A 72,089-nucleotide genomic window follows, 5' to 3' on the forward strand; every position below is an offset into this window, starting at 1 on the left:
TGTTTACTCGTGATCAGGGGTGTATTCATTTAACCAATTCTGTTGAAAGGGATTCTTAAACGGAAGTTTCTTAAACTGAAGCAAACGGAACAAAACAGAGATCAACATACCTGAATTTGTCCTATAGAAAGTCTTGTTTGCAACTGTTGGACTAATGATTACACCCTATATCAGCTAGATGCAAGCAAGAGTTTACAAGGTGGTACTGAATGTCACTGTCTGTCCATTTGTCATTGTCTGGAACCTAAAATGTATCTCTGTTACATTGAACAGGGTAAATGGAATATGAATGATAGTCAACCAATATGCTGTAATATAAATAAGGCCATGCTCATGAAAAAACAAATCGTCCTCCCTCATCTTCAACGCCACTGGCAAAGTGATATGCCCCAACGCAACTCTAAAGTCTAATACATCCACAGTCCGATGTCAACAAATGTGTAATATTTTGTTGACACTTTTCTCATTGTCTTTGTTGAATTTATATAACAACATTCTGACCATCTCAAAATTATTTAGTCCAAATGGCAGGATTACACTATTTGTACCCGTTTGATCACTTTCAAATCGGGGACTTTTATTTTGAAAGGGAATGGCAAACGCCACTGTTGTGGCTAGTTTCACACAGGAACGTGCGACGTCCCTATTGCTCCTGATATGTATGTAGTTCGCTAGCTAACCAACACATTTTCTCCGGTAGCTAGTTAAAATAAGAGATTAACTTCAAGCAAAACATTAGAAAATGTAGCTGGCTAAATGCTTTCTATGATAAACCTGTTGGCAAAAAAGACATTGCTCTTTCATTGTAATCTTCTTATGTTGTGTAGCTTAGTTGCTAGCCAAATAGCTTTACATTATTTTATTTTGTGTGAAAACTATAGTTGCACGCCCCCGAGTAGCACAGCGGTCTAAGGCACACTGCATTTCGGGTGCAAGAAGTCCCTGGTTCGAATCCAGGCTTAATCTCATCCGGCCGTGATTGGGAGTCCCATAGGGCCTCGTCCGGGTTTGGCCGTCATTGTAAATAAGAATGTGTTCTTAACTGACTTGCCTAGTTAAATAAATAAAAAAACACAAATCTCGGGTCAAGAGTCAATTTATGCTTGATCCGAAAACGCGGACGCCATATGGGTGGTATGGTGCAATTGCAAGCCAGATTGGAGGCACACAGAGGCCACATTTAACTCTACCGCATCGCCATACGCCTCTTACATTTTAGGGCTCCGCATTAACCGTCTGTATAAACACAAACTCACTTCACATCTCTGAGCTGCTCGGAAAAGCCCAAGTATGAATGCCGACTTCTGTAGAGGCCATATCACCGTAAATGTTGCAAGGCCTATGCAGCGCTTTTAAAAAATGTTTATGATGGTGTGCGTTTTTAAAATGGAGATTTCTAAAAGCTAAAGCGACCCCTGCCCTATTGGCCTGGTAACTGTTGCAATGTAACATTAGCTAGCTAGGAAACGTCTGAAATGTGCAAGGCAAACGTAAATGACACGAGTTTCACTCCGAACTGAAGCCTGGGCAGCTGCTAACTTAACCAACCTCTGGCTAAATCGTGGGCTTTATGGATCTCCATTAGTAACACTATAACTACATAGATACTGGAGATCCATAAAGCCCACTAGCAGCTGCCCAGGCTAACGCATAACTAACTATTTTACACTACTGTAAATAATACTGAAGCTAAGACACCTTGACCTGTTGATATTTAGCTAACGTTAGTAATTTTTTTTTTTAAGTCCCTGGCTTCGTTCGGCCTCGGACAAGTCGCGCCTTGACGGAGGCCAATCAAAAACGGTGGCGGTACATTTGAGTCCACAATTTTCCATCCGGTGCACCAGCAAAGGCATCAACACATAAACAACTTAAAGTCTGTTTACTGTCCAGCAAATGACAATGTAAGAGTGTATGCTTTGATTTTAATTGTAATTCATGAAGTGTATTGATGAATTGGCAAGTACTAGACAGGTAGCTAGATAGCTGTTTTTTAGAGCAAGGTCGCTCATGAGAGCCGTGACACATCTAGTAGCAGATAGCTAACGTTAGCTAGCTCAGGTGGTGACAACAATCTGTGACTACTGCCGCGTTCATAACATATCCGGCCTCAAATACAACTGGGAACTGAGAGGGAGGGAAACCGTGTTTTGAACGGTCATCCAACTTGTCAGTCCAAGTCTGCAACTCGGGCCTCTTTCGAGAGCTCTGAGTTTCCGACCTAAAGATCACCCACGTCATGATTTTACCTGTTTATTGTCTTTCAACTGCCCAGTTGTTTTGAAAGCACCATCCCACAGAGTTTCTAAACCTCTTGGATCGTACTTTCTTGCTAGCTAGCTAGTTACAGCAACAGCACAGATTCATACAGCCTGTATTTCTTTGGTTACAACATCTGTCCTACAGTCCTAGCTAGCATCCTTATTTCTTGAAACATATCCATGTCCCACCCTGGCAGCACAATCCATTGAATGATGGAAATGTATGTTTCCAGCATAAGCAAACGTAATGGTGAGTATTATTGCTGGACTTTTATATGTTACACATGACACTACTTTATTTTTTTGTTAATTTATTTGTTTGGTTTGTCTTTTTTAAATTTGTTTTTCTACTTTACAGCCACAAAGACAGATCTGAGTTTGTTGCTGGAGTGTCTGAAGTACCAGATGAAATGTCCTGCTTCACAGAAACAAGCTCTTTTCACCATCTACTCCATCTGTCAACAGAGAGGTCTCTCACACACGCCCACACAAACAGCAAATCTTCTGTATATCGATTTAATAGACAAATGAACCACTAATAGTGATGTAATGTCACTGATTCTCTCTGTTTCAGAAGAGAATGTGGACTTCTTCAGAGAGATGGGAGGAGTGGTGTTTGTGTATAACCTCTCTAAATCCAGTGCGCACTCAGAGGTCAGGGAGACTGCTCAGTTCACACTGGGAATGCTGGCAGAGGCCAATGGTGTGTGTGTATATGTTGGTAGTGTACTTTAAGCAGTTTCTCCCTGATGCTGACGTACGTGTATTGTAAACACACTGTGTGTATGTGCAGTGTACTGTAAGCAGGCCCTGTGTAGGAGGGAGACATTCAGTGATCTGGCCGAGTGTCTGATGCAGCAGGACAGTCCACTGACCCAGAGGAGAGTAGCTGTCTACCTGCTCTCTGTCCTTGTCGCCAACAACAGTAAGAGCAGACAGGAAAAACTGACTTTGGGTTTCTTTGGTCCTGCTGGGGTTGAGAGTTGATTTCGAACAGAGGGTGATTGTCATGACAGGCAGGTGTTTTACCTGGTACAGCCAGAGGAGGATGGGGCTCCCCTGTCTAGTGCCTCTCAAGGTTTCTACCTTCCAGGGAGTTTTTCCTTGCCACTGTACTAGTGCTTGATTTTTGAAGTCTAAGCTGGGTTACTGTGAAGCACCTAAGCCCTGTTCACACTGCAGGACGTAATGCTGAAATCTGTTTTGCAGGAAAAATAATAGATTTGGATATGCAAAAAAAAAAGGATTTGAGTCACTTCTAAACCTCCAGTGTGAACAGGGCTTTATTGATGTTAATGTGAAAAGCACTAGGCTATATATATATTGTACATACAGATGTGGGTAATTGTGTGTGTGCTGCTTCAGGGTCTGGCCAGAAGTTCGCTCAGACCTCAGGCTGTCTGGATATCCTGCTGGACTTGTTCAGGTAAACACTGAAATGCACTTCACTGGGTTTCTGGCAGACATGGGTTGAAATAGACAACTAATTATCTTTTACAATCAAGACCTGCATGGTCAAGAGGTGAGCAGATGATTACATTGTATTAAAGTAAAACTGTACAGGGCAACTCCAATTCAGGTTGATTGATGTTTGTTTATCTCCCCAGAACTAGTTTCCCTCTCTCTGGTGAGGCCACAGTGAGACCTGCTAACGTCACTCAGCTGTTCCAACTCTGGACCTCTGTGTCCAGTGCTCTCTGTGGCTGTGTCAACAACCCCCAGAATGGTAATGTGTGTGTATTTGTGTCATTGTACAGTGTTCTATGCAGCTGTACATTAAATTAACAAGGGTGGTTATGCATGTGTGTAACTTGGTGGACAAAGAAAAATGTTCTTTCCCTAGAGGAGAGCCAGCGTATGTGTGTGTCAGCCTTCCCCCTGGTCAAGGGCTGGCTGCAGCAGCTCTCTCACCCCTACGCAGAGATGGTTCAGCCCATCTGCTCCTTTATATCCATGACTGTTGCCAACAACAGTGAGTAAAACAGGGATGATACACTGACACTAATGTTTAGAGTCAGTTACTTACATACTGTTTGTATCAGTATCTTGTGATTGAAAAGGTATGTTAGCCTTTTTAACAGATTTTCTTGAGTTGTCTTGTCACACACAGAATACTTGGGTTGCTTTTGCAATGGACAGTTTGTAATTGTAATCCGAGTAGTTTTATAAGTGCAGTGTTGTTTCTATTTCTAGGACGGCCAGGCAAAGATCTTAAAGATAGATGCAGATCTTCAGTCTGTAGAGATTAGTGTCCTAGAGCGTTTTGGTAACTGTTCAAATTAAGGTTTATATCTCAGTTTCTCTCCCTGGTGTTAAGGAAGGATGGATGCAGGCCTTTAGTCTGTAGAGGCTACAGTGTAGATGGTTTTGGTTTGTCTGAACACTCATTATTCTGTATTCATCTCCTATCTCTGTGTCTCCCACTATCTATCTCTCTCGACCCCTCTCACAGATTGTGCTCAGGATAGTTTTTCCACAGTCGGCGGGCTCGGAAATCTGACACTCACTCTGATTCGCTTAGCCTCTGATGCCTCCCACAGCCCATTGGCCTGTCAGCTGTCTGTCATCATGACCAAGACCCTGTCAGCCTGCATCATTGACAACCGTGAGTGACTCACTCCCTGAATCCCAAATCAACCCCTCTCCCCTACTGCTAGGGTGAACTCACTCTCATACAGCCATGTAAAAACCAGCTCCCCTTGGTAACCTGTCTATTTGATCCTCTCTCCCCCTACTGTGCGTAGCTGTGTTGGCGTCAGGTCTGGCAGGTTATGGTTTGGTTCCTCAGCTCCACTCCCTGCTGTCCAGCCCCAGCCTGGAGCCCCAAGACAGGCTCATTGTCATACTCACCCTGGGACACTGCACTGAGGCCTCTGGTATGGCTGGGACGCACAGCTTTATTTGCTTCAAATAATGACGATAAAACATCTTACAATTCCAAAGAAAACATTAAGTTATTACAACAATGATAACTGCACAGTAATAACTGATAACTACAGTATTTATTCTCTTCTAGAGGAGCACCGGTCTCAGTTCTTACAGTGTGGAGGTCTGTCCCTCATCATCACTCTACTGACTGAGTCTACCAGTGAAGAGCTCAGGAAGGCTGCTGCCTTCATACTGCAGACCTGCAAACAGGCTAGTGAGTACACACACAGACCTGTATGCAAACATCTGATGTCAGTGTTGAAGTGAGTCTACCCATTTCATTATGTCCGTAGCATTGTCTTTCCTCTCATCCTGCTCCTCCTTGTCCTCCCAGCTGTGTTTCTGCGCGGTGCGGTTCATGGGGAGTCTCAGGGTCAGACTGTGGAGCTGGAGCCCCCTGTGGACATGGAGGGGTACTGGAGGTCAGCACGAGACATGCTGCACAGGATCAACCAGCTGGAGAGACAACAGGCTCAGGTATATTACACCACACACACATATACATGGCGGGAACCCGGTTACTGGGATTTATCGCCCAAGACCATTCTCTTTTCCCGGGATAAATAACTGTGAGAAACTGTTAAATTATAATAAATTATTTATATGAACAGCATGGCATGAAATGGAACTGTTATATTATATGCAATGTCCAAATCTGTCTTCTTTACGGCCTCTGCATGATGAATTATCAACACTCAGGGTGGCGACAGACAGCCCATCTCAGTATGGAGAAGAGTTCACTATGCATGTAGACCTATCATCTCATCATGGTAACTTTTTTTCTTGTGACAGGTGCTGTAGGCCTGCATTTGCTGCAGCATAGTCTACAGTAATATAAAGAACAAATGCACATATTTTGGGGGTCACCTTGTTTTTTAATTGTAAATATTTTTTACAATTTTGTTGCAGCTGCAGAGTCACTCCAATATCGTTGCTTTAAATCAGTGCACGACCAAGCACTCTCTTTCTCTCCATTAACTCCATTCAAATTGCATCCAAAATAGATAATCATGTTCTAGTTAAGCAATAAGTGTGGTATATGGCTAATTTACCACGGCTAAGGGCTGTTATGCACAACGCAACACAGAGTGCCTGGATACAGCCCTTAGCCATGGTATATTGGCATATATCACAAACACCCGAGGTGCCTTATTGCTATTATAAACTGGTTACCAACATAATTGGAGCATTAATGTTATACACGTGATATACGGTCTGATATACCACAGCTTTCAGCCAATCAGGGCTAGAACCACTCAGTTTGGTAGGTCGTCATTGTAAATAAGATTTTGTTCTTAACTGACTTGCCTAGTTAAATAAAATAAAAAAACCATACATTGATATATAGCCCTATATATAGATGTCCTAGCCTACCTCTTTCAGGTAATACTTTCAATGCAGTATTAGCCTTATATTTAGCTAATTAATGATGGGTTGTGCATAATAAGCTTCTAACTTATAGCCTCTGTCTCTTGTGCAAAACAAATGCACCTGTGCTCCACTGGCTTCTCCCATGCAGGATAATCTAGACTAGAATAGCGTTCTGGACATTTTTTTTGTTTGTATTTCTTATACCAATAAACTATTAGAAGAGGGATGCAAGCTCTTGTTTGCTTAATGTTAAATACAGCAGCCAATAGAAGGTAGTTAGAAAGAAGAGCGAACACGCGCTGGCGGTAGGCGGTTATTTATTCAGACCCATAACCATTCAATCAAGCAAATAAAAATAACTTACATTTTCGTGAAGCAGAAGGCTTTCACTTCTCATCTAATTCTAGTCCTATATTATTCAACAATGTCATTGTGTGTGTGTTGGGGTTGTTGAACAGGGAGCGGGGGAGGAGTGGGAGGGGGTTGAACCAAATTCCCCAGACCGACAGAACCCTGCAGAATGGGGGAGGAAGGAGCTACTCTTACCCCTACCTCTACCCCCCTCCTTATCCCTACCCCCTCACCACACCTCTTTACCATACCAGGAGTGGAATGGAGGCAGGAGGTATGAGGAAAGAGAGCGTTGGAGAGGAGTAGAGAGTTGGGGTCAAGAGAGAAGAGAGGAGGGAGGAGGAGAAGAGAGGGGGATGTCCTGTGAACACACCCCAGTCCGGCCGGTTCTAGTGGGGAGGGGTGGAGATGGAGAAAGAGAGGATCTACACCATAGAGTCCTAGAGGAGAATCAACCCACAAACACAGGGCAGGACCTAACGGTGTGGGTCTAACACAGCTCTGGTCTACTCCATACACAATGGTCCTGTCCAGAAACAACCCCTACCCTCTAGGGGACGTCATGTCAATCTGAAGGAATTGGATAGGTATAATAAGAAATATGGTAGCTCCACCTTGCCCTGTGACATGTTGTTTCTGGACAGGACCAATCTATTTTACAGACACTGTACTAGGCTCTCCAAGCGCACTGACTCTCTTGGGTATTTTATAGTAAGTTAAGTGTCAAGGTGTGTGTGTGTGTGTTTTGATCAGAAGCGTGTAAGGAGACAGACCAGTGAGGAGCCTCAGAAACCCAGCCGCAGCAGAGAGAGTGAGAGGGAGAAGAGAACACACACACAAAGGCACACCACTCTGCACATGTACACACTTGGAAACACACAACCAGAGAAGGACAGGGGCTTGGCAGCTAAGATAAATACTTATCCTCTCTACACAAACCCACTTACAGAGAAAGGCACAAACACAGCATCACACACACAGACCGAGAACCGCAGAGACAAGCACCTTGGCATGAGAGAGCAGGCTCACACACCGTCTGTGTCAGCCGTGGGCAATGCTGGACCTGGTAGAGCTAGTGTCCCTGGGCAGCCCTGTGATGGAGAGGATGAGAGGTGTTCTGTATATCTGGGGACAGGAACACTGGTCCCTTCCTCCTCCAGTCCACTAGAAGGACACTCCCAGACACACACACACAGGTCAGCACTCTGCACTATATGCAAATGCTGTATTTATTGAAACATGATTCTTGTGAAGTGTTTCGTGTCTATGTTATGTACGAAATGTAATTCTGTGTACCATTCTTCTCTCGCTCATGGTGTGTGTTTTAGCCAAGTGTTCAAGTGCCCAGCTCCGGACAAGCCAGGAATGAGCAGGCAGAAGAAACCGTTGGATGATGAAGGTACAAAAATGTCAATGGGATGAAGTGACAATGCAAAACTGTCTACACTATGTATACAAGAATATGTGGACACCCCTTGAAATTAGTGTATTTGGCTGTTTCAGCCACACCCGTTGCTGACAGGTATAAAATAGAGCACACAGCCATGCAATCTCCATAGACAAACATTGGCAGTAGAATGGTCTTACTGAAGAGCTCAGTGACTTTCAACGTGGCACCGTGATAGGATGCCACCTTTCTAACAAGTCAGTTTGTCAAATTTCTGCCCTGCTAGAGCTGCCTCGGTCAACTGTAAGTCCTGTTATTGTGAAGTGGAAATGTCTAGGAGCAACAACGGCTCAGCCGCGAAGTGGTAGGTGGTAGGACACGCAAGCTCACAGAACGGGACCGCGGATTGCTGAAGCGTGTAGCACGTAAAAATAATCTGTCGTCATTTGCAATACTACCTACTGAGTTCGACACTGCGTCTGGAATCAACGTCAGCACAAGAACTGTTCGAGAGCTTTATGAAATGGGTTACCATGGCCGACCAGCCGCACACAAACCTAAGATCAACATGCGCAATGCCAAGTGTCGGCTGGAGTGGTGTAAAGCTCGCCTCCATTGGACTCTGGAGCATTGATAATGCTTTCTCTGGAGTGATGACTCACACTTACCATCTGGAAGTCCAACAGATGAGTCAGGGTTTGGCGGATGCCAGTACAACACTACCTGCCCCAATAGTGCCAACTGTAAAGTTTGGCGGAGGAGGAATAATGGTCTGGGCCTGTTTTTCATGGTTCAGGCTAGGCCCCTTAGTTCCAGCGAAGGGAAATCTTAGCTCTACAGCATTCTAGACAATTCTGTGCTTACAACTTTGTGGCACCTTTTGCATGAATTGGAACGCCGACTGCGAGCCAGGCCTAATCAATCACCCAACATCGTTGCCTGACCTCACTAATGCTCTTGTGGCTGAATGGAAGCAAGTTCCCGCAGCAATGTTCCAACAACTAGTGGAAAGCCGTACCAGAAGGGTGGAGGCTGTTATAGAAGGGGGGGACCAACTCCATGTTAATGCCCATGATTTTGGAATGAGATGTTTGACAAGCAGCTGTCTACATACTTTTGTTCATGTAGTGTATCTATTTATCTATAGCTCTGAAAAAAGCTTAACTGTCTCTTAGCAAAACCGTGTTCACCCAGCTGTTTCCTTCTCCCCAGGCTGTGTGTTCGGTTTGGTGACCAGCCGGTCGTTCCCTGTCCTCCAAAGGAACTGTCCCCACAGCTGTGACCTGCACCTGGTATTGCAGCAGGCCACACACAGCTACACACAGCACCTCCGAGATATACGCAGGAGGAGAGAAATACACACAACGGGACAGAGAGAGACTCAGCGAGGGACACAGAGCGTCTGGGATCACTGCAGAGATAAGATTCCTGAAGTGCTGAACACACCCACACACCGATGTGATTTGAATTGGGATATGTGTCCTGTTGTAACAGAGGCCAGTCTGACTCCTGTCTGTAAAGGAACCCTCCTGAGAAGCTTCTCAACCAACAGCGGACAACACAACACTGATCACAACCGTAAGATTCACCATCTCAACAAAATATTTACATATCCCCTCTGTCTTTTCTGTGAAAAACAATAATATATTATATAGTTCTCTCGCCCCTCCCTGTTTTCTCTCTTAGATGTGAGTCTCACTCCCCTTGAGACCTGTGGTCCATGTGAAGGTATCGCTCGGAATCCTTTGCATAAAGGTCTGATGAAGAGCCTCTCTTCTGTGACCAGCAGGGGGCAGGAGAGAGGAGGTACTGTATGTTCAGACACCATGACAACACCTTAGCCTTTATTTTACCCAGCCAATAATGAGATAACCGTATCGTTTCTCTTGTATCATCGGCCCCTACTCCACCACTTCCACATAGTGCGTATGTTATCGTGTGTGTATGCATGTGTCTGTTCCAATGCTGTTCCATAAGGTTTTTTAAAATCTAATTTTACTGCTTGTGTCAGTTACTTGATGTGTAATAGAGTTCCATGTAGTCATGGCTCTATGTAATACTGTGCGTCTCCCATAATCTGTTCTGGACTTGGGGAATGTGAAGAGACCTCTTGTGGCATGTCTTGTGGGGTATGCATGGGTGTCCGAGCTGTGTACTAGTAGTGTCAATACTAGAGGTTGACCGATTAATCGGCATGGCCTGGCCGATTAATGGCAGGGCCGATTTCAAGCTTTCATAACAATCGGTAATCGGCATTTTTGGATGCCGATTACGTTGCAATCCACTGGGAGACTGGTGGCAGGCTTGACCACCTGTTACGTGAGTGCAGCAAGGAGCCAAGGTAAGTTGCTAGATAGCATTAAACTTATAAAAATCAATCTTAACATAATCACTAGTTAACTACACATGGTTGATGATAATACTAGTTTAACTAGCTTGTCCTGCGTTGCATATAATCAATGCGGTGCCTGTTAATTTATCATTGAATCACAGCCTACTTTGCCAAATGAGTGATTTAACAACAGCGCATTCGCGAAAAAAAAGCACTGTCGTTGCACCAATGTCCATAACCATAAACATCAATGCCTTTCTTAAAATCAATATACAAGTATATATTTTTTTAAACCTGCATATTTGGTTAAAATAAATGTTAGCAGGCAATATTAACTAGGGAAACTTCTTGCGTTCCAGTGCAAGCAGAGTCAGGGTATATGCAGCAGTTTGGGCCGCCTGGCTCATTGCGAACTGTGTGAAGACCATTTATTCCTAACAAAGACCGTAATTAATTTGCCAGAATTTTACATAATTATGACATAACATTGAAGGTTGTGCAATGTAACAGCAATATTTAGACTTAGGGTTGCCACCCGTTCGATAAAATCCGGAACGGTTCCGTATTTCACTGAAATAATAAACGTTTACTTTTCGAAATGGTAGTTTCTGGATTTGACCATATTAATGACCTAAGGCTGATATTTCTGTGTGTTTATTATATTATAATTAAGTCTATGCTTTGATATTTGATAGAGTGGTCTGACTGTGAGCGGTGGTAGGCAGCAGCAGGCTCGTAAGCATTCATTCAAACAGCACTTTCTGCATTTGCCAGCAGCTCTTTGCAATGCTTGAAGCACAGCGCTGTTTATGATTTATCAACTCTCAAGATTATGGCAATACTATAGTGCCTATAAGAACATCCAATAGTCAAAGTTATATGAAATACAAATGGTATAGAGAGAAGTAGTCCTATAATTCCTATAACTACAACCTAAAACTTCTTAACTGGGAATATTGAAGACTCATGTTGAAAGGAACCATCAGCTTTCTTCATATGTTCTCATGTTCTGAGCAAGTAACTTAAACGTTTGCTTTTTTACATGGCACATATTGCATTTTTATTTTCTTCTCCAACACTGTTTTTGCATTTATTTAAACCAAATGGAACATGTTTCATTTTTTATTTGAGAAAATGTATTTTATTGATGTATTATATTAAGTTAAAATAAGTGTTCATTCAGTATTGTTGTAATTGTCATTATTACAGATATAAATAAATAAATTGGCCGATTAATCGGTATCGGCTTTTTTTGGTCCTCCAGTAATCGGTACCGACGTTGAAAAATCATAATCGGTAGACCTCTCGTCAATACCTCTCATAAATAAAAGTAGTTGAAGTCATTCTCTCCATAACTTTCAGCCAGGAGAGATTGACATGCATATTATTAATATTAGCTCTCTGAGTACATCCAAGGGCCAGCCGTGCTGCCCTGTTCTGAGCCAATTGCAATTTTCCTAAGTCCTTTTTTGTGGCACCTGAACACATGACTGAACAGTAGTCAAGGTGCGAGGACCTGTAGGACCTGCATTGTTGATAGTGTTGTTAAGAAGGCAGAGCATTGCTTTATTAAAGACAGACTTCTCCCCATCTTACCTACTACTGCATCAATATGTTTTGACCATGACAGTTTACAATCTAGTGTTACTCCAAGCAGTTTAGTCAACTTGCTCAATTTCCATATTATTTATTACAAGATTTAGTTGAGGTTTAGGGTTTAGTGACTGTTTTGTTCCAAATACAAAGCTTTTAGTTTTAGAAATATTTAGGGCAAACTTATTCCTTTCCACCCACTCTGAAACTAACTGCAGCTCTTTGTTGAGTGTTGCAGTCATTTCAGTCGCTGTAATAGCTGACAAGTATAGTGTTGAGTCATCCGCATATATAGAAACTCTGGCTTTACTCAAAGTCAATGGCATGTCTTTAGTAAAAATTGAAAAAAAGCAAGGTGCCCAAACAGCTAACCTGGGGAATTCCTGGTTCTAACTGGATTATAGTTGATAGGCTTCCATTAAAGAACACCCTCTGTGTTCTGTTAGACAAGTAATTCTTTATCCACATTATAGCAGGGGGTGTAAAGCCATAACACACAGGTTTTTCCAGCAGTAGACTATGATCAATAATTTCAAAAGCTGCACTGAAGTCTAACAAGACAGCCCCCACAATAATTTGATCATCAATTCCTCTCAGCCAATCATCAGTAATTTGTGTAAGTGCTGTGCTTGTTGAGTGTCCTTCCCTATAAGCGTGCTGAATGTCTGTTGTCAATTTGTTTACTGTAAAATAGCATTGTATCTGGTCAAACTCAATTTTTTCCAGAAGTTTACTAAGGGTTGGTAACAGGCTGATTGGTCGGCTATTTGAGCCAGTAAAGGGGGCTTTACTATTATTGGGTAGCGGAATGACTTTAGCTTCCCTCCAGGCCTGAGGGCACATGCTCTCTAGTAGGCTTAAATTGAAGATGTGGCAATATCATCTGCTATTATCCTCAGTAATTTTCCATCTCGATTGTCAGACCCTGGTGGCTTGTCATTGTTGATAGACATCAATTTTTTCACTTCTTCCACACTGACTTTACAGAAATCAAAAGTACAATTCTCGTCTTTCATAATTTGGTCAGATATACTTGGATGTGTAGTATCAGCTTTGTTGCTGGCATGTCATCCCTAAGTTTGCTTATCGTGCCAATGAAAAAGTAATTAAAGTAGTTTGCAATATCAGTGGGCTTTATGATGAATGAGCCATCTGATTCAATAAATGAAGGAGCCGACTTGGCCTTTTTCCCAAAATGTCATTTAAGTTGCCCCGGAAGCCTTTTAAAATAATTCTTTATATAATTGATATTTGTTTCATAGTGTAGTTTCTTTTTATTTAGTTTAGTCACATGATTTCTTAATTTGCAGTACGTTTGCCAATTAGTTGGGCTGCCACACTTATTTGCCATACCTTTTGCCTCATCCCTCTCAACCATACAATTTTTAAATTCCTCATCATTCCACGGGGATTTAAGTTTTTACCATCATTTTCTTAATGGGTGTGATCTTATTAGTAACTGGGATAAGTAGTTTCATAAATGCGTCAAGTGCAGCGTCTGGTTGCTCCTCATTACACACCACAGAGCAGCAAATATTCTTTAAATCATCAACATATGAATCACTACAAAACTTATTGTATGACCTCTTATACACTATATTAGGCCCAGCCTGACCTCTTATACACTATATTAGGCCCAGCCTGACCTCTTATACACTATATTAGGCCCAACCTTTGGAACTGTGGTTTTCCTAGATAGGGCTATTATATTGTGATCACTACATCCTATGGATTTGGATACTGCTTCAAAGCAAATATCTGCAGCTTTAGTAAAAATGTGATCAATACATGTTGGTGATTTAATTCATGTGCTGTTTGTAACTACCCTGGTAGGTTGACTGACAACCTGATCCAGGTTGCAGGCACTGGTTACAGTTTTAACTTTTTTCCTGAGTGGGCAGCTTAATGATAGCCAGTCAATATTTAAATCACCCAGAAAATATACTTCTCTGTTGATATCATGTACATTATCAAGCATTTCACACGTTATCCAGATACTGATTGTTAGCACTTTGTGATCTGTAGCAGCTTCCCACCAGAATGGGCTTTAGGTGAGGCAGATGAACCTGTAGCCATATTACTTCAACAGTATTTAACATTAGATCGTCTCTAAGCTTTACAGGAATGTGGTTCTGAATATAGACAGCAACATAGCCTCCCTTGGCATTTCTGTCTTTTCTGTAGATGTTATAACCATGTATTGCTACCACTGTATTATCAAAGGTATTATCAACGTGAGTTTCAGAGATAGTCAGAATATAAGTGTAATCTGTTGCAAGCAAGTTATTGACTTCTTGGACCTTGTTTCTTAGGCTACATATGTTAATATGGGCTATATTTTTAGTACTTTTCTGGGTTTGTTTTTAATGCTTTACTGGGTAGCTTATCAGAGGTAGACTTACTCATGGTATTTACATTGGAGCTGATAGTGCAGGGTGAGCCTCAGTGCTAACAGTGTAACTCTGATTTATAGGCTCATGATTACTGCTTACAATAGCTGTAGGATTAAACGGATATATTCCTTGCAGTTAGGGGTACATAAATGAAATGACTTGTGTTTGCCAATGCCCCTAAGATCATGTACATTTGATGCAGCATTATGACGACTCATTGTCACAATGGTAGGGATTAACTGAGCTGGTCCTGGATCATTTACCAGTCATTGTTTCAAGGCATCCTTGAAATGCATGTACAGAGTCCAGGAGCCAAGATGATTTGGATGGACTCTGTCATTCCTGTAGAGTATCTTCTGTTTCCAGAAGGTGTCAAAGTTATCAGTACAAATGACTCCAGCAGAGCTACAGTAGTCTTTTAGCCAGATGTGTAATGCCAGCAGTCTGCTGAATCTTTCACAAGGATGGTACTGGACCTGAAATTATTGGGTGTTTTTGGAGTCTTTTAATACTAAAATCAGTTCTTGATTGGGAAGTCACCACGGACGAAGGCCCCGGAACCTCTGGATCCAGGGCGGCAAAGCTGTTTCTGGTCTTTATCAGTTCCGGGGTCAACATCTCCATGGGACGCCTTCATCGACATCCACAGCGAGTGACGTACCTCCATGGCTGGTTGGTTGATGTGGCCAGTGATACTTTGCTTCTTGAAAGTCCAATATTTAGAAAATTGTCTGCTTACATGCAAAACATTTTGGGACTGTATCAACAGTGGACTAATGAGTGGATTTACCCTTTAAGTTAGATGCTGGTAACAGGCTGCTATGAAGTTACAACTAATATGCTAATTGAATGTGTTTTTTCCCCCGTGGGATTCCTGGTCTCCAGTGTATTCCTTGTAGCACAGAGAAATGTTCTCACACTGGCTGATAGCTAGTCAACTCTGTTACTGACCTCTACAGCTGTATAGCACAACACTAGCTAGTTTACACTGTTCTATACCAGTACAGTTGTACAACTCCAGCTAGTTTACACTGTTCTATACCAGTACAGTTGTACAACTCCAGCTAGTTTACACTTTTCTATACCAGTACAGTTGTACAACTCCAGCTAGTTTACACTGTTCTATACCAGTACAGTTGTACAACTCCAGCTAGTTTACACTGTTCTATACCAGTACAGTTGTACAACTCCAGCTAGTTTACACTGTTCTATACCAGTACAGTTGTACAACTCCAGCTAGTTTACACTGTTCTATACCAGTACAGTTGTACAACTCCAGCTAGTTTACACTGTTCTATACCAGTACAGTTGTACAACTCCAGCTAGTTTACACTGTTCTATACCAGTACAGTTGTACAACTCCAGCTAGTTTACACTGTTCTATACCAGTACAGTTGTACAACTCCAGCTAGTTTACACTGTTCTATACCAGTACAGTTGTACAACTCCAGCTAGTTTACACTGTTCTATACCAGTACAGTTGTACAACTCCAGCTAGTTTACACTGTTCTATACCAGTACAGTTGTACAACTCCAGCTAGTTTACACTGTTCTATACCAGTACAGTTGTACAACTCCAGCTAGTGTACACTGTTCTAGAGAGGTACAGTTGTACAACTCCAGCTAGTGTACACTGTTCTAGAGAGGTACAGTTGTACAACTCCAGCTAGTTTACACTGTTCTATACCAGTACAGTTGTACAACTCCAGCTAGTTTACACTGTTCTAGACCAGTACAGTTGTACAACTCCAGCTAGTTTACACTGTTCTATACCAGTACAGTTGTACAACTCCAGCTAGTTTACACTGTTCTATACCAGTACAGTTGTACAACTCCAGCTAGTTTACACTGTTCTATACCAGTACAGTTGTACAACTCCAGCTAGTTTACACTGTTCTATACCAGTACAGTTGTACAACTCCAGCTAGTTTACACTGTTCTAGAGAGGTACAGTTGTACAACACTAGCTAGTTTACACTCTTATAGTGCTCTTATTGTGTAGCGGTGTCCACCTCTTCTGTGTGTTGATTCACAGTTCACAGATTTACTCTGCTCTTTTTGAGCACCTTTCCTCCTTCAAAGAAATACTACACTCTTTCTTTGTCTGTTTGTTTTTCTTTTGCTCTCTAACCCACTTTCCCGCTCTGTTTTTCTGTCTTGCTTTCTCCCCCCCCGTACTCTCTGTCTGCCCCTCTCTCATGCTCCATTTATCCTTATTTCTCCCTTTTTCCCTCTCTGATCAGTGCATCTCTTCTGTGTTCTATTGTTCTGGTAGCAGGCAGCTGTATTAGGCCTGACTGACCTAATGTCACTTCCAATGAAGAAGAAAAAGAGGGAGAGATTGTATTTTCTCTTTATTTGATTGTGTCTCTGTTTACCTCAATGAGCTCTGTGAGCTGTTGGTCTCTGCTCACAATGAGGCTTGACACGTCTGTTCTTTGCTTACTGTCTCCCTCTTTTTTTCCCTCACACTTTCTCACACACACACACACACACACACACGCAGACAGAAGGGAGGACGGTGTCATGGATGAGGAGGACGGTGTCATGGATGAGGAGGACGGTGTCATGGATGAGGAGGACGGTGTCATGGATGAGGAGGACGGTGTCATGGATGAGGAGGACGGTGTCATGGATGAGGAGGACGGTGTCATGGATGAGGAGGACGGTGTCATCGGTGGGGAGGACGGTGTCATCGGTGGGGAGGACGGTGTCATCGGTGGGGAGGACGGTGTCATCGATAATCAGCAGAAGACTCTTTCTATGGGAAACCCATCTTTGACTGTAAGAGAGATGAGTGTATCCAGATGTCTCTGTAGAAGTGAGTGTTGAATTGGAGGTTAATCTATAGTGGATGGACTGTATAGAACGACCAGTGTTCTAGTAATCAGGCAATGTGGGAGCAGAGACCACTATGCCAGTGTGTGTGTAGTAGGGGAATGTTATCCAGAGGTATGTGTGTCATGGTGTCCTCTGTCTTGCAGCAGAGCAGTTCCAAAACCAAGGAAAAGAGGGTGAATACCAATGAGGTGTGTTTGTGTTTTGTCTCATGTCCTCTGTCTGTCTCTCTCTCTTACTGTTCTTTACCCTGCATTCTCCTACAGTCCTTGTACATTGATCCCCACCCCCCCATCCCTCTCAATTCAATTTCAGTCTAAGGGGCTTTATAAGAAACATGTTTATATTGCCAAAGCAAGTGAAATGGATAATAAACAAAAGTGAAATAAAAAATGAACAGTAAACATTACTTACAAAAGACTTACATAACGACATGTCAAATGTTGTATATATACAGTGTTGTAATGATGTGCAAATCATTCAAGTACAAAAGGGAAAATAAATAAACAAATATAGGTTGTATTTACAATGGTGTTTGTTCACTGGTTGCCCTTTTGTGGAAACGGGTCACAAATCGTGCTGCTGTGCACACTGGAATTTCACCCAATAGATATGGGAGGTAATCAACATTTGATTCGTTTTCGAATTCTTTGTGGGTCTGTAATCTGAGGGAAATATGTGTCTCTAATATGGTCATACATTTGGCAGGAGGTTAGGAAGTGCAGCTCAGTTTCCACCTCATTTTGTGGGCAGTGTGCACATAGCCTGTCTGCTCTTGAGAGCCAGGTCTGTCTTCAGCGTCCTCTATCTATTTACAGAGGAGGGAGAGGAGGAACTTCAGCCGTGAGGAGGAGAGTTATCTGTGTCGAGGTATAGAGCGGTTTGGTCCATCCTGGAACTCCATCCTTTGGGCCTATCCGTTCCAGCCGGGACGCACCAACGTTGACCTGGCCAAGAAATACAAACGCCTGCAGGTGATAGGCATCAACAATGGTTTTACAAAAATGTATGCATGTCACTGACTTCAATTTCAGTCATTTTTTGGGTCTTGTTCTCCATTTTGTTCCGTCTCTCTCATTCTCTCTTTCTCTCCCTACAGGCTAAAGCCCAGGGTATGGATTCAGACTCTATGAGATCCTAGAAGAACACTTTGTCTATTGGACATAAATCACAGTCATATATTTGAAATACTCTAATGTAATATTCAATAATACTTTAAATACTATAATTTAGTCCCCAGTTTGAAATGAATTACTATGCTGTGCTACTGTAAATAAAATTCATATTTGTTATTTAAGTTAGTACTATATTTGAAATATGTTAATTTCATGGTCATGGAGGATTAATGAAGGGTCCGTTCTGTATTTCTCAACCTTGTTTTTTTACACAGCAGTATTTTGCTGCCTATTTGAAGTAGTTGGAATATTGTTTGGAATAGAAACATGGAAATGATTTGTGTAATGATTTGCACTTGACGGTTTATCTTGTTCATTGTTAATGTATGGATTGAGATTGAAAAGGTTGTTCACTCGTCATCCCCTGAAGTTGTTTGTATTGAATTAAACAGAAGGGTGTCTGTATGCAGTGATGTGTGTGTCACTGTCTGATAATCTCACACCATGCTTTTTCATTCAGGGACCCTCAAGGCTCCATAACAATGAGGATGTTCATTTACTGACTTGAGGTTAAAAACAGCTTTTTCTACTTCAAGAGAGTTTGTCCCTTAAGGGGAAATGCTTTCTATAGCTTAATATTAAACACCAATATCTAAGACACTTTTTATGTAATGCATGGGTGTGAATGGTTTAAACATGCATGAAACATAGGAGACCGTGTGGGAGAAGAAAATATATATTTGAGTTTCAGTGGCCTACGGCCGACAAACATTGAATACTGTATCTTGATGTATTTGAGTCTGGATTTGGATACAGGGATTGTGTTCTCATTGGGAAAACAACAGCAGGAGCTCATCCTTTTGATGGACCTGACCGTCTAAAATGACGTTGGAGGTGGCTTATGGTAGATAAATTAACATTCAATTGCCTGGCAACAGCTCTGGTGGACATTCCTGCAGTCAGCATTCCAATTGCACGCTCCCTCAAACATTGACACAGCTGTGGTATTGTGTTGTGTGACAAAACTGCACATTTTAGAGTGGCCTTTTATTGTCCCCAGCACAATGGGCACCTGTGTAATGATCATGGTGTTTAATCAGCTTCTTGATCCACACCTGTCAGGTAGATGGATTATCTTGGCAAAGGAGAAATGCTCTTTAACAGATGTAAGCTTTTTGTGCATATGGAACATTTCTGGGATCTTTTACTTCAGCTCATGGGACCAGCACTTTACATGTTGCGTTTATATTTTTGTTCAGTATAATTGTAGCTTTGCCTGTTGAGTCAATTGTCCATTCAACACTTCCGTGATATCTGAGAGACTGTTCTGCTCTCAGAACTGTTTGACAATTCTGATTTCAATCTAGGCAAATCAGTTAAGAGTAAGTTCTTAATTAAAATGACAGCCTACCCCAGCCAATTGTGCGCCGCCCTATGGGACTCCCAATCACGGCCGGTTGTGATACAGCCTGAAATTGAACCAGGGTCTGTAGTGACACCTCTAGCACTGAGATGCAGTGGTGCACTATTATCCTCAAAGAAGGTGTTTAGTTTGTCTGGAAGCAATACGTCGGTGTCCGTGATGTGGTTGGTTTTCTTTTTGTAGTCTGTAATTGCCTGTAGACCCTGCCACATCTGTCTCGTGTCTGTGCTGTTGAATTGTGACTACACTTTGTCCCTATACCGACATTTTGCTTGTTTGATTGCCTTGCAGGAGATAAATACTCTTTATATTCTGCTATATTCCCAGTCCTCTTTCAACTGTTCGCACTTTCAGTTTTGCATGAATGCCACCATCCATCCAAGGTTTATGATTAGGGTAGGTTTTATAGTCACAGTGGGTACAACATCTCCAATGCACTTCCTTACAAATTCACTCGAATTTGCATATCGATCAATGTTATTCTCTGAGGCTGCCCGGAACATTTCCCAGTCCGCATGATCAAAACAATCTTGAAGCGTGGATTCTGATTAGCCAGACCAGCATTGAATGGTTCTAGTCACGGGTACAGCCTGTTTGAATTTCTGCCTATAGGATGGTAGGAGCAAGATGGAGTCATGGTCGGTTTTGCTGAAGGGAGGGCCTCGTACACATTACGGAAGTTAGAGTATCAGTGGTCCAGTGTATTGTCCTCGTGAGTGCCACAATCAATAAGCTGATTTTGTTAAAATCCCCAGCTACAATAAATGCTGCCTCAGGATATATAATTTCCAGTTTACATAGAGTCCAGTAAAGTTTCTTGAGGGCCATTGTGTTATCTGCTTGAGGGGGTATATACACAGTTGTGACAATAACTGACGAGAATTCTCTTGGGAGATAATATGGTTGGCATTTGATTGTATGGAATTCTAGGTCAGGTGAACAGAAGGACTAGAGTTCCTGTATGTTGTTATGGTTACACTATGAGTTGTTGATCATGAAGCATATACCCCCGCCCTTATTCCCAGAGATGTTTATTTCTGTCGGCGCAATGCATGAAGAAATATTTTTTTATTTTGAAGCAAAGAATAAATAAGACAAAAAACATGACTTGGGCGTGCATAACTATTCACCCCCCACCCCCCAAGTCAAAACTTTGTAGAGCCACCTTTTGCAGTAATTACAGCTGCAAGTCTCGTGGGGTATGTCTCTATAAGCTTGGCACATCTAGCCACTGGGATTTTTGCCCATTCTTCAAGGCAAAACTGCTCCAGTTCCTTCAAGTTGGATGGGTTCCACTGGTGTACAGCATTCTTTAAGTCATACCACAGATTATCAGTTGGATTGAGGTCTGGGCATTGGTCTATGCCATTCGAAGACATTTAAATGTTTCCCCTTAAACCATTCGAGTGTTGTTTTAGCAGTATGCTTAGGATCATTGTCCTGCTGGAAGGTGAACCTCCGTCCCAGTCTCAAATCTCTGGAAGAGTGAAACCGGTTTCCCTCTAGAATTTTCCTCTATTTAGCTCTATCCATCATTCCTTCAATTCTGACCAGTTTCCCAGTCCCTGCCGATGGAAAAACATCCTCACAACCTGATGCTGCCACCACCATGCTTCACTGTGGGGATGGTGTTCTCACCAAACGTGTTCGCTTATTTTTTTCTTTAAGCAATGGCTTTTTTCTGGCTACTCTTCCATAAAGCCCAGCTCTGTGGAGTGTACGGCTTAAAGTGGTCCTATGGACAGATACTCCAATCTCCACTGTGGAACTTTGCAGCTACTTCAGGGTTATCTTTGGTCTCTTTGTTGCCTCTCTGATTAATTCCCTCCTTGCCTGGTCCATGAGTTTTGGTGGGCGGCCCTCTCTTGGCAGGTTTGTTGTGGTGCCATATTCTTTCCATTTTTTAATACTGGATTTAATGGTGCTCCATGGGATGTTCAAAGTTTTGGATATTTTTTTATAACCCAACCCTGATCTGTACTTCTCCACAACACCATGAAGAGCTCCTTGGTCTTCATGGTGTTGTGGAGAAGTACAGATCAGGTGTACATATACTGAGATCATGCGACAGATCATGTGACTCTTAGATTGCACACAGGTAGACTTTATTTAACTAATTATGTGACTTCTGAAGGTAATTGGTTGCGCCAGATCTTATTTAGGGGCTTCAAAGCAAAGGGGGTGAATACATATGCACGCAACACTTTCCGTTTTAGTTTTCATGTCATTTTTTTTTAAACAAGTTTTTTTTCACTTCACCAATTTGGGCCTGTTTTGTGTATGTACATTACATAAAATCAATTTAAATTACAGGTTGTAATGCAACAAAATAGGAAAAATGCCAAGGCGCTGTTCGTCCTGCTCCTGTTTTCCAGGAACGTATCAGAGACTGACCTCATAGTTTTGGAGTCTCATGAGCATGTGTTGTAGTCTTTTTGGTGTGCTGAGGAGAGGCTTTGTCATGATGCTCTCTAGAGGCTTGTGCACGTCGACAGTTCGTCCATATGTGAATTGGTGGAACCTCTCCATGCCAAACACTGCAAGCAGCTTCCTCTCTATCCTGTGCATACCCTTTTTCAGTCTCTGTCAGGGCTCTGCAAGCAGCTCCTTCTCTATCTGTGCATACCCCTTTTCAGTCTCTGTCAGGGCTCTGCAAGCAGCTCCTTCTCTATATGTGCATACCCCTTTTCAGTCTCTGTCAGGGCTCTGCAAGCAGCTCCTTCTCTATCTGTGCATACCCCTTTTCAGTCTCTGTCAGGGCTCTGCAAGCAGCTCCTTCTCTATATGTGCATACCCCTTTTCAGTCTCTGTCAGGGCTCTGCAAGCAGCTCCTTGTCTATCTGTGCATACCCTTTATAAGTCTCTGTCAGGGCTCTGCTGGCGTATGCTATTGGTTGTCCTCCCTGCATCAAGACTGCTCCTAACCCACTCTCTGAAGCATCACACTGTAGTACAAGCTGCTCTGTTGGGTTGTAGTATTTCAGCAGAGGGGTCTGTGCACTGGTATCCCTGATTTTATTGAAAGCCAACTCCTGTCTCTGACCACTCCCACAGTGAGTCCTTGTGTGTTAGCTGTTGCAGTGGCTCGCAGAGCTCGGTGGCGTGGCTGCAGAACTTGGCTAGGTAGTTTACCATGCCCAGGAAGCGCTGAACCCCCTTCACATCTGTAGGCCTAGGCATCTGTCTGATGGCTGTCACTTTTTCTGGGTCCCCTTTCAATCCCTCTTATGTTAGCAGGGGGCCAATGTAGAGCAGCCTGAGCTGTAGCTATTCAGCTTGATATAGAGCTTCCTGCATCTGTCCAGGAGCATTCTCAGGTTCTTGTCATGGTCCAGAGTCGCTGCTTCATCATTGTCTCCTCCCACAATTAGGATGTCACCTGCAATGGTTTTGACTCCTGGAAGACCTTCCATTGCCTGGGTCAACTTCCTGTGAAAGATCTCTGGGGCTGGACTGATTCCCATTGGCATGTGCAGCCACCTTGTAGCGTCCCATGGGAGTAGAGAATGTAGTGAGATAGCTGGATTCCTCCTCCAGTTCCACATGCCAAAATCCGTTTTTTTTTACATCACAAACAGAGAACATGCGTGCTCTGTTGAGATCTGGCAGCACGTCTTCAATAGTGGGAAGTGGGTAATGGCTCCTCTTGAGCGCCTTGTTCAGAGGTTTCGGATCAGTACACACTCGTAGGTTTCCAGATGGTTTCTGCACTACGGCCAGGCTGCTAATCCAATGTGTGCTTTTTTCAACTGCTTTTATCGTCCTTCTTTTCTCTAGACCACAAGCGTCTCTTTGAGTGCTTTATATAGTGCTGCTGGCACTCTTCTCTTTGGCATCTGGACGGGCTCCACTCGCTCATCTACTTACAGCCTCAGTTTGCAGGGTAAGCATCCATCTCAGAATACATCAGAAGACTCCAATTTTAATTGCTATTATGTCCAGGATCCTGTTGTTTTCTCGATGGCCATGAAGTTGTGGTGCTGCACAGTAATCAACTCCATTGCCTGGATAGCCTTACTTCCCAGAATGGGCCTGTGCAAGTTCTTGTTGACTACGATGAACTCAACTTGGTAGGTTTTCTTATTGCGTGGATTGATCACTTTAAGTGTGCACTTCCCCAGTGGTGTCAGAGTGTTCTTGTTATACATCACCAATACCTGACTGCAGGACTCTAGGTGACTGGCTTTTAGGAGGTTTGCAGGGATAATATTACAACTTGCACGACAATCTAGCTGAAATCTGACTGACTTTTTCTTGACCAGCATGGTTGCAAAGAGAGCTGCACTGGGGTCTGTGGTTTTCTCCTGTACCACATTGATGCTCTCTAACTTTGGCCCTAGTGTGATGCAGAGAACATCCTTGCTGGTCCCTGCACTTTTGCAAACCTTAGAGAAGTGATTGTTTTTTCCTAAAGGATTGACATTTTTTGTCCATATGCAGTTCATGTTTCCCTTTTTCTCTCATGTGTCCGTCCACAGTATCTGCAATGTATAATGCTCTGTCCCTCTGTAACGTCTCCTCTCCCTCTCTGTCCCTCTGTAGGGTCTCCTCTCCCTCTCTATCCCTCTGTAGGGTCTCCTCTCCCTCTCTATCCCTCTGTAGGGTCTCCTCTCCCTCTCTGTCCCTCTGTAGGGTCTCCTCTCCCTCTCTATCCCTCTGTAACATCTCCTCTCCCTCTCTATCCCTCTGTAACGTCTCCTCTCCCTCTCTATCCCTCTGTAACGTCTCCTCTCCCTCTCTATCCCTCTGTAGGGTCTCCTCTCCCTCTCTATCCCTCTGTAGGTTCTCCTCTCCCTCTCTGTCCCTCTGTAACGTCTCCTCTCCCTCTCTGTCCCTCTGTAGGGTCTCCTCTCCCTCTCTATCCCTCTGTAGGGTCTCCTCTCCCTCTCTATCCCTCTGTAGGGTCTCCTCTCCCTCTCTATCCCTCTGTAGGGTCTCCTCTCCCTCTCTGTCCCTCTGTAACTTCTCCTCTCCCTCTCTGTCCCTCTGTAACGTCTCCTCTCCCTCTCTATCCCTCTGTAACGTCTCCTCTCCCTCTCTATCCCTCTGTAGGGTCTCCTCTCCCTCTCTATCCCTCTGTAACGTCTCATCTCCCTCTCTATCCCTCTGTAACGTCTCCTCTCCCTCTCTATCCCTCTGTAGGGTCTCCTCTCCCTCTCTATCCCTCTGTAGGGTCTCCTCTCCCTCTCTATCCCTCTGTAGGTTCTCCTCTCCCTCTCTGTCCCTCTGTAACATCTCCTCTCCCTCTCTGTCCCTCTGTAACGTCTCCTCTCCCTCTCTGTCCCTCTGTAGGGTCTCCTCTCCCCCTCTGCAGGGACTCCTCCCTCTCTATCCCTCTGTAACGTCTCCTCTCCCTCTCTGTCTCTCTGTAGGTTCTCATCTCCCTCTCTATCCCTCTGTAACGTCTCCTCTCCCCCTCTGGCCCTCTGTAACATCTCCTCGAACCTCTCTGTCCTTCTGTAGGGTCTCCTCTCCTTCTCTGTCCCTCTGTAGGGTCTCCTCTCCCTCTCTGTCCCTCTGTAAGGTCTCCTCTCCCCCTCTGTCCCTCTGTAGGGTCTCCTCTCCCTCTCTGTTCCTCTGTAGGGTCTCCTCTCCTTCTCTGTCCCTCTGTAGCGTCTCCTCTCCCTCTCTGTCCCTCTGTAGGGTCTCCTCTCCCTCTCTGTCCCTCTGTAGGGTCTCCTCTCCCCCTCTGCAGGGACTCCTCGCCCTCTCTGTCCCTCTGTAACATCTCCTCTCCCTCTCTGTCTCTCTGTACGGTCTCCTCTCCCTCTCTGTCCCTCTGTAACGTCTCCTCTCCCTCTCTGTCCCTTTGTAGGGTCTCCTCGCCCTCTCTGTCCCTTTGTAGGGTCTCCTCTCCCTCTCTGTCCCTTTGTAAGGTCTCCTCTCCCTCTCTGTCCCTTTGTTTGGTCTCCTTTCCCTCTCTGTCCCTTTGTAAGGTCTCCTCTCCCTCTCTGTCCCTTTGTAAGGTCTCCTCTCCCTCTCTGTCCCTTTGTTTGGTCTCCTTTCCCTCTCTGTCCCTTTGTAGGGTATCCTCTCCCTCTCTGTCCCTTTGTAAGGTCTCCTCTCCCTCTCTGTCCCTTTGTTTGGTCTCCTTTCCCTCTCTGTCCCTTTGTAAGGTCTCCTCTCCCTCTCTGTCCCTTTGTAAGGTCTCCTCTCCCTCTCTGTCCCTTTGCTTGGTCTCCTTTCCCTCTCTGTCCCTTTGTAGGGTATCCTCTCCCTCTCTGTCCCTTTGTAAGGTATCCTCTCCCTCTCTGTCCCTCTGTAGGGTCTCCTCTCCCTCTCTGTCTCTCTTCCTGTGTAAATGCATGCACTGCTACAGGGCCCTGCACATTTAGGACTCTAGCTCTCTGTCTGGACAGTTCTGCAGCTCTTCCAATCTGTATGCATTTCTATAAACTCTCTGAGTACGCGCTCTCTTAAGTGTGGGTCACACATGCCACACACAATCCTGTCTCTGATAAGAGAGTCTGTGATTACTCAAGTTGTAGGTGGCCACTAAATTCCTAAATTCAGTGAGATATTTGTTTTAACTCTCATCTTGGCCCTGACTACACATTCAAATATATTTTTTTGTTGGGATCACAAAATACTTCCATCGCTGCAATTACTTCCTCAACAAAGATATTGTCTTTTGTACTGCCCACACAGGGGGTCTCATAAATGTGTGCGCAAGATGGCGGTCAGTACAGATTATTTGTTTTGGTAGTTGAAGGAATTATGGGATTTCCTTACCTAATTATGACCATTGGATTATTTCTACGACCATAAAACCGTGTATGAATATGGTTTAGTTTATTTACCAAAGTAATTGATTACTCTTTGCAAGTTATTCACCTCTAAAACTAAGTTTGCTACCACTAGATAGCCTGATAAGCTAGCTAACTCAAAAACTAGCTTGTAGAATGTACATGTAAACTGCCACGACCAGAACCAAAAGGAAAGAAATGGAGAGATTGTCAGATGGACAATTAACCACAAAAGATAGTATGATTTTGGGTACTCCTCTTCAGAATGTAACTCTGGGGGGAAATACTGCAATGGGTGATGAAAATGTGGTGAGCACGGACAACAATGCTCACAACTTGCGCCCCTCCAGTCCCCAGCTCAGGCCTTTACCTAACGACCCCGGCACTCCCGTCATGCCCCAGGGGGAAAAGATGAGAGGCCAAGAGGGTATGTCACTTCTTGAGATGCAAAACAATATTGTAATGCTTTTGACAGCAAAGATGGATGAAAGGGCAAATGGCTTGGAGGTCATGGTTAGGGAGAATATGATGAAAATTGAGGCCATTAAGAAATCTGTTGACTTTATCTTTGGAGAAGTGAAAACCCTCAAAAGTGACATGAAGAAAGTGGAAGTGAAAAGAAGGTGGCTGAACTCGAGCAAAAGGTGAATGAGGAGGAGAGATACCAGCGCAGTTGAAACCTGAGGCTCCATGGAATTCCAGAGCAGGCAAGTGAGAACATCAAATGCAGAGTTGTTGACATCTGTGGAGCTGTCATTCCCGAATCAAAAGCCACACTTCAGGAAACTGTAGACATCGTCCATCATTTGGGAAGACAAGGATCAAGACAAGAGACCGAGGACAACCATCATCCGGTTCACCAACAGATCTACACCGGATCTTCTTTGGAGGCGAGCGAAGAATTGTGAATTCCTCAAGCTAAAATTGAGGTTCACGGAGGCTCTGACCTCAGCAGACAAAGTGACAAGAGAGAAACTGTGGCCGATGGTGGCTGCAGCTCAAAAGGCAGGGAAAACTACATTTTTTTATCTGTGCAAGTGGTCATCGATGGGAAAGAAATGCGGCCAAATCAGAACATTTGAGAGAGAGCCAGAGTCTAACTCGGGCAGAACTGTCAGGCCAAAAACTGATTACCAGGTGAAAAGCAGCCTTTTATTATAAAAATGTACACAAACACTTGAATGGGAAAAGGCTGACCTGAGAACTGGTAAGCTAATCACTAACTATAGGTGAATAACTGCTTATTGTAAAGTCTACACAACGTCTCCCCCTTGTGGGAGTAAGAATACTTTGGTAACTTTATGACCCTATATTTGTTTTTGTTTTTGTTGGAGAGGTTAATAATGGGATGGAAATCCTTTTGAGTTACATATCCTTTATAGCATAACAAGGTTGTTGGTTGAAGTGTATGTCTTTATTTCTTTGTTCGTTTAATGTCAGGGGTATTTGTAATTTACTCAAACGTAAGGCTATTTTCCTGTATTGCAAACGGTTTAATGCAGACGTTTACTTTCTACAAGAGACTCATGCTTGTTCTTCCGATCTGTCTTTTTGGAAAAATCAATGGGGTAACGATATGTGGTTATCATATGGCAACAACCACTCTGCAGGTGTAGCAGTTTTAAGAGGTGCATTTAAAGGGAAGGTCGTCAGTACTAAGACTCACCACTCTGCAGGTGTAGCAGTTTTAAGAGGTGCATTTAAAGGGAAGGTCATCAGTAGTAGACTCACCACTCTGAACGTTGGTTAATTTTAACAGTAAATTTCAACAATGAAATGTTTTTATTAGGGAACATTTATGCATCCAACAACAAACAAAACAACGATATTATTTCAAGAATTTGAAGAAGAGATTAATAGAGTTATAGGTGTATTTCAGGATGTAAAAATGATCTTAGGTGGAGATTTTAATTCTGTATCTAATGTGATGATTGACAGATATCCCCCTCCTAACAGATCCAGCATTGATAATCCTGAGTTTAATAACCTGTCTTGGATTAGTAGATATTTGGACATCTAAATGTCCTGATAAAAAGGAATTCACTTGGAGTAACAAGGACATGTCCAGACAGTCAAAAAATTGACTTCTGGTTGATTTCTAATTCATTAGATAATTCTGTACTCAAGGTATCAATTGAACCTTCAATTCTTACTGATCATAAAGTTATATTCTTATCTTTAAATATTAATGGATCTGAAGTTAAACTGAATCGGAGTTATTGGAAACTCAATAGTAGACTGTTGGAAGATGATCATTTCAAGATGGATGCCAAAGATATTATACAAGACAATTGGAGGAAAGCACAACTATTTAAGTCTTATGGGAAATATTGGGAATTAATGAAGCATGAAATAAGACAAACAGCCATGAAGAGGTAAAGAAATTGTCGAACTTAAAAGATTGAGAGAAGAGAAATCCTTTCTCTAATCTCCATGGAGGACCTTGATGAAGAAGGAAAGGCTCAGTTATTCTCTTTACAACTAGAAATCGACCGAATGTATGAAGAGAGAGCAAAAGGGGCATTTGTAAGATCAAGAAGGAGATGGTTGGAGGAAGGTGAAAAAAAAAAAATTCTGAATTGTCTTATGAATAAGCTCAATATAGATGGCAAAGAAAATGAAAACCCCAAAGATATTTCAAAATATGTTTCAGAATTCTATGCTAACCTTTATACCAGTAATGCCTGTCCTACTAGTAACATATCTGCCTTTCTAGACTCTGTCAAAGACTGTGCAAAATTCATAGATGAAGACCTCCAAAGGTCTTGTGATGAATTTATTTCTATCAATTAAATTTAAAAAATGTATCAGCAAATTAAAGGAGAACAAATCTCCAGGGAATGTTGGCATTATCAGTGAATTCTATAAATATTTTCAGGAGGATATTATTGAATTTATATTGAATGTTTTTAAGGAGGCAATTGATTTAGGGGTCCTGCCTGTTTCTATGACACCAGGCCTCATTTCTGTAATACCCAAACCAAACAAATATTCTATGATGTTAGAAAATTGGAGACCAATCACATTAATGAACAATGATGGAAAGCTACTTGCATCCATCTTTGCAGAAAGACTTAAAAAAGGTCTTGACCAAATCATTGATGATACCCAGTCTGGTTTTATGAAGGGCAGACACATATGTAATAATATTCTACTAGTATTGGACTTGATAGACTACAATGAGCACATTATGGAAGATAGATTTATTTTATTTGTAGGCTTTTACAAGGCATTTGATACAGTTGAACATTATTTGGTCAATATTTTCAAAGTGTAATTAAGACACTTTACAATAATAGTAACAGCTCTGTTAAATGATCCCATGGAACTTCAAAGGTTTGACATTAGACGTGGAATTAAACAAGGATGCCCAATTTCTCCTTTCTTATTTTTATTGGTCACACACGTTATGGCACTTCGTATAAATAAGGATAGTTTTAGGGGTATTTTAGGGGTACAAGACAAAGAGATAAAATGTTCACAATTGGCTGACGACACCAGCATTTTTTTTGAAAGATCATAATGAAGTCAGGAAAGCTATTGAGTGTATTAATGCCTTCACACATGTATCAGGTTTATCTCTGAATATTAGCAAATGTGAATTATTTGCGTTGAAAAGATGTGACTTAAACTCAGTATGTAATATCCCTGTAAAATATGTGATCACATATCTTGGTATTACAGTTAGCAAAGATCAAAAAGAAAGGGCCAACCTATATTTATATCCTATTGTAGAGGACATTGGAAAGAGATTTAACTCCTGGTTATTAAGAGTTCTGTCTTTATCTGGATGTGTACTTTTATCACAATCTGAAGGTCCAGATGAGTTTATACCTCCCTTGCCTTGGGTGTTCTTCTGTCAGTAACTAAAATGGTTGATAGTAAATGATTTAACTTCATAAGGAGGAATAAACCTCATTACTTAAGAAAAGCGGTACTATGTAGCATCCAAGGTGAGGGAGGGTTGAATGCTCTGGATTGTAAAACCTCTAATATAATATTTAAGATTAAATGGATACAAAACTATTTAAGAAATAAGGATTGCATTTGGAATATCATCCCTAATTTAATATTCCAACAAATTGGTGGTCTAGAATTCTTACTCAAATGCAACTTTGATATGGGTAAAATCCCTATTAAGCTGGCAAACTTTCAGAAACAAGTACTTGGAACCTCATGTACAAACACAATGTTTCCCCACATAGGTATACAATCTGGAATAATAAAGACATAAAACAAAAACAAGTCTTTTGTTTTTCCAGAACTGGTTTGACAACAACATTATTTGGGTTAAACAATTATTGAATAATGATGGACAGTTATATGATTATCCAGAATTTATTAGAACACAGAATGTTACATTCACTCCTGAGGAGTATCAAATTGTTGTTAGAGCTGTCCCTAAAGGTGCTATTCTTCTTTTAGGAGAATATAACAGTACTCCAAGTGCAACTGTTGAGGACTTTGTAGCCTCAAAACAATTAGAAGGAATTGACATTTTAAAGTAAACTATAAATGTAATAACATGTACATAAGGAAACTATGTCAATATGTTACTATTCCCTCTGCTAAAATGTACTGGAATGCAGCCCTAGAATGCTGCCCTAAGTGAACTGGAACAAAGTTTCGTTGTTGTCTGGTAAATATTGTATATCTAATAAGGTAAAAGAAGTATCATACAAACTCATTCATAGAATCTACCCTGTAAAGACCTTTAATATACACAGATTTAAAATAGCTATTGATAACAAATGTGTATTTTGTGATTGTGACCCAGACTCTTGACAATTTATTTGGGGACTGCTCTTATGTCAGAAGATTTTGGTGTGAGTTAGAAGATTTTATTTTAAAAGAAACAGCTATCAATGTTAATTTGAAAGTCTCTGATATTATGTTTGATTTTGAACCAAATTATATGGACCCTGATTTAACTTTCATTGTTAATTTGTTTATTTTTCATGGAAGATGCTTTGTCCATAAAAGGAAGTGGGCAGAGAACAAACCCCTCTTCACATGATTTAAGATAGAATTTAAATATGATTTTGAAATTATCAGTAAATGTAAAAACAAAAAGGCAATACGCACCATAAAACTATTTAACAAATGTAAAATGTATCTTGACATGTAATACCCCTGTCTGTTAGGTTTATGTACTCTTGTTTGTATAGTTCTGTTTTTTGTATTTGTAGTGTTCATAATACATGAAAACCTTTTTTTAAAAAGAGGGTCTCATAAATATCTGCCTTTTCCCCCAATGCGATTATACAGTAGCTCATTAGGTTTTTCTCCCATGTACAACTTTAATTCCTCTATCCATCTTTTCCAGGTGAGTGTTTCAGATGTATAGAAGTGCCTAAAGTGTAGGGGCTAGGTGTTGATTATACATTCTGATTTCCTTTCTTGCCTGTTGATTGCTGTGGGTTTTTATAATGTCCAGTTGGTGGCAGTAATGCACATTTTATGGGCTTGCTATCTTTCATGAGTCACTTACTAAGTAAGTAGTAGCAGAGACTGAAGAGGAAGTGAGATGTTGGTGCCTATGGGAGTGTAAACCAATAGGCCTAGAACTGAACAGGGGCATAGATCTGCTCTGGGGTAAATGAAGAAGACAACTCCAAGCTGCCTTACCTCATGACTTTGGTAAAGATAAATAATTGTTTTTGTGGAATTCAGTTGAAGAGGTTGAGTCTCCATGTAGATGTGGTAGCGTTTCCCTTTGTAACAGAAGTTTTCCTAAAACGCTGTAATCTTATCGAAGATTATGTTGATTTAAACTAAAGAGTTGTTTGTTTCTCTATAGTGACATCATGGACCCCACTCCTGAGCCCAAGACCAGAGCGGAGGTTTGAAAGTGTAAGTAAAACACATTATAATCCTGGAACTACCTGATAAATCTGTCACGGGGGATTCTTGCCAGTGGACCTTGGAACCCAACACAGTCAATGAGCACCTGCATCTGTCTGAGGGGAACCGGATGGTTACTGGAATTGTGTAGACTTTCTTAGTGTCCAACAAGCTTTCTCTGCCCTTAGCCTTGTTCTGAACACCTCCAAAACAAAGGTCATGTGGTTTGGTAAGAAGAATGCCCCTCTCCCCACAGAGGTGAGTACTACCGCTGAGGATTTAGAGCTTGAGGTAGTCACCTCATACAAGTATTTGGGAGTATGACTAGACGGTACACTGTCCTTCTCTCAGCACATATCAAAGCTGCAGGCTAAAGTTAGAGATTTATCTTAATCGTTCCTCTTTCACTCCAGCTGCCTAACTAACACTGATTCAGATGACCACCCTACCCATCCTAGATTACGGAGACGTAATTTATAGATCGACAGGTAAGGGTGCTCTCAAGCGGCTAGATGTTGTTTGCCATTCGGATTTGCCACCAATGCTCCTTATAGGACACATCACTGCACTTTGTACTCCTCTGTAAACTGGTCATGTCTGTATACCCGTCGCAAGAACCACTGGTTGATGCTTATTTATAAAACCCCCTTAGGCCTCACTCACCCCTATCTGAGATATCTACTGCAGCCCTCATCCTCCACATACAACAACTGTGCTGCCAGTCGCATTCTGTTAAAGGTCCCTAAAGCATACGCATCCCTGGGTCACTCGTCTTTTCAGTTTGCTGCAGTTAGTGACTGGAACGAGCTGCAACAAACACTCAAACTGGACAGTTTTATCTTAATCTCTTCATTCGAAGACTCAGTCATGGATACTTTTACTGACAGTTGTGGCTGCTTGCGTGATGTGTTGTTGTCTCTACATTCTTGCTCTTTGTGCTGTTGTCTGTGCAGAGGCCACGGACCTGATCAGTTGTTCGATCTGTCTGGATCTACTGAAGGATCCAGTCGCTATTCCCTGTGGACACAACTACTGTATGGACTGTATTAAAGGCTGCTGGGATCAGGACGATCTAAAAGGTGTGTACAGCTGTCCCCAGTGCAGGCAGACCTTTACCCCAAGACCTGTTCTGAACAGAAACCCTCTACTAACTGAGCTTGTGGAGAATCTGAAGAAGACAGGAATCCAAGCTGCTCCTCCAGCTCTCTGTTTTGGTGGACCTGGAGATGTTGAGTGTGACGTCTGTACTCTGAAAAAATTAAAAGCCGTAAAGTCCTGTCTGGTGTGTTTAGCATCTTACTGTGAAACTCACCTCCAGCATCACTATGAATCTTCTGCATTTAAAACACACAAGCTGGTCAAAGCCTCCACACAACTACAGGAGAAGATCTGCTCTCATCATGACAAGATGCTGGAGGTTTACTGCCGTACGGATCAGCAGTGTATCTGTTATCAGTGTGCGATAGAGAAACACAAAGGCCATGATACCGTTTCCCCAGCAGTAGAAAGGATTGAGAGGCTGGTAAGGGCAACAACTCTAAACATCTCATCCAGGATACAGTATATCTGAAAATGTAATTAATCAGAGAATAATTTAATGTGAGAGTCATTATGCCTGTTTGATGTTACTAACACGTCTATATGATGGTACTAATGTGACAAATGTATGCTTTTAGAAAGACACAGCCAATATAAATTAACATCATGATATTTAAGCTTTCATTCTATGACATTTGTTTCTGTACAGAAACAATTAAGTGAGAACCAGGCCAGGCAGAGAATTCAGGAGAGAGAGGTGAAGATACAGGAGGTGAGACAGGCTGTGAAGTCACTCAAGGTGAGTTTTACATGTTTCCACTTAACAGATAGTACTCTATAAAGTGACTTACTATTCCTAAACTGAAGTGCAGTATAACTAGGGGGAACAGGCTGGGGTTCTGGTGAGAGCTGAGTAAATAGACTGGTTCATTTGTATGGCTAGGCATCCCGCTAGTGGGACAACTTCCGGTGAAACTAGAGGGGGCGCAATTCAAATAAATAATCATAAAAATGATGGATATTCAACATTTAAGTACATACAAGTGTCTTATAGCAGCTGAAAGCTTAAATTCTTGTTAATCTAACTGCATTGTCTGATTTACAGTAGCTATTTCAGCGAAAACATACCATGTGATTGTTTGAGGACGGCACCCCACATCAAAATATTTTTCCACTGGCACAGGTTTCATACATTCACAAATAACGATTAAATATTCACTTACTTTTTGAAAATCTTCCTCTGATTTGTCATCCAAAGGGTCCCAGCTATAACATGTAGTGTTGTTTTGTTAGATAAAATCCTTCTTTATATCCCAAAAAGTCAGTTTAGTTGGTGCTATCGATTTGAGTAATCCACTCGTTCAACATGCAGAGAAAGGAATCCTAAAATCTATCCCTATCTATTGTTTCAACAAGTCAAAATACTTTTCTATCTTCTCCTCAGATACCCTAAAATGTAATCAAACTATAATGTTTCTCACGGAAAGAAGTATGTTCAATAGGAAACCGATTTCAGCAGGTGTGCCCTGTCTTCATGGCGCGCGCAAACACGAATTACCAAGACTGTGTCCCTGTACTTAAACTGATATTTCTTATTCGTTTTTGAAGTTACAAGCCTGAAACCTTGAACATAGACTACTGGAAGCCATAGGAATTGCACCCAGGGAGCAAATTTTCAATATGACCTTATACTTGCCATTTTAAGAGGAGGATCTCTCTCAAAAAAACAATCTGGTTGGTTCTTCTTAGAATTTTCTCCTACCATATCTATTGTTATATTCTCCTACATTATTTTAATGTTTCTACAAACTTCAAAGTGTTTTCTTTCCAATGGTACCAATTATATGCATATCCTGGCTTCAGGGCCTGAGCTACAGGCAGTTTACTTTGGGCTTCAGAAGGAAATTGAGAAAAAAGGGGCCTAGCCCTATTAAAATGTAACCCCTCCTCTCTGTTTGTCCTAACAGTGCTCTGCACAGACAGCAGTTGAGGAAAGTGAGAGGATCTTTACTGAGCTGGTCCACTCTATTGACAAAACGCGCTCTGAGATGAAGGAGCTGATCAGAGCCCAGGAGAAGGCTGAAGTGAGTCGGGCTGAAGGACTCCTGAAGCAACTGGAGCAGGATGTCGCTGAGCTGAAGAGGAGAGGCGCTGAGTTGGAGCAACTCTCACACACAGAGGATCACATCCATTTCCTCCAGGTGGCATCACTGACTCTCTGTCCATTGCAGCAGGTGTCACTCCTGAAGTGTAGTCAATGTCTTTCTCCGTGATCAAATGTTAATTGGCACGTGCTTCGTAAACAACTAGCTGTAGACTAACAGTAAAATGCTTACTTCTCAACAATGCAGAATTTACATTAAAAAATGTTAATATAAATAAAAATAGTAACATGAGAAATAAATACATAATGAGCAATGATGGCTTGGCTATATACAGTCCAGGGGGTACCAGTACTGAGTCTATGCGCAGGGGTACGAGGAAATTGAGGTAAATATGAACATATAGTTTGGGGTAAAGTAACAAGGCAACAGGATAGATATACAGTGGCAGCAGCATATGTGATAAGTGTGTGAGTGGGTGGGTAGAGTGTTTTTAGCAGTATTATGGCTTGGGGGTAGAATCTGTTCAGGAGCTTTTGGGTCCCAGTAAGTTTGCCATGTGGTAGCAGAGAGAATAGGCTATAACTCGGGTGGCTGGAGTCTGACAGTTTTTAAAGCCTTCCTCTGACACTGCCTGGTATAGAGTTCCTGGATGGCAGGAAGTTCGGTCCCAGTGATGTAATGGGCTGTACGTACTACTCTCTGTAGCGCCTTGCGGTCGAAAGCCAAACAGTTGCCATACCAAGTGGTGATGAGCCAGTCGATAATCTGAGTGGTACAGCTGTAGACCTTTTTGAGGATCTGAGGGCCCATGCAAAATCTTTTCAGCCTCCTGAGGGGGAAGAGATGTTATCGTCCACTCTTCTCGACTGTGTTGGTCTGTTTGGACCGTGATAGGTCCATAGCGATGTGGACACCGAGGAACTTGTAGCTCTCAATCCGTTCCACTACAGCCCTGTTGATGTGAATGGGGGCGTTTGGCCCTCCGTTTCCTGTAGTCCACGATCAGCTCTTTTGTCTTGCCCACGTTGATAATCTTTTTCTTGCTTTCTGATTTGTGTCTGTAGAGTTTCCAGTCTGTCTGTGTCCCTCCTGGATCTGAGGACTTACCCAGCATCACTGTCAACCAAATCTCATTTGAGGATTTAAAGAAATCAATATCTGCACTTAAACAGCGACTGGAGGTTATATTCAAGGAGGAAATGGCCAAGATACCTGGGAAAGGTAGGACTTCACACACAAACAGCAAAAGTACAGCGTTATATCTTATTGTTATTTGGAAATGTTTGTACATAAAGATTATGTTGCTTTATCTGGCAAGAGAGTAAATCATATGGTATGATCGTGTAATTTGATTTTGAACAGTAAATGTGAGAACAATGTTTTAGCTTGTCAGACTTTCTATATTGCATCTTCATGACATGTTTCATGAAATCTCTCTCTCGTTGGCACTCTTTCATACCATTCTAGTGCTGATGCCAGCGACCATAAGTACAGAGGAATATGGTAATGTTGCTTTTGGGGCCAACTCAGTATGAAATTATATTAGATTTTAGGTCACCTTTATGATAATGATGATTTATCAATTCATATACAGTACCATTCAAATGTTTGGACACCTACTCATTCAATGGTTTTTCTTTATTTTTTACTAGTAGTGGTTTCTTTGCAGCAATTCGACCTTGAAGGCCTGATTCACGCAGTCTCCTCTTAACAGTTGATGTTGAGATGGGTCTGTTACTTGAACTCTGTGAAGCATTTATTTGGGCTGCAATCTAAGGTGCAGTTAACGCTAATGAACTTATCCTCTGCATCAGAGGTAACTCTGGGTCTTCCTTTCCTGTGGTGGTCCTCATGAGGGCCAATTCCATCATAGCGCTTGATGGTTTTTGCGACTGCACTTGAAGAACCTTTCAAAGTTCTTGAAATGTTCCACATTGACTGACCTTCATGTCTTAAATGAATGATAGACTATCATTTCACTTTGCTTATTTGAGCTGTTCTTGCCATAATACGGACTTGGTCTTTTACCAAATAGGGCTATCTTCTGTATACCACCCCTACCTTGTCACAACACTACTGATTGCCTCAAATACATTAAGGAAAGAAATTCCACAAATTAACTTTTAACAAGGCACACCTGTTAATTGAAATGCATTCCAGGTGACTACCTCATGAAGCTGGTTGAGAGAAAGTGTGCAAAACTGTCACTAAGGCAAAGGGTGGCTACTTTAAAGAATCTGAAATATTAATATGTTTAACACTTATTTGGTTGCTACATGATTCCATGTGTTATTTCATAGTTTTGATATCTTCTCTATTATTCTAGAATGTAGAAAATCATCAAAATAATGAAAAACCCTATGTCCAAACTTTTGACTGGTACTATAAAAATCTAAAGGCAGATTGAAAGATGGTGATATTATTGTCATGATAACTTTACCTCGCTCTCTCTCTCTCTCTCTCCAACTGAAGGTGTCCAGTTTGTGGATGAGCAAAGGTCTGAGCTCATTCAGAGGGTAACCATGGTGATGCCTATAGCAGATGAACTGCTTCAGAGATGCATGCTTCATAAAGAAATGTATAATACTATCCGTGATGCCAGGCCCAGCCAGGAACAGATGAGACTGCTGTACGAGGCCCTACACTCAGGAGGCTCTAAGGTGAAAGCAGCCTTTTATGAGATTCTACGGGAAAAACAACACTATCTAGTCAATCTGGGTAAGTGCACAAATGTTTTAACATAACTGTTGTTGAGTGTGCCCAGGGCCATGATGATCAGAGTGGATCAGCTATATTTGATTATCTCTGTTATCCACAGCAACAAATCTTCATGATGTTCCACTCCCCGAACCCAGGATCAGAGAAGAGTTCTTGAAATGTGAGTTTGAAATGCCCAATTCCATATGCCCATGCATGCACACACTATTACGTCTGCATTTTCAACTTTGTTTTGACATTTTCTCAGATTCCTTACCGCTCACATTGGATCCTAACTCAGCTCAAGAGTGCCTGTGTCTGTCTGAGGGAAACAGGAAGGTGACAAATAACGGAAAGGCCCAGCCCTACCTTCACCATTCAGACAGATTTACCTACTTCGTCCAGGTGCTGTGTAGAGAGGGTCTGTCTAGAGCCAGCTACTGGGAGGTAGAGTGGAGTGGGGATTCTGTTAATGTAGCCGTCTCATATAAAGGAATCATCAGGAAAGGAGATCAACGGAATGGCGTCGCTGCATTTGGACGGAATGATCAGTCGCTGAGTTTATACTGCTCAACCTCTAGCTGTACTTTCATGCACAATTGCTCTACAACTGTTATCACTGTCCCCTGCTCCTCCAGAGTTGGCGTGTACCTGGACCACATGGCAGGAACTCTGTCCTTCTACAACGTTTCTGACACAATGACTCTCCTCCACAGAGTCCAGACCACATTCACTGAACCTCTTTATCCTGGGTTTACAGTTGGTCAGGGATCATCTGTGAAGATACTGACAAAATGATAGAAGTAAAGGCGCTTTCATATTAAACTCGGTATGGATTTAATCCATTACATTGTTATTTCTCTTTTTTTTATCATCTTGAGAAGTTCTGAAAAATATGCTTAATGTCTCTGCTGATGGAGTGCTGTTGTTTTCCCCAGCTCTGACATAACAGATTGTTTATGTCCTGACTGCAAATCTGATGAACCAGGGTTTGTTGTATAAACACATGCATGCTGGCCTCTATGTGGGTTGAGGAAAATAGTAAGCCATGAGAAACTCAAACAAGGCCTAGTTCCAGTTTGGCAGTTAGCTCCTACCCCTTCAGTGTGCACAAGTTTGACAGGACTGGAAGGATGTAAGCAATATGGAGGATGCTTCACTTGGCCTATTAGAAAAGCACATGGAGTCATCACCTATCCCATTCTTTTAGATCTGCAAAACCAAAATGTTAGGGAAAGGGGACCACAATGGAATCAGGCTTATACATACAGTAGGTTACAGGATTCTGTCAACACAAAATCAAATACAATTTTATTTGTCACATCTGCCGAATACAATGTGTAGACCTTACTGTGAAATTCTTACTTACAAGCCCTCAACCAAAAATGCAGTCGGCGGATCCTCACAAGGATCTCGACCTGACTCATTAAAGAGAGATTCTTTGTCCAGTTCAAGGTGAGTAATCGCTGTTCTGATTTCTAGAAGCTCTTTTCGGTCATAATAGACGGTAGCAGCAACATTATGTACGTGAAAAAACAAGGTTGGTTAAGAGCCCATAAAACGGCAGCCATCTTCTCCGGCGCCATCTTTTCACATACAAACACATATTCAGTATGACATCAGAAATGAACTGTTCATTTATTCTGTTTTTTTTGTTTACACTCTGATTAACTTTATTGCTCCTTTAAAATACTTCTCATGACAAAGCTAGTTCTGTAAATACCCACTTGGCAAAAACTAGTTGCATCAATGTTGATTCCACTGCATTTCAACAACAGTAAATATATCTGATGATGTTGAATCAATGTGGAAAACTGATTGGCTTTGCAAAAAGTAAGAGAATTCTTTTTTTTTTCACCCAACATTTAACCTAAATCCAATGACATGTTGACATTTTTTGTTGATTTCAAGTTGAATTCACGCTAGTTGACATCTCAACCAAATGTAAATAAAAACTGAAGGTTGAAATGACGTCTGCGCCCAGTGGGTACCGTTTACTGAGAAGCAATACTACACTGTGTCCTTGATTAATTTCATTTCCTCTAATAGTCCTCTCACAAAACCTCTTTATTATTATTTATTATTACCACCAAACATCCCATCGTGTGACTGTCCAGGTAAGTACTTCTGTCTGTCCTGCTTTTTGTCTCGCAGATTGTCACTCCCACAGGGCTCAGCAAAAGTGTGTGTGTGAGATAACAGGAGTGACAACAAACCTGGCGAGTGCCTGTCAGTGGCAGAGGTCACCTTTACCTTCTTCCTTGTTTCCCACCAGCTTTATGCTGATATGATCCAAAACCACCAGTCAACACAGCATCAGCACAGGGAGATTAGCAGCCAGTTGACCTAGCTTATTGAGAAGAAAGAGAGTAGCTACTACTGGACCTAGCTTCAAGACGAGAGAGAGGAACAACTACTGGACCTAGCTTCAAGATAAGGAGAGAGGAGCTATTAATGGACCTAGCTTCAAGATGAGAGAGAGGAGCTATTACTGGACCTAGCTTCAAGACAAGGAGAGAGGAGCTATTACTGGACCTAGCTTCAAGACGAGAGAGAGGAGCTACTACTGGACCTAGCTTCAAGACGAGAGAGAGGAGCTACTACTGGACCTAGCTTCAAGACGAGAGAGAGGAGCTACTACTGGACCTAGCTTCAAGACAAGAAGGGAGAGGAGCTACTATGAAAGCTTGAGTCTACAGTATAAGGATCTGTCTGCATTTTTGTCTAAATTGAGTTATTGACATAGCCTTGTACTGTACAATGTCCTCTACCTATAAAGTACTCAAAATCCCACAATTCATGTTAAGTTCCAAAGAATACAACATTTTTAAAAATGCTGACACCGTTCATACCAGTGAGGGTTTGGAACTTTAAAGCCAATTATATTAGAATAATATTTTTGCAGATAGGCTAGAGTAACTTTCTCACCTTCTTTCCCCTCATCACAAAAAGGGACCATTCAAACAGCCAACATAGTTTAGAAAAAAGGGAAGAGAAACACTTTTTTTGTCAACTCAGTAGTTACAACATTACAGAAAAGCAGAAGTGAAGAATTTGGACAAAGAATGAGAGAAGCTAGCATTCTAGTTTACACCCCACTGGGGCAAGGGAACTTACAGTTGGAACTTACAGTTGGAACTATTTAACACCACAGTTTAATTTTTACAGGAAACTGGAGAGAGAAAGCCCGGAGCTCCCCCATCTGATAGCGGAGTCGAAGGAGCACAGCAAGAGGAGCAAGACCATCAACGATGGTCGCATGTCACGAACCGTGGAAGCCGAAGACAGCAACCTCCGGAAAAGCAGTCTACACTCCCAACAAGAGGCCCGGATAGGATACAAACAACAAATAACGGGTTCGGTGCGCAGAGAGGTTAACAACCCTCCAGGCGAGCTTCAATGCCCTACAACTCTCTTTCCGTGGCCTCCAATTGCTCTTGAATACAAGTAAAGCTAGATGCATGCTCTTCAACCGATCGCTGCCTGCACCTGCCCGCCTGTCCAACATCACTACTCTGGACGGCTCTGATTTAGAATATGTGGACAACTACAAATACCTAGGTGTCTGGTTAGACTGTATACTCTCCTTCCAGACTCACATCAAACATCTCAAATCCAAAGTTAAATCTAGAATTGGCGTCCTATTTTGCAACAAAGCATCCTTCACTCATGCTGCCAAACATACCCTTGTAAAACTGACTATCCTACCTATCCTTGACTTCGGCGATGTCATTTACAAAATAGCCTCCAACACTCTACTCAGCAAATTGAATGCAATCTATCACATTGCCATCTGTTTTGTCACCAAAGCCCCATATACTATCCACCACTGCGACCTGTATGCTCTTGTTGGCTGGCCCTCGCTTCATATTCGTCGCCAAACCCACTGGCTCCAGGTCATCTATAAGTCCATGCTAGGTAAACCTTATCTCAGCTCACTGGTCACCATAGCAGCACCCACTCGTAGCACACGTTCCAGCAAGTATATTTCACTGGTCACCCCCAAAGCCAATTCCCCCTTTGGCCGCCTTTCCTTCCAGTTCTCTGCTGCCAATTTTATTTATTTATTTCACCTTTATTTAACCAGGTAGGCAAGTTGAGAACAAGTTCTCATTTACAATTGTGACCTGGCCAAGATAAAGCAAAGCAGTTCGACACATACAACGACACAGAGTTACACATGGAGTAAAACAAACATACAGTCAATAATACAGTATAAACAAGTCTATATACGATGTGAGCAAATGAGGTGAGGTAAGGGAGGTAAAGGCAAAAAAAGGCCATGGTGGCAAAGTAAATACAATATAGCAAGTAAAACACTGGAATGGTAGATTTGCAATGGAAGAATGTGCAAAGTAGAAATAAAAAATAATGGGGTGCAAAGGAGCAAAATAAATAAATAAATAAAATACAGTAGGGAAAGAGGTAGTTGTTTGGGCTAAATTATAGGTGGGCTATGTACAGGTGCAGTAATCTGTGAGCTGCTCTGACAGTTGGTGCTTAAAGCTAGTGAGGGAGATAAGTGTTTCCAGTTTCAGAGATTTTTGTAGTTCGTTCCAGTCATTGGCAGCAGAGAACTGGAAGGAGAGGCGGCCAAAGAAAGAATTGGTTTTGGGGGTGACTAGAGAGATATACCTGCTGGAGCGTGTGCTACAGGTGGGAGATGCTATGGTGACCAATGACTGGAACGAATTGCAAAAATCACTGAAGCTGGAGACTCATATCTCCCTCACTATTTTTAAGCATCAGCTATCAGAGCAGCTTACAGATCATTGCACCTGTACATAGCCCATCTGTAAATAGCCCATCCAACTACCTCATCCCCATATTGTTATTTATTTTATTTATATTTTTTATAATTTTTTACTCCTTTGCACGACAGTGTAATTATTTCGCCACTTCGGCCTATTTATTGCCTTACCTCCCTAATCTTACTTAATTTGTACACACTGTATATAGACTTTTGTATTGTGTTATTGACTGTAAGTTTGCTTATCCCATGTGTAACTGTGTTGTTGTTTGTGTCACACTGCTTTGCTTTGTCTTCGCCAGGTCGCAGTTGTAAATGAGAACTTGTTCTCAACTGGCTTACCTGGTTGAATAAAGGTGAAATAAAAAATAAGAATATACTCTATGTGGGAATATCTTAGGTCCATCCTACATGTAGTGTTGGTACATGGAATATTCCTCAACTGCATATATCATAAATTGCTATTGTAAATAGAAGTATTATGTTCAACAACTGACATTTTCAGATATTATTTTGACAAACACACTTTGGTGCATACAATTCATTCTCTATTGTCATAGATTTGGTGGGCACTGTCATCTGGGATCTTTGTGATATGACTTTCTTTAAGCACGTACTGATGAAACTGTCACGTAATATTTATTTCTTAAAGTCTACAGACGCTCTACATTGATTCACTCTGTAATAGGGTTGGATCCTATATGCTACTTTTATTAGTGTCCTGTAAATGGTTCAGTGCTTATAATTTAGGCTGTGTGTAGAATGGGGCATGAAGGAAATGACCTCTACTTATAAATTCCTACTAGGTTGTAGTGATAAGGAAAACAGCATACACATTTGGCTTGTGTATTCATTTGCCTATAACTAATCACAATTCCATTATGTTTACATAAAAAAGAGAATACTTCAAAATGAGAAGATCCTGCCATGGAAAAGATGACTGGGCGGACAGGAAGTGGAAAGGAGGGGAAATAACTCACACCATGCAGCAGGACACCAGCTGTGGGGTCTTTGTAATGCAGGTTTGATAGTTGTATTTTCAATAATGAATGGTTTGCTGTTATGTGACAATTAGGTCAAAAACTATATTTTATTTTTTGGTGTACATGGCCAAGGAAGTTGCTTCCCCATCATCCCCTCCCAAATTGATATGGAACCTTCAAAAACACATGGCGAAACTGCAAAAGGAAATAGTTGAGGATGTACTAAAAATGTCTGGTATGTAATGACATTAAATTCAAAGTAAATGTAAATTCTTTATTTTTATGTAGTTGTGTGGGACAGCCATATGTTCAGTTCATGGTTATGATTTCAGAGTTCAACAAAGCCAACAACTGCTTCATGTGTGCCACTGATAAAGAACCTGGATGTGGCTCAAAGACTGACTGGGTTAGTAATTTGATTTAACATGTGTATAATCTTTTGACAAACACTGACGGCATGTAAGACAATTTATGATATAACACAATGTATGGCTAATTCGTCATACTGCATTGATGTTTAATATTATTTATAACGTGTTACGCTTTGTTTTGTTTTAGATTGAATGTTTCCATGCCAACGGTGGTTCCATGTGCTGTGCTCAGGAATGAAGACAAAAGAGTTCAACAGAGTAAAGAACACAAACTGGAAGTGCAGTCGGTTGTTGTTGAAAATGTATGCTGTACCCCATCCACACTGAAGAGGCTCTGACATGTACATCAACCAGGGATAATGTCTGCTATACCCCATCCACACTGAAGAGGCTCTGACATGTACATCAACCAGGGATAATGTATGCTGTACCCCATCCACACTGAAGAGGCTCTGACATGTACATCAACCAGGGATAATGTATGCTGTACCCCATCCACACTGAAGAGGCTCTGACATGTACATCAACCAGGGATAATGTATGCTGTACCCCATCCACACTGAAGAGGCTCTGACATGTACATCAACCAGGGATAATGTATGCTGTACCCCATCCACACTGAAGAGGCTCTGACATGTACATCAACCAGGGATAATGTATGCTGTACCCCATCCACACTGAAGAGGCTCTGACATGTACATCAACCAGGGATAATGTATGCTGTACCCCATCCACACTGAAGAGGCTCTGACATGTACATCAACCAGGGTTAATGTCTGCTATACCCCATCCACACTGAAGAGGCTCTGACATGTACATCAACCAGGGTTAATGTCTGCTATACCCCATCCACACTGAAGAGGCTCTGACATGTACATCAACCAGGGTTAATGTCTGCTATACCCCATCCACACTGAAGAGGCTCTGACATGTACATCAACCAGGGATAATGTATGCTGTACCCCATCCACACTGAAGAGGCTCTGACATGTACATCAACCAGGGATAATGTATGCTGTACCCCATCCATACTGAAGAGGCTCTGACATGTACATCAACCAGGGATAATGTATGCTGTACCCCATCCACACTGAAGAGGCTCTGACATGTACATCAACCAGGGATAATGTATGCTGTACCCCATCCACACTGAAGAGGCTCTGACATGTACATCAACCAGGGATAATGTATGCTGTACCCCATCCACACTGAAGAGGCTCTGACATGTACATCAACCAGGGTTAATGTCTGCTATACCCCATCCACACTGAAGAGGCTCTGACATGTACATCAACCAGGGTTAATGTCTGCTATACCCCATCCACACTGAAGAGGCTCTGACATGTACATCAACCAGGGTTAATGTCTGCTATACCCCATCCACACTGAAGAGGCTCTGACATGTACATCAACCAGGGTTAATGTCTGCTGTACCCCATCCACACTGAAGAGGCTCTGACATGTACATCAACCAGGGTTAATGTATGCTGTACCCCATCCACCCTGAAGAGGCTCTGACATGTACATCAACCAGGGTTAATGTCTGCTGTACCCCATCCACCCTGAAGAGGCTCTGACATGTACATCAACCAGGGTTAATGTATGCTGTACCCCATCCACACTGAAGAGGCTCTGACATGCACATCAACCAGGGATAATGTATGCTATACCCCATCCACACTGAAGAGGCTCTGACATGTACATCAACCAGGGTTAATGTATGCTATACCCCATCCACACTGAAGAGGCTCTGACATGTACATCAACCAGGGATAATGTATGCTATACCCCATTCACACTGAAGAGGATCTGACATGTACATCAACCAGGGATAATGTATGCTATACCCCATCCACCCTGAAGAGGCTCTGACATGTACATCAACCAGGGATAATGTATGCTATACCCCATCCACACTGAAGAGGCTCTGACATGTACATCAACCAGGGTTAATGTCTGCTATACCCCATCCACACTGAAGAGGCTCTGACATGTACATCAACCAGGGTTAATGTATGCTGTACCCCATCCACCCTGAAGAGGCTCTGACATGTACATCATCCAGGGTTAATGTCTGCTGTACCCCATCCACCCTGAAGAGGCTCTGACATGTACATCATCCAGGGTTAATGTCTGCTGTACCCCATCCACCCTGAAGAGGCTCTGACATGTACATCAACCAGGGATAATGTATGATATACCCCATCCACACTGAAGAGGCTCTGACATGTACATCAACCAGGGATAATGTATGCTGTACCCCATCCACACTGAAGAGGCTCTGACATGTACATCAACCAGGGATAATGTATGCTATACCCCATCCACACTGAAGAGGCTCTGACATGTACATCAACCAGGGATAATGTATGCTATACCCCATCCACACTGAAGAGGCTCTGACATGTACATCAACCAGGGATAATGTATGCTATACCCCATCCACCCTGAAGAGGCTCTGACATGTACATCAACCAGGGATAATGTATGCTATACCCCATCCACCCTGAAGAGGCTCTGACATGTACATCAACCAGGGATAATGTATGCTATACCCCATCCACACTGAAGAGGCTCTGACATGTACATCAACCAGGGTTAATGTCTGCTATACCCCATCCACACTGAAGAGGCTCTGACATGTACATCAACCAGGGATAATGTATGCTATACCCCATCCACACTGAAGAGGCTCTGACATGTACATCAACCAGGGATAATGTCTGCTATACCCCATCCACACTGAAGAGGCTCTGACATGTACATCAACCAGGGATAATGTATGCTGTACCCCATCCATACTGAAGAGGCTCTGACATGTACATCAACCAGGGATAATGTATGCTGTACCCCATCCACACTGAAGAGGCTCTGACATGTACATCAACCAGGGTTAATGTCTGCTATACCCCATCCACACTGAAGAGGCTCTGACATGTACATCAACCAGGGTTAATGTCTGCTATACCCCATCCACACTGAAGAGGCTCTGACATGTACATCAACCAGGGATAATGTATGCTGTACCCCATCCACACTGAAGAGGCTCTGACATGTACATCAACCAGGGATAATGTATGCTGTACCCCATCCATACTGAAGAGGCTCTGACATGTACATCAACCAGGGATAATGTATGCTGTACCCCATCCACACTGAAGAGGCTCTGACATGTACATCAACCAGGGATAATGTATGCTGTACCCCATCCACACTGAAGAGGCTCTGACATGTACATCAACCAGGGTTAATGTCTGCTATACCCCATCCACCCTGAAGAGGCTCTGACATGTACATCAACCAGGGTTAATGTCTGCTGTACCCCATCCACACTGAAGAGGCTCTGACATGTACATCAACCAGGGTTAATGTATGCTGTACCCCATCCACCCTGAAGAGGCTCTGACATGTACATCAACCAGGGTTAATGTCTGCTGTACCCCATCCACCCTGAAGAGGCTCTGACATGTACATCAACCAGGGTTAATGTATGCTGTACCCCATCCACACTGAAGAGGCTCTGACATGCACATCAACCAGGGATAATGTATGCTATACCCCATCCACACTGAAGAGGCTCTGACATGTACATCAACCAGGGTTAATGTATGCTATACCCCATCCACACTGAAGAGGCTCTGACATGTACATCAACCAGGGATAATGTATGCTATACCCCATTCACACTGAAGAGGATCTGACATGTACATCAACCAGGGATAATGTATGCTATACCCCATCCACCCTGAAGAGGCTCTGACATGTACATCAACCAGGGATAATGTATGCTATACCCCATCCACCCTGAAGAGGCTCTGACATGTACATCAACCAGGGATAATGTATGCTATACCCCATCCACACTGAAGAGGCTCTGACATGTACATCAACCAGGGTTAATGTCTGCTATACCCCATCCACACTGAAGAGGCTCTGACATGTACATCAACCAGGGTTAATGTATGCTGTACCCCATCCACCCTGAAGAGGCTCTGACATGTACATCATCCAGGGTTAATGTCTGCTGTACCCCATCCACCCTGAAGAGGCTCTGACATGTACATCATCCAGGGTTAATGTCTGCTGTACCCCATCCACCCTGAAGAGGCTCTGACATGTACATCAACCAGGGATAATGTATGATATACCCCATCCACACTGAAGAGGCTCTGACATGTACATCAACCAGGGATAATGTATGCTGTACCCCATCCACACTGAAGAGGCTCTGACATGTACATCAACCAGGGATAATGTATGCTATACCCCATCCACACTGAAGAGGCTCTGACATGTACATCAACCAGGGATAATGTATGCTATACCCCATCCACACTGAAGAGGCTCTGACATGTACATCAACCAGGGATAATGTATGCTATACCCCATCCACCCTGAAGAGGCTCTGACATGTACATCAACCAGGGATAATGTATGCTATACCCCATCCACCCTGAAGAGGCTCTGACATGTACATCAACCAGGGATAATGTATGCTATACCCCATCCACACTGAAGAGGCTCTGACATGTACATCAACCAGGGTTAATGTCTGCTATACCCCATCCACACTGAAGAGGCTCTGACATGTACATCAACCAGGGATAATGTATGCTATACCCCATCCACACTGAAGAGGCTCTGACATGTACATCAACCAGGGATAATGTATGCTATACCCCATCCACACTGAAGAGGCTCTGACATGTACATCAACCAGGGATAATGTATGCTGTACCCCATCCATACTGAAGAGGCTCTGACATGTACATCAACCAGGGATAATGTATGCTGTACCCCATCCACACTGAAGAGGCTCTGACATGTACATCAACCAGGGATAATGTATGCTGTACCCCATCCACACTGAAGAGGCTCTGACATGTACATCAACCAGGGATAATGTATGCTGTACCCCATCCACCCTGAAGAGGCTCTGACATGTACATCAACCAGGGTTAATGTCTGCTATACCCCATCCACCCTGAAGAGGCTCTGACATGTACATCAACCAGGGTTAATGTATGCTGTACCCCATCCACCCTGAAGAGGCTCTGACATGTACATCATCCAGGGTTAATGTCTGCTGTACCCCATCCACCCTGAAGAGGCTCTGACATGTACATCATCCAGGGTTAATGTCTGCTGTACCCCATCCACCCTGAAGAGGCTCTGACATGTACATCAACCAGGGTTAATGTCTGCTGTACCCCATCCACCCTGAAGAGGCTCTGACATGTACATCATCCAGGGTCAATGTCTGCTGTACCCCATCTACCCTGAAGAGGCTCTGACATGTACATCATCCAGGGTTAATGTCTGCTGTACCCCATCCACCCTGAAGAGGCTCTGACATGTACATCAACCAGGGTTAATGTCTGCTGTACCCCATCCACCCTGAAGAGGCTCTGACATGTACATCAACCAGGGTTAATGTATGCTGTACCCCATCCACACTGAAGAGGCTCTGACATGTACATCAACCAGGGATAATGTATGCTATACCCCATCCACACTGAAGAGGCTCTGACATGTACATCAACCAGGGTTAATGTCTGCTATACCCCATCCACAGAAGAGGCTCTGACATGTACATCAACCAGAGATAAAGAGACAGTTAACACTGTGAAATGTTTCATACTTATTTGACATTAAGTGTCTGTTGACATGTTGGAAAAGATTAAAGGTCTACAATTTCTGTTTAATTTTGTCAATATTACATTTTTATTCATTGATTTACTGGCCACCATTACTGTGGTTACATGTTCAGTATATGTATTGACCAGCCTACCTCACCAGCTCACTCTCCATCCCTGCTTTGGACAATTAATAGCATGACTCTCGTACTTTGCACTTTTCCTTTATGGTTATTATTAACGACGAAAGGAGATATTATCTGTCTCTCTCCTATTGTGTACCACTGTTAAATACTGTGGGGAAAATAAAAAAAGAACTACCAATTATTGTAGATAAATACTAAAGAAAAGGGTAAACACAACACTGGACTAAACCCCTTAATTGTCAAACTAATATTAATGTACAACAATATAGAAGAAACATGACTAGAGATTATGCAATATGGGTGTACATCCACTGCATGCTTCTTAGGTGTGTAATTGACTTGACCAAGGAGCTATTGCAAATGTGCAAATATGAAAAATGTACATTACACCGTGTGATCTTACAGTACACAAACAAGAATGTGCCATATAGAAGGGTAGTCAGCGGACATGAGGTCACATGACCAAGGAGCTATTGAAATTTTACATTTAGAAAAATTCATGTAAAATCATGTGAGATGAAAAAATAGACCAACTAAAGGGTGTGCAATGTGTAGGCCCACTGAATGGACATTCTGAACCTTGTTTGAAGTCACTAGGTCACATGACCAAGGAGCTATTGAAATTCTACATTTTGAAAAATTCAAGTAAAACAATGTGAGATGAAAATGGACAAAATAAAGGGTGTGCAATGTGTGTCTATGCCATCGGGTTAGCTACAACCAGTTTTTAAAGTGCTAGGAGTAATGGTTAAAGAGCTATTGAAATGTGAAACATTTGATTTGTTATTATGTTGACGGTCCCTAACTGCTGTTGGTGGACGTAAGGAAAACTACAGGCGAATATCCATCGAATATCCAACCTGAAACTGTCTTTACCTCGGTGATAAACCGGTTGTTCAGAGACACAAAGACTACTCCATGGCTATTTTAAAAAGTACAACGCTCTTATAGACGAGGAAAATAATGAAACTCACAATAATAGCCCTTTGGAAAGTGTGGCGTTGAGTGAGAAAGGAAATGGTTGCATATCCCAGAACCAATGTATTGCTGTGAGCAGGGGTTGTGAGTGAGCTTTCAATGTTGTTCAGAAGATGAATATACTTTTTATTATGAATTACATTTCTTACTTATTTATTGTCCTATCATGGTGGAGCGTTTTAAAATAAATTATACATTTAATTTATGTATTGTCCTATCATGGCGAATTACATTTTTTAAATGAATTATACATGAATAAAAAAAAAAATGTATGATCCTATATTGATGGAAGGGTCCACAACCCTATGCCCTAGACCCCCAACTGAATGACCCAGATACTAAGGAGAATTCCCTGTTTTATGGGCCTGCTGTAAGTGGTCTGTATGCAGCCAAATGCGGTCAGAGACCTAGAGCAGCACTGCCCCCTCGAGATTCTGAGCCTGCTTGGCAGGGTTGGTCCTGCAAAGCCAAAGACCCCTAAAAGGAGAGCATAATATACAAGGAAAATCTCAAAGCTGCTAATGAGAACCGTGACAACCTTGTACCTAGCCAGTGGGGATTCCAGTGGGGTGCCCCCACTCAGGCAGTGGCAGTGCTGGTAACACTAGCTGCATTAACCCATGGGGAAGGGGTCACACTCGGACATTCAGAGAGGGGGTATATTATGTATATTAAAACTGACGTTTTCAGACATAACAAGTACAGCAGATCGCCTTATTGTATGGGACACTCTTAAATGTGCCTTTAGAGGCCATGCAATGTTCTCATCTATAAAACAGAAGCAATTTAGATCAAAAGAGTCCATATTAACAAAGGAAATTGAAGGACTAAAACAGTACAGTTAGATAGCAATAAAAACGGTACTATAGAGGCACAGAATAAGTTAGAGGAAAAACAAAAATAAATTAAGGAACTTATTCAAGAATATATATTATAAAAAATGAAGCGAACTGGATGGAATATGGGGAAAAATGTACCCAATTATTTTTCAATCTTCAATATAGAAATGCTACCAGAAACTATATTGAAACTTGCTACAAACGATGGAGTCTCGCATGATTCACTGAATGATATTTTGAAAGAGGAAGTAAAGTACTTCAAGATTATGTTTTCGTTTCAGTCTCCTCCATCTCCACTAACCGAAGATAATTGTATGGATTTTTCCCCTAATAATAATGTAAAATTAACATCTGTACAGAAAGACTCACGTGAAGGCCAAATTACAGAGGAGGAACTTCTTGATGCAGTTAAAGCCTTTAAGGCTGGGAAAACTCCAGGGCTGGATGGTATACCTGTAGAAGTATTACGGCTGGGAAAACTCCAGGGCTGGATGGTATACCTGTAGAAGTATTAAGGATGGGAAAACTCCAGGGCTGGATGGCATACCTGTAGAAGTATTAAGGCTGGGAAAACTCCAGGGCTGGATGGTATACCTGTAGAAGTATTAAGGCTGGGAAAACTCCAGGGCTGGATGGTATACCTGTAGAAGTATTACGGCTGGGAAAACTCCAGGGCTGGATGGTATACCTGTAGAAGTATTAAGGATGGGAAAACTCCAGGGCTGGATGGTATACCTGTAGAAGTATTACGGCTGGGAAAACTCCAGGGCTGGATGGTATACCTGTAGAAGTATTAAGGATGGGAAAACTCCAGGGCTGGATGGTATACCTGTAGAAGTATTAAGGCTGGGAAAACTCCAGGGCTGGATGGTATACCAGTGGAAGTATTAAGGCTGGGAAAACTCCAGGGCTGGATGGCATACCTGTAGAAGTATTAAGGCTGGGAAAACTCCAGGGCCGGATGGTATACCAGTGGAAGTATTAATGCTGGGAAAACTCCAGGGCTGGATGGCATACCTGTAGAAGTATTAAGGCTGGGAAAACTCAAGGGCTGGATGGTATACCTGTAGAAGTATTAAGGCTGGGAAAACTCCAGGGCTGGATGGTATACCTGTAGAAGTATACAAAACCTTTTTGATATACTCAGAGGACCATTATTAGCATGTTTTAACCAGTCCTATATAAATGGTAGATTATCAGACACGCAACAAGATACTCCAATACTATATTACGTATTGGATCACTAAAAAAAAATGCTAATTGTACATTACCGTGTAGTTGACCAATTAAATGATCTGACGGAGATGTGGACATACTCGGTATACAAATCCCCAAAAAAAGATTCTCTCACTCCAATACATTTTTATAGAAAGTTAGCAAAAATAGATAAGATCTTGCTACCATGGAAAGGAAAATACCTGCCTAGTTGTGGAAAAAATCACCCTGATTAACTCTTTAGTCATATCAGTTTACCTATATGCTTATGGTTTTGCCTACACCTAGTGACCTGCTTTTTAAATTATATGAACAAAAAATATTCAATTTTATTTGGAACGGCAAGTCAGACAAAATTAAATATTAAAGCATTAGACCTCTCACTAAAGGCATCAGTCATACAAAAGTTATACTTAAATCCTAACTGGTTCTCTAGTAAATTGGTAGGAAATCCTCATCCTATATTCAGGAAGGGCCTTTTCCCCTTTATTCAGATTACAGCTGCTCACTTTCGGTTGTTTGAAAAGGAAATAATCTCCACAATATCATCATTTTTTAAACAAGCCTTAGAAAGTTGGTTGCAATTTCAGTTTAATCCACCTGAAAAGACGGAAAAATTATACAACAAATAGTGTGGTTAAACTATATATATAGTATATACTATACTTTTTTTTCGAAGAAATGTTTAAAAAAAGGTATAATTTTAGTGAACGATATCATAAATAGGAATTATGTCACACATGCAGCTGTAACAGCTTTCTTCTGGTGAAAGAGAGTCAGACCAAAATGCGGCGAGGCTATTTGCGATCCATGTTTAATCAAACAAAGTAAACACGATTCAAAATACAAAAACAATAACCGTAACACGAAAACCACAACAGCCTAATACTGGTGCAAAGTAACACAGTGACAGGAACAAGGACAATCACCCACCAAACCCAACACCAAACAGGCTACCTAAATATGGTTCCCAATCAGAGACAATGACTAACACCTGCCTCTGATTGAGAACCATATCAGGCCAAACTAGACATGTAACATAGAATGCCCACTCAGCTCACACCCTGACCAACCAAAACACAGAAACATACAATGCAAATTATGGTCAGGGTGTGACAGCAGCTAACACAGATATATGGAAATGTCTGCTCTACCCAAAATTACAACCAATTAATTGCAGCATTACCACAAAAATGGAAGGGGGAAAAAGTAAGGAACTTGTATGGTGGCCCTGCACTAAAGAACATAAATGGGTAAAGAAAAGTGTGATAATTAAAAACATATACCAATTTCACTTAATGACCAAAAAACTGACAGCTGTGCCATATACAAAAGAGTTGGGAAGAGATTTTCGATGTACCCATTCCATGGCACATTGTTTATGAATTGATATACAAAACAACGCCATACTATACATTTATTTTTCAATTTAAATTACTATACAAAATTATTGCAACCAATAGAAGGTTATATTTGGGGGATACAATCTTCCCAGCTCTGCAGATTTTGCTGTGAGGAGGCAGAGTCATTAGATCATTTATTTTGGTATTGTCCATATGTAGCTTGTTTTTGGTCACAGGTCCAGGAATGGCTGAAGAATTGCAACGTTTGCCTAGAACTAATGTTGCAGATAGCAATACTGGGTGATTTGAAAAGCCATTGTAACGGCGTTCTTCGTTTGTCGAAAGAGAGTCGGACCGAAATGCAGCGTGGTGGTTACTCATGTCTTTAATGGAAAAAAGTGACGGTACATGAAATAACGATAAATACAAAAACAACAAACGGAACGTGAAACTTATTACAGCCTATTTTTTTTTATTTTTATAAAAAATAATTTATTATCTTCAATACCATTCATTCTTTACAACTCATAATTTTCATACATACTCAAATAATGGTATTTTAATTTAACTAATTTAACTAAACATAAACCCCAAACAAAACCTCAGGGGAGCATCTTCCCTCCCGTCACCCTACAAAATACCTTTCCCTATCTCCCCATCCCTAATCTATCCCCTTACAAATCTAAATGACACCCAGCCCTAAACCCCCCTTCCACCTCTCCCGAGCAGCATGCTGCCCCCACTTCCTCTCCTCCCTCTTCATCCTCCCCCTCAAATCTCCTTCCACCCTCCTCACTATCCCTTCCACCCCCCAATCTCTCCCTGTCTTCACCATGTTCTGCCTGGCTTCCCACAGCCCCCGTTTAAAGAGACTCATGAGAAGCCAGAGCAGAAACCTGTCCCTATCCGTCCCTCTCGCTCTCCCTACACCTCTCTCTAACCTGGCCCACGTCAATACAAAATCCCCCCTTACCAAACCTAACAACACCCGTGCCCTAGACCATACTACTCCGGCAAAGGCACAGTCCCAAAAGACATGGCGCACAGTCTCCTCCCTGCCACAAGAGGATCTTGGACAGGTGGGGGATTGCACCAAACTATACCGGTACATGATGGAACGTACCGGCAAGCACCTATGGAGGCTCAACCAATTCAGGTCCTTGAGCCTGTTGTCCAGACCCCGCGTCTGCACTCCCTCCCAGACCACTTCCGAGATGCCCACTACAGGCACCGGACCCCCTGCCTTTCTGGCCTCCTCGTACAGGTGCCTGTGATCTAAACCTACTCGGGCAACTTCAACCTCAGGGTGCGCACGCAGCCACTTGGCCGCATGACCAAAGTGCCACGGCAGCTGTTCTGCCCGAGGACCCGTGTTAGACCACACCATTATGCTTCTCGCCTGATATGAGAAGAACACCCGCAGGAGGTAACCGGATGGGTGTATCACTGGATGAGCAAGCTCCGTTAACAAGAAAGAAACAAAAATTGTGTCCAGCTTGAGGGGGAAATGTGGTACCCCCCTACCTCCCTCCCCGATGGGACAGATCATGCGCGCCCTGGCGACCCACTCGCACCTGCCACTCCACATGAACTGAAACACAAGCCTCACTAGAGGCCTCCTCAGACAAGCCGGCAATGGGTAGATGTACGCCAAATACAAAAGAGACGGCAACACATCCACCTTTAGGACCAGGACTTTGCCCATAAAAGACAAATACCTAGCCTTCCACATTGCTAGCTTCCTCTGTACCACTGCGATACGCATGTTCCAGTTCAGCGTCGCTGAGCCGGAGGTCTCAAAATGGACCCCGAGAATCCTCAGGGCCCCCTCACAGAGAGATAACCCCCCGGGCACATCCGTTCTACCGCGCCATCTACCGAAAAACTTGACGGAAGACTTTGCATGGTTCAGAACCGCTCCCGACGCTCGGGTGAAATCCCCAAAGATGGCAAGGGACCTTGTCAGACACGAGTCCTTGCACAGCAGCAAGGAAGTGTCGTCGGCGTACTGCGTCATCTTAACACGCAGCCCACCACTTCCAGGGATCAACAAGCCTTCCACCCCTGTGTCTGCCCTAATGGCAGCCCCCAGAGGCTCCATGTACAGAACGAAGAGGAGAGCCGAGAGTGGGCACCCCTGCCTGACCCCAGACGAGAGGTCAAAAACGTCACCCAAGTGACTATTTACACTAACTCGGCACCCCGCTCCGACATATAATGTACGAATCCATCCTATGAACTTCTCCCCAAATCCTAATCGACCTAACACTCTGAATAAAAAGGATCTATTCACGCGATCAAAGGCTTTCGCCTGATCTAGCGCTGCTACCATTAAAGGCAGTCCTCTATCTTCAACCCAAGCGATGGAGTCCCTGATTAACTGTAGGTTCCATCTAATAGAGCGGCCCTCTACCCCGCACGTCTGATCCTCATGAACGACGTAGGGAAGGGCTGTGCGCAACCGGTCTGCTAAAACCTTTGCAAGTAGCTTGTAATCTACGCACAGCATGGTCAATGGCCGCCAGTTGCCAAGGTCTGTTACTTCCCCCTTCTTATATAAAAGTGACAGCACACCAACAGCCATTGATCCCCCCGGGACCCCCGTCTCAAGGATGGCCTTCAAGACTTCGAGGACCACTGGTCCAAGTATACCCCAAAACTTGAGATAAAACTCAGCCGGCAGCCCATCCATCCCAGGCACCTTCCCTTTTCCCATCCTCCTAAGAGCGCTCTCAACCTCTTCTAGTGAAATCTGGGCCTCCATCACTTCTCTAATGTCCTCCGGCAACCGCCTGGACAAGTGTTCTAAAAACACATTTCCCTGCTCTACATCTATTTCCCTTTCCTTAAATAAACCTTGGAAATGATCAGTTGTCACCCTGACCATATCCTCTGGTTCTCTAACTATACTACCATTTTCTTCCCTAATGCCATGCATTACCTTCCTACTCTGTCTGGCCCTAACCGACTTAAAGAACATAGCGGAACAAGTCTCATTGTGTCCTAGAAAGCCACTATGCGCACGCTCCAGGAAAGCTCGAGCCTTCCGCTCCTGCAACTCCCTGAGCTGCGCCTTTAGGGTAGCGGATCTCTCCCAGTCAAACGACCCGCCGAGGTTTCCTGCCTCATACTCGAGTTCAATTAACCTTTGGATACGATCCACCTCCCTCCTCTCCTCCCTTTTTTTCCTCTTGCAATACCCTATTATAAAAGCCCTAATCCTCACCTTAACTAATTCCCACCACTCTAACACCCCCTCGCACATGGACCGGAGGCCTTCAAGCCTCCAAAAGAAATCATAAAACCTGTCAACAAAAGCCTGCTCCTCCAGCACATCCCGATCTAACTTCCAGTACCCCCTACCAAAGAGGCAGACTGGAGACCCCACCTGCAGGAGCACCCCGTCGTGATCCGAAAAGAAAACAGGCAACAGCCGCCCAGACAACTTACCCAAAGACCTGGGTACAAAAATATAGTCGAGCCTCCGCTCAACCCCCCTGGAGTTGCGCCATGTAGGACCGGCCATTTTCGGAGTAGTGTGCAGACCACCATCAACCAGACCATGGCAAGCCATTAGCCTGGTAATGGCGCCTGCACTGCTATCCCCCCCTATTCCTAAATCTGTATTAAAATCCCCCCCTATCACTAATTTCCTATTTGTGACACACAGGGGCGTCAGACAGTCCACCATCTCCCTCCTGTCTGCCACCACCTGTGGCCCATACACCACCACTAATCTAAATTTACAATCCCTTATCGTGACATCCACCCCTATAACCCTCCCCTGCATTACCACAAAAGAATCCTCCACTTTTACCTCCCTGTGCCCACACAAAATCCCTACCCCCGATGAGTGCACCCCCCCAATACCCCAAACCGACTCCCCCTTGTCCCACTCCCTCTTAAACCTACTAACATCCCCTCCATCCCTCAGGTGAACCTCCTGTAAAAAACAAAAATCAAACCCCACACCCTCCAAATAACTAAAAACCGCCCTCCTCTTAACAAAATCCCTTAAACCCCTTACATTTAAAGTAACAAAAATAAAATTAGACCCCATGAAAGAATCAAATAAAAACATGTAATACACTCAAATTCTAAACCCAGACAGAAAAAAACAAAAACAGGAGACTCACCCGATGCTCCCCTGCTCCATATCTACCGGTGAAAACACCATCCGTACTCCCGACATCCCCCCCACTTCCTCCATCTCACCAACCCAGGATGCAGGAATGCACCAACCCCCACAATCCTCCCCCTCCCCAGTGCTGCAGCTGGATTGGAAAAAAATCGGGGAGGCTGAGTCCCCAAACAAAAAACTCCCCACCTCCTCCTGTACCCAGTCCTGAGTCTTGTTAGGTGTGTCCCCACCCAACAGAAGTTGAGGGCCTGGGGAAACCAGCAGCAACCCAGAGGTTTCTCCCACCCCCATCACTCTCTTGGCCATCCCCTCCCTCTCACTGTCGGCCAATCGCACCCTCCTCTTCATTCTCTTCTTTGGTGATGGCGGTAGTGGAGAGATACCACCCTCCCCCCCCACCAGCTCCTCCACCATACCCCTCATCTCTTCCACCAGGGCACTTTCCCCCCAGTCCACTTGCTCTTCCACCGTCTCCTTCTCCAACACTCCTCCCTCGCTTTCTTCTCTCTCATGCTCCTCCACTCGGTTGCCTTCTTCTGCCGCTTTTCCTGGTTCTCCTACTCCCGTGCCTTCCGTTTCCTTCTCTCTTCCATCCGCCGCTTCTTGCTCCTCCTCCTTCCTTGCGGCCTTCCCCTCTGGACCTGTACTCTGGTCATGAGGCTTGCTTCCTTCCCCCCCTCTTCTTCCCCCATCCCCCGCTCCTGCTCCCCCCCCAGCCGCAGACGCATATGACCTCTGACGAGCCGGGCACCCCCGCCACAGGTGTGCTGACGAGCCACACCCGTGGCACGCCTTAGGCTTGTCACAATCCTTCGCCTCGTGTTCCTCAGATCCACAAAATCTGCATTTTCTTGTGCTGCACGAGGCGAATATGTGGCCGTAGGCCATACAGCGCCTGCAAAATGGGGGCTGACGTGCATAAAACAACGTCCCCCTGTCAGCCCCTAGGGAGAACATAGCAGGAGGATGGAGGTAGCCACCATGTCCCTTTGGGTCCTCTCTGAGGAGGGCCTGGAAGCCTCTCCTCCCATTCCAAAACCCAAGGGAGTCTTTGAGGTGCCTTGCTGAGGAGACGTTATCCATGTATCTCCCCAGAAAGGCCCTCACCTCTTCATCCTTAACGTATGGGTTGTAAATGTTGACAGTTACAACCCTAAAGTTATTCTTCGCCAGGCTTGTTATTTCATAGTGGCTCATCGGCCTCTCGCCTCCCACTGCTCTTGCCCTTCTCAGGATATCATCGTGTTTCTCCTCTGTATATAGTGCCACGTCGTATGCTCCCTCCAACGAGTTGCCTTGGAAACAAAACACGTCCTTCACCGTCAGCTTTAGAATCCCCATCAATATTATCCTTCCAAAAGTTTCCCGTCCTAAAGGCTCCAACTCCTTTTCCTTCCAAGCAAACCGAATCGTGTTGGCCAGCCCAATCCCAGGGACCGACCGTGTTGATGTATTTAGCACCATCTCCGCAAGGAGAATGGCGCTCGTTCTCTTCTCTTCTCTTCCAAAACAATGAAAAAAGAAAATCCAAAGTGACTGAGCCTATCTGGTACAAACACAGAGACAGGAACAATCACCCACGAAAGACAAAGCGAAACTCAGGCTACCTAAATACGGTTCCCAATCAGAGGCAACGAGAATCACCTGACAGCTGATTGAGAACCGCCTCAGGCAGCCAAGCCTATACAACACCCCTAATCAGCCGCGATCCCAAATACTACAACCCAATACGAAATACAATAACATAAACCCATGTCACACCCTGGCCTGACCAAAATATATAACGAAAACACAAAACACTAAGACCAAGGCGTGACAGCCATAGTCAATCAATCAATAATATAATAATTATTTTAGCAAAAATGTTTATTTTTAATAAAAAATCTGTAGAAGCTATGAGAATAGAAATGTTCAGTACTTTTGTGAAGCATCACAGCACAGCACAGTTAAAAAATATATGGCAAATAGAAATCCAAAATGGATGATGTTGAGAGATAGTTGGGAGGGGTTGAATGGAGCCTAAGGGTGGGACTAATAACAAGATAACCAATGTAAAACATACTGGGTCTGTAAAATGTATATAGGTTCAGGAATTTTGTGAAATAGCACAGTTACACATAGAAATCAAACTGGATGGACATCAGAAACAGAGGATGGAATAAAAACAAACAAAATGTAACTATTGTAAAATAGATTGTGTCTGTAAAATGTGTATATAAGATGTATAAACTGAAGGTAGAAGCCTAAGTGTTATTGTTTATTAGTTTACTCCAATTGGGGGAAGGATGGTAGGGTTTGCGGGAAATAATTAAGGTATATTCTAAAATAAAGTATGTATATCTATATACAGTAGGTATGTGTATGTATATATGTATGCATAAGTGTATTTATGTGTATGTATATGGATATATATATTTATCATAAAAAGATATGGAGGATTGGAAATGACGCAGACAATTACATTGATGGAAGCAACAATCTTTCTGCTATATTAAGCTGATCCACCCCTAGAGAAAAAAGAATGTCGTTTTTTGGGGTATCTGTACTTTACTATTTATATTTTTTACAACTTTTACTTTTACTTGACTACATTCCTAAAGACAATAATGTACGTTTTACTCCAAACATGTTCCCTGACACCCAAAAGTACTCGTTACATTTTGAACGCTTAGCAGGACAGGAAAATGGTCCAATTCACGCACTTATCAAGAGAACATCCCTGGTCATCCCTACTGCCTCTGATCTGGAGGACTGACTAAACAGAGAACATCCCTGGTCATCCCTACTGCCTCTGATCTGGAGGACTCACAAAACAGAGAACATCCCTGGTCATCCCTACTGCCTCTGATCTGGAGGACTCACAAAACAGAGAACATCCCTGGTCATCCCTACTGCCTCTGATCTGGAGGACTCACTAAACAGAGAACATCCCTGGTCATCCCTACTGCCTCTGATCTGGAGGACTCACTAAACAGAGAACATCCCTGGTCATCCCTACTGCCTCTGATCTGGAGGACTCACGAAACAGAGAACATCCCTGGTCATCCCTACTGCCTCTGATCTGGAGGACTCACGAAACAGAGAACATCCCTGGTCATCCCTACTGCCTCTGATCTGGAGGACTCACTAAACAGAGAACATCCCTGGTCATCCCTACTGCCTCTGATCTGGAGGACTCACTAAACAGAGAACATCCCTGGTCATCCCTACTGCCTCTGATCTGGAGGACCCACGAAACAGAGAACATCCTTGGTCATCCCTACTGCCTTTGATCTGGAGGACTCACGAAACATGGTTCTTTTGTAAATGATGTCTGAGTGTTGGAGTGTGCTCCTGGCTATCTGGGAATTTAAAAAGCAAGATAATGGTGCTTATATAGGGAATTTGAAATGATTTTTACTTTTACATTTGATACTTAAGTACAGTTGAAGTTGGAAGTTTACATACACTTTAGCCAAATACATTTAAACTCAGATTTTCACAATTCCTGACATTTAATCCAAGTAAAAACTCCCTGTCTTAGGTCAGTTAGGATCACCACTTTATTTTAAGAATGTGAAATAATAGAAAAATAGTAGAGAGAATGATTTATTTCAGCTTTTATTTCTTTCATCACATTCCCAGTGGGTCAGAGGTTTACATACACTCAATTAGTATTTGGTAGCATTGCCTTTAAATTGTTTAACTTGGGTCAAAAGTTTTGCTAGGCTTCCACAAGCTTTCCACAATAAGTTGGGTGAATTTTGGCCCATTCTTCCTGACAGAGCTGGTGTAAGTGAGTCAGGTTTGTAGGACTCCTTGCTCACACACATATTTTCAGTTCTGCCCACAAATGTTCTATAGGATTGAGGTCAGGGCTTTGTGATGGCCACTTGGCTTTGTTGTCCTTAAGCCATTTTGCCACAACTTTGGAAGTATGCTTGGGGTCATTGTCCAAGACCATTTGCGTCCAAGCTTTAACTTCCTTACTGATGTCTTGAGATGTTAATTCAATATATCCACATAATTTTTTCCTGCCTCATGATGCCATCATTTTGTGAAGTGCACCAGTCCCTCCTGTAGCAAAGCACCCCCACAACATGATGCTGCCACCCCCGTGCTTCCCGGTTGAGATGGAGTTCTTCGGCTTGCAAGCTTCCCCCTTTTTCCTCCAAACATAACGATGGTCATTATGGCCAAACAGTTAAATTTTTGTTTCATCAGACCAGAGGACATTTCTCCAAAAGTATGATCTTTGACAACATATGCACTTGCAAACCGTAGTCTGGCTTTTTTATGGCGGTTTTGGAGCAGTGGCTTCTTCCTTGCTGAGCGGCCTTTCAGGTTATGTCGATATAGGACTCGTTTTACTGTGGATATTGATACTTTTGTACCTGTTTCCTCCAGCATCTTCACAAGGTCCTTTGCTGTTGTTCTGGGATTGATTTGCACTTTTCGCACCACAGTACATTCATCTCTAGGAGACAGAACGCGTGGAGACAGAATGGTGTTTATACTTGCGTACTGTTGTTTGTACAGATGAACGTGGTACCTTCAGGCATTTGGAAATTGCTCCCAAGGAAGATCCAGACTTATGGAGGTCTACAATTGTTTTCTGAGGTCTTGGCTGATTTTTGGGTGGATTTTCCCATGATGTCAAGCAACGAGGCACTGAGTTTGAAGGTAGACCTTGAAATACATCCACAGGTACACCTCCAATTGACTCAAATTATGTCAATTAGCCTATCAGAAGCTTCTAAATCCATGACATAATTTTCTGGAATTTTCCAAGCTGTTTAAAGGCACAGTCAACTTAGTGTATGTCTGTAAACAATTGTTGGGAAAATTGCCCAAGGTAGATGTCCTCAACCAACTTGCCAAAACTATCATTTGTTAACAAGAAATGTGTGGAGTGGTTGAAAAACAAGTTTTAATGACTCCAACCTAAGTGAATGGGGAACAGTGAGTTAACTGCCTTGCTCAGGGGCAGAATGACAGATTTTTACCTTGTCAGTTCGGGGATTCGAGCCAGCAACCTTTTGGTTACTGGCCCAACGCTCTGAACCAGTTAGCTTGGGTGCGTGACTGCCGCTGCGAGGTCAGAATGCTCAGATCAACACTACTCCTCGGCCAGAGCGTCCAGTGTATGCTCCGAGAGCGAAGCGCTCTGAATTTACTGGATTTGCTCACTCTGGCACTCCAGAATGAATTTACGAACACACCCAAAATCGTAAAATGTTTAGCTAATAATTTGCTATGCTAACAAGCTAGCATGAGGTTGCATAGCAACAGCATTAACTGAAAGGATACAAGTATACAGTATACTAAAATTAACTAATAGTATGTAGTATATACTCATTAAGTATGTAGTATACAGTATGTTAGAATGGATATTCGAACACAGCTCGAGTCTACCTGATATTGAACTTCTCTCAGTGTCGGTAAGACCTTTCTGTCTCCCAAGAGAGTTTCCCCAAATATTTATCACGGTCATTTACATTCACCCGAAGGCCAATGCGAAGAACGCTGCTGATCTTATGTATACTGTCACACAGAAACTGCATTGGTGTCTCCCTATGCCCCAATATTATGTTAGGTGATTTTAATCACTGTAACATGAAGAAAACTCTGAAATCATCTATAAATATTTCACTTTCCCAACACGCCTCAACAAGACCATGTGTTATGGCTCCATCAGAGGTGCCAGAAGTCTATAGCGAGAGCCCTGCTCGGCTCATCTGACCACAACACAGTGCATCTTCTGCCTCTTGACAGGACTGTGCTGAAGAGGGAGAAAGCGCCAAAGCGGGAAGTGAAGGTTTGGAACAATGAAAGCAATCTGGCATTATAAGGCTGTTTTGACTGCGCAGATTGGGCTGTGTGTCAAGACTCTAGTGTCAATATAGATGAACTCGCTGATGTGGTTTGCAGTTATATTTCCTTCTGTGAAAATACAGTGATCCCTAGCAAAAATGTTACTATCTATACCAAAAACAAGCTTTGGGTTACCAAGTCATTGAAGAGCTTATTGTGTAAAAATAATACTGCTTTCTATGAGGGCAATGTGACTGCAAAAAAGGAACCTGGAATTAAGGTGAGACCAGAAATCAAGAAAGCTAAACTGAAATATGAGGAGAAAAGTTAGGGTGAACTCAGTAGCAACAATCTTAGGGCTGCCTGTAATGGAATGAGAACTATGGTTGGGCTACAAGGGAAACAAGATCATACAGGTTGATGATTTTAACTCAAACAAAGGACTGGCTGATGAGCTAAATGGTTTTAATCTCAGATTTGACAATCAGAATTTTAGTGCAGAAATTACTGAGGTGTGTGTGGGGACAATTGTTACTCCCAGAATGGAATTTAGCATCCAGAGTGTCATCAGCCAATTCAGACCGACAAAAGTTAAAAAGAGCCCAGGACCAGACAACGTTGGTGGACAGGTACTTAAGTCAACAACTTAGTGTCATTTTTCATCACATTTTCATTCTGTCACTCGAGCTGCAGAAGGTACCTAAACTCTGGAAGCATGCTACTGTTGTTCCTGTGGCAAAAAACAAATACCGCAAGGTGCTAAATGACTTTATGCCAGTGGCACTGACATCCTTGGTGATGAAATCATTCGAGAAGCTAATCAAGAAAGATGTTCTACGTAAGGTTGAGAATTCCCTGGACCCCCTGCAGTTTGCTTACTAGGGGGGTCGAGGACGCCACTCTAACCCTACTCAACTTCCTCTACAAACACCTGGAGGGCCCAAAAACCCATGCGAGGCTTCTGTTCATCGACTTATCGTCGACCTTCAATACAATCCAATCTCATATACTAGCAGAGAAGCTGCTCTCCCACTTCAAACTGGACGTGAGCATTGTGGGCTGGATAGTGGACTTCCTTACTGACCGGTCCCAACAAGTGGCATTATGTCAAAGCAGCTGTGCTCCTCCACCGGATCCCCACAAGGTTGTGTGCTCTCTCCTTTCCTGTACATACTATACACTAATGACTGTCGTAGCGAATATGAAAACAGGCACATCATCAAGTTTGCTGATGACTCTGTCATCGTCATTCTACTACAGGATGGAGAGTCTGAGCATGGGCCTGTGGTAGATGACTCTGTCATCGTCAGTCTCCTACAGGATGGAGAGTCTGAGCATGGGCCTGTGGTAGATGACTCTGTCATCGTCAGTCTCCTACAGGATGGAGAGTCTGAGCATGGGCCTGTGGTAGATGACTCTGTCATCGTCAGTCTCCTACAGGATGGAGAGTCTGAGCATGGGCCTGTGGTAGATGACTTTGTGTCATGGCGTGAGAACTGGTTCCTCCAACTGAATGTCTCGAAAACTAAAGAAATGGCCATTGACTTTAGAAGGCAGCCACTGAACCCCACACCCACTGTGGTCATGGGAAATGACATTGACCTGGTCAATACCTACAAGTACCTGGGAACAGTGCTGGACAACAAGTTGACGTTTGAGGAGAACTGATGCCATCTGTAAAAAGGGACAGTAGCTGCTTTTAATGTCAGCAAAAACAATGATGACACTGTTTTACAGGAGTTTTATTGAATCTGTGTTGATGTTCTCGATGTTGGCCTGGTTTTGCAATCTTAATGTTTACAACAAAAATAAGTTAGAGAGACTAGTTAAGGTGGCCAGCAAGGTCATCGGTGTGCAACAGGCACAGCTCTCAGTGACATTCAGTAAGCAAGTGGTGAGCTAACATTATCCTAGACTGTCCTGATCACCCTGTCATGACTGTCCTGTGAGGATCTGAATAGGTCAGATCAGCTTGGCAATAAATAACTTCAGCCTCTAACCCGCAGAGGGTGACAGCACACACTCTCAAGGAGAGAACATCCCTCTCCAATGTTCCCACAGGAACGTGCCTTTGTCTACACAGACATTTTCCCATCGAAACTTTTAAACGTTGTAAAGCAAATACTGGAACAATACTTCTGACATAGAATGTGAGGAATGGTCAGAGGTGATCTAAACAATAATAATGTCATTTGGTTGGTTAGAGTGTTGGACTAGTAACCGGAAGGTTGCAAGTTCAAACCCCCGAGCTGACAAGGTACAAATCTGTTGTTCTGCCCCTGAACAGGCAGTTAACCCCCTGTTCCTAGGCCATCATTGAAAATAAGAATTTGTTCTTAACTGACTTGCCTAGTAAAATAAATATCTGTGAAGTGTCCATCCTCTACATTGTGGAAAAATTATGATAGTGTTTTTGTTAAGAGAGGGATGTGATCTTAGAAACTATAAGAGGAAATTGTTTCTATAACTTTGCACAAGTGAGTAGTCACCGCCCCCTTGAGTGAGGTCAGAGAGTGTGTCAGCCTCACGAACCGCCCCTTTTGAAGAACTGTATAAAATGAGGGGTTAAGAATTAACATATGAGACCAGAGAGGCGTTGAGCTGCAGCTCACGTCCAAAGTGGTTCGAACTCTGAAATCTCAACACGAGGTAGAGACAATAACATCACCTCCCGGACAATCACTGGTACGGCTGATTAGCTGTCGTAAGTAAAGTATCTAGAAAAGTGAACTTAAGTGGGACCATTCTACTACGCTTATCAAAAATGTTTAACAACCGCTCTCGTGGTGCCCCAAATCCTGAGTTCATTGTTACATGATTAATTTAATCGGTTCTGTTCCATTTCAGTACTGCCTGATGTCCACTAAGCAAAGCAAAGTCACACACACACACATACACACGCGCACACACACACTATTTCAAACATGCACACACCATTCCTAAAGGGTTCCTAAATAAAGTGAGACAGGAAACAGTTTCTGAAAGCACTGCTATGGGATCACCAGCAGAGAACATATGGATTTTTTAGAGGAGAGAGGGAGTATAGTGGGAGAGGAAGTGGGGGGGAGAGAATGGAGATGGAAAAGGAAGAGTATGGGATAAAAAAACGTCAAAGGGTAAGAGAAAGAAGGCACGGGAAAGAGAATGGGGGGCTAACAGTTGGACTTGCCTGAGTTTGACTCTCTGATGTGAAGGGATTTTCAATCCCCAGTTTCAAAGAGATGTGGTCCCAGAGTGGGTCTGTCTGAAGACTGGGTCTGTCAGCATGGAGACCACAGGGTGGAGGGTTGTACAGGAGTGTGTTCTTTTCAGTGGTGTCCTCCTAATTATTTTCCCATCTGAATGTGGCTTTGTCTCGTTAATTTGCTCTGATAAATGTTCAAGCAATATGGTGCATGCCGGGCCAGCCTATTGTCTTCAGACAGACTCCTATGATCTGCTCGTCCCTCAACCGACCTATCAGTCAGTGCAGGCAGAATCGTTACGCTATCTGACGTAAGACAATGAAGTCAGCCAGGTATTTACTGCATCAGTCCAAAGTTACCAGAACAGAGGAAAGGAGAGGTGGAGAGGAAGCCACTTTGAGCTATTGAGGTGTGGGAAGGACATGCTAAACCTTAAGGAACATACAACAGATGACACAGAGAAGAAGACACCAGGAAACCATCTTGAGAACATTCAGCAATAATTTATTTTCATAATCTGAAAAACCACCAATTCTTCTCATCTGGACAATCCATCATCAGGTGCCAACAACACCATTTAGAAAAATGGAAAGTTCCTATACAAAGTCTTAATAGAAAAAAGAATAAATTAACTGTGGAATTCAGTATTTTTTTGTGTCAATTCCACATAGTTTTTTTCTACAACACCTTTTTTTCATCAGGTTACAGTTGAAGAGAACCAATAAAATCAGGTTACATGCTCTATGGTCTGGTGGATGGGTGTCCTACTGCCTAAAGGGATGGTCTTTGCTCTGCACAACGTATTAAAACTATTGACAACAATGAGGAGAGTCTATATCCTACGTGACAAAGCGGTAACTGGTCATCATATAGCACCTGAAAGGAATTTTTACTATGTCAGAACTTAGAAACAAAAACCAAAGAAAGAACTAATACTGGTTCATATAAAAAGGAACATGGTTATGTTAAACCCCCACTTAGGCTTACAGTGAATGTTAAAACCCCCACTTAGGCTTACAGTGAATGTTAAAACCCCCACTTAGGCTTACAGTGAATGTTAAAACCCCCACTTAAGCTTACAGTGAATGTTAAAACCCCCACTTAGGCTTACAGTGAATGTTAAAACCCCCACTTAAGCTTACAGTGAATGTTAAAACCCCCACTTAGGCTTACAGTGAATGTTAAAACCCCCACTTAGGCTTACAGTGAATGTTAAAACCCCCACTTAGGCTTACAGTGAATGTTAAAACCCCCACTTAGGCTTACAGTGAATGTTAAAAACCCCACTTAGGCTTACAGTGAATGTTAAACCCCCCACTTAGGCTTACAGTGAATGTTAAAAACCCCACTTAGGCTTACAGTGAATGTTAAAAACCCCACTTAGGCGTACAGTGAATGTTAAAAACCCCACTTAGGCTTACAGTGAATGTTAAAAACCCCACTTAGGCGTACAGTGAATGTTAAAAACCCCACTTAGGCTTACAGTGAATGTTAAAAAACCCACTTAGGCTTACAGTGAATGTTAAAACCCCCACTTAAGCTTACAGTGAATGTTAAAAACCCCACTTAGGCTTACAGTGCCCCTCTGTAGAACGTACAGGAAAGAGGTTGATAAAAGAGTTCATCTTTAACTATAAAAATGTTTATGTTTCTATGGAGTACAGACAGTATGGGCATAGGGGACCTAGAAGAGGGTACAGCACACATCATCACCACATTGGGTTCAAAGGTCAGAGGGGCCAGGAATCAAAAGTCAAACTGGGGGTTTGGGGGTGTTGTCATGGATATAGAATGCTTCTCTGTCTAGGAGGAAAAGGTGAGTGGAGAAGGGGAGTATTTTTGTTTTTTTGAGCATGCATGGAATGGTGTGAGCTAGCAGAGGTATCTCATCCATGGGAAATGGTCAGGCTAATGAGCCTTAGCCTAGCTGATGTGGTTCTAAAGAGGTAAACAACAGGAGTTCAAAGTTCAGAAGAAACACAGCATTTTTACCAGGACTTTGCAGTGTGGCAGGGTTGGGGGCCGTGAAACTTGTTCAAACTGAACTGAATTAGTCCACCATGCCGCTTGGTGCAAGTTCAACTCATTTGACGGGGTCAGATTTTTGTGCAACATATAAACAATGTTTTCAGATGTTTGTTTAATATAAGCCTTTACAAAGCACAGGCAGGTGTGAGAGAAGGACTGCAATTCTTTGCTTTGTTTGGGGTTTTGTACACTGTCCAGACATACAGCATTACAACAACGTTGGGCAGAGGCTTCTTTTCCCCAGCAGAAAACCAGAAGGTGTGCTTTAAAATACCTGCTTAAGAATTTGTTTGTGACAAGAGTTGGTCTATGTAAGCGAGAGTTATATGGAAACTACACGTTCTCTTTGAGTCACAGCTGTGTTACAGCAGGATACGGTGATGGCCTCCATTACTAAACCAAGGTCAGTTCATTGATGTTCATTGATGACATTACCTACACATGGTGCTTTCAAGACAACTGGGAACTCATAATAAAACGAGATCAAATCATGACAGTGATCTTCAGGTTGGAGAAGTCGGAGCTTTAGGATGATCCCCGAGTTTCCGACTTGGAATTCCGGATGACCGTTCAAAACAGTTTTTCCCAGTTGGAGCTAGTTTTTTTCCCCGAGTTCCTAGTTGTCTTGAACACACTGACGTCCAACGTCTGAGATTTCCGAGTTCCCAGTTGTCTTGAATGCACTGAAGTCCAACGTCGGAGATTTCTGAGTTCCCAGTTCTCTTGAACGGGGCACAATAAAAGCACAATGATATAAACACCCTTCTGGTGCCGGGGTGACATTATTTATATTCTAGATATGTGTGTGTTACTCTTATATAAAGTCTGGATTTACTTTTACATCGTAAATGTGTTGTTATGCAGATGTTTTTAATCCCCTTAGATGTATCAAAAAGCCAGGAGGAGAACTAGATGAAAACTGGTTCTCTATATAGTAGGCCTATAGTCTTCATACATAGTGTGCAACTGTGTATGTTGTGCTCTGGTAACAACACTTAGATTGAATACTTGACACAGTTACAATAGTCAACACCCCACATAGCAGATCCAGCTCTGATTGGTGTATATACCTCTCCCTGATGTTATTTTGGCTCTGGGAAGCAGGTTCTCTATATAGCAGACACTGGGCTTGTTCGACATTACAGCCGACAGTGCAGGTGACTGCTGACTGACTTAGCTACAAATCACCTTGCATCATAAATAACTTATTATTATTTGTAGATCAGTCAGTCAGTCACAATGTACCCATGATATATCATTTTGATGCTCTTGAACACAGCCACTTCCTCTGCTAGACTAGGAACCGGACCCTGTGGGATTTGTAGTTATATGGTTTGTCATGTTAGTGAGTGGCTGTTTTCAGTGCTGGGTTACAGTACAGACTTTAAGCACCACCATAGATGGCACTGATGAGAAAAGTGTGTGTGTCCACAAACAAGATGTGTGTGTTCTGACTGGTGATAGGAGAGACTTTAGGCAGAGAGAATATAGCCTGAGATAGTGACCTGTACAAAAGAGTACCCACTGGAGTTTACAGGCCTCATGCCTGATCTAAATGTTTACCCTCAAATATACTACCCTAGTGTCTGAGACAATGACCAATCGTGGAGTTGGACAGACAGATCGATGTCACAGAGACAGACTGGTCCTTAAATAAGGGTTGCCTCCCATTTTTAACAGAGGACTACGCAGAGAGTCAGATATCACAACGCCTCGAGTGTTTAACATCTCATCAATTTGATCATATGCGCAGCTCGACTATGAAGGAGGGGAGTGCCCTTCGCTGCAGCTGTGTGATCGATCAGCTCCACAGCATACGCCCATCCCCAGAGAGAGAGAGAGGAGTGGGAGACACACACAGTCCTAAACATCCAATCAGCTTTCACTTCTTACCAGGAAGTGAAACGAAGGGGTTGATCCAGATGAAATAGACCACTGAAAGCCTGCAGATATGATTGGAAATAAACACCCAAAACTATATGTGGTCTTAACCTGAAAACTGCTACACATATATCTACAGTTTCAACCATCACAAACTCAAGACATTGGCTTTCAATGAGATTCCTTGCATATTGTGGCTTGGCATTTCAGGGCCCAAACCTTGAATAAGTGTCTGTGGCCTGTGGCACAGTCTGTCCCTGTCTATCTCTGATCTGGCTGTGCAGGGCCCCCAGTCTGTCCATAGTCTCCCAGTACAGCTGACCACAGTCCCCCAGTATACAGGTGTGGCAAAACATCCCAGTCCAGGAGCTCACTGCT

The 72,089-nt window shown here is 42.8% G+C and overlaps 3 protein-coding genes and 1 long non-coding RNA gene across 14 annotated transcripts in view; 3 read left to right on the plus strand and 1 right to left on the minus strand.

The window, feature by feature from the left end:
* The first annotated feature begins 1,406 nt into the window (after positions 1-1,406).
* On the plus strand, positions 1,407-19,038 carry LOC109866950 (telomere repeats-binding bouquet formation protein 1). 3 transcript variants are annotated; one of them, XM_031801984.1, is made up of 20 exons: positions 1,407-1,904; positions 2,407-2,511; positions 2,620-2,730; positions 2,836-2,964; positions 3,055-3,186; positions 3,627-3,687; positions 3,869-3,987; positions 4,105-4,233; positions 4,714-4,866; positions 5,006-5,137; positions 5,278-5,403; positions 5,524-5,666; positions 7,665-8,107; positions 8,240-8,310; positions 9,511-9,876; positions 9,985-10,104; positions 17,123-17,400; positions 17,601-17,645; positions 18,273-18,460; positions 18,554-19,038. In XM_031801984.1, exons 2-20 carry the CDS (start codon positions 2,472-2,474, stop codon positions 18,585-18,587), a joined length of 2,820 nt encoding a protein of 939 aa, XP_031657844.1. In that variant the 5' UTR covers positions 1,407-1,904; positions 2,407-2,471; the 3' UTR covers positions 18,588-19,038. The 3 variants fall into 3 exon arrangements, with proteins under 3 accessions (XP_031657844.1, XP_031657847.1, XP_031657845.1); XM_031801987.1 differs by having other exon boundaries at positions 18,273-18,428; XM_031801985.1 differs by having other exon boundaries at positions 2,459-2,511.
* A 14,303-nt stretch (positions 19,039-33,341) lies between these two features.
* Positions 33,342-40,208, plus strand: LOC109866951 (E3 ubiquitin/ISG15 ligase TRIM25). The gene is made up of 8 exons (XM_031802072.1): positions 33,342-34,104; positions 34,330-34,419; positions 35,588-35,821; positions 36,790-36,946; positions 37,193-37,228; positions 38,198-38,443; positions 38,544-38,603; positions 38,691-40,208. The coding sequence occupies exons 1-8, from the start codon at positions 33,487-33,489 to the stop codon at positions 39,218-39,220; spliced, it is 1,971 nt and encodes a 656-aa protein (XP_031657932.1). The 5' UTR covers positions 33,342-33,486; the 3' UTR covers positions 39,221-40,208.
* Positions 40,209-43,573: 3,365 nt separating this feature from the next.
* Positions 43,574-44,936, plus strand: LOC116356371 (uncharacterized). Its single transcript, XR_004204884.1, has 3 exons — positions 43,574-44,390; positions 44,488-44,561; positions 44,714-44,936. It is a non-coding gene; the product is annotated as an uncharacterized LOC116356371 (long non-coding RNA).
* Positions 44,937-68,285: 23,349 nt separating this feature from the next.
* LOC109866952 (FERM domain-containing protein 4A) overlaps positions 68,286-72,089 on the minus strand; it is a 192,940-nt gene continuing 189,136 nt past the window's right edge. For all 9 annotated transcript variants that reach the window (XM_031801194.1, XM_031801196.1, XM_031801198.1 and 6 more), the window contains exon 24: positions 68,286-72,089. This exon is cut by the window's right edge and continues 1,081 nt beyond it. The gene's annotated coding sequence lies outside the window, so the exon portion shown is untranslated.

The sequence above is a fragment of the Oncorhynchus kisutch genome, linkage group LG22 (genome assembly GCF_002021735.2).
Source record: "Oncorhynchus kisutch isolate 150728-3 linkage group LG22, Okis_V2, whole genome shotgun sequence".
In the NCBI taxonomy this organism is placed as follows: Eukaryota; Metazoa; Chordata; class Actinopteri; order Salmoniformes; family Salmonidae; genus Oncorhynchus; species Oncorhynchus kisutch.

Excerpts from the sequence above, each read along its gene's own strand:
- LOC109866951 (XM_031802072.1), top strand. The coding sequence starts at position 33,487 with ATGTGTTGTTGTCTCTACATTCTTGCTCTTTGTGCTGTTGTCTGTGCA. Across the intron at positions 35,822-36,789 it reads ATCACATCCATTTCCTCCAG|AGTTTCCAGTCTGTCTGTGT; the intron begins GTGGCATCACTG and ends TTGTGTCTGTAG. Across the intron at positions 38,604-38,690 it reads CAGAGAAGAGTTCTTGAAAT|ATTCCTTACCGCTCACATTG; the intron begins GTGAGTTTGAAA and ends ACATTTTCTCAG.
- LOC109866950 (XM_031801984.1), top strand. The coding sequence starts at position 2,472 with ATGATGGAAATGTATGTTTCCAGCATAAGCAAACGTAATG. Across the intron at positions 4,867-5,005 it reads AGCCTGCATCATTGACAACC|CTGTGTTGGCGTCAGGTCTG; the intron begins GTGAGTGACTCA and ends TACTGTGCGTAG. Across the intron at positions 8,108-8,239 it reads TCCCAGACACACACACACAG|CCAAGTGTTCAAGTGCCCAG; the intron begins GTCAGCACTCTG and ends TGTGTGTTTTAG.